This window comes from Bos mutus, chromosome 4, assembly GCF_027580195.1.
Source record: "Bos mutus isolate GX-2022 chromosome 4, NWIPB_WYAK_1.1, whole genome shotgun sequence".
NCBI classification, from domain to species: domain Eukaryota; kingdom Metazoa; phylum Chordata; class Mammalia; order Artiodactyla; family Bovidae; genus Bos; species Bos mutus.
The window spans coordinates 106,624,500-106,696,588 of NC_091620.1; the positions used below are offsets into that span (position 1 = coordinate 106,624,500).

General features: G+C 36.4%; 1 protein-coding gene across 6 annotated transcripts; it reads right to left on the reverse strand.

Annotated features, from left to right (window-relative positions):
• Nucleotides 1-5,674: 5,674 nt before the first annotated feature.
• Nucleotides 5,675-60,428, reverse strand: CASD1 (CAS1 domain containing 1). 6 transcript variants are annotated; one of them, XM_070369836.1, is made up of 19 exons: nucleotides 59,778-60,421; nucleotides 51,967-52,063; nucleotides 51,317-51,437; nucleotides 40,215-40,259; nucleotides 38,942-39,004; nucleotides 34,155-34,199; nucleotides 33,584-33,707; nucleotides 32,194-32,408; nucleotides 29,996-30,418; nucleotides 28,851-28,940; nucleotides 23,607-23,726; nucleotides 22,073-22,229; nucleotides 20,578-20,657; nucleotides 18,677-18,757; nucleotides 17,991-18,092; nucleotides 16,911-17,051; nucleotides 16,125-16,202; nucleotides 13,953-14,045; nucleotides 5,679-7,846 (listed from the first exon to the last, which is right to left on the reverse strand). In XM_070369836.1, exons 1-19 carry the CDS (start codon nucleotides 60,337-60,339, stop codon nucleotides 7,580-7,582), a joined length of 2,904 nt encoding a protein of 967 aa, XP_070225937.1. In that variant the 5' UTR covers nucleotides 60,340-60,421; the 3' UTR covers nucleotides 5,679-7,579. The 6 variants fall into 6 exon arrangements, with proteins under 6 accessions (XP_070225940.1, XP_070225939.1, XP_070225942.1 ...); XM_070369838.1 differs by lacking the exon at nucleotides 13,953-14,045 and having other exon boundaries at nucleotides 5,677-7,846; nucleotides 59,778-60,425; XM_070369837.1 differs by lacking the exon at nucleotides 18,677-18,757 and having other exon boundaries at nucleotides 5,680-7,846; nucleotides 59,778-60,419.
• Between the last annotated feature and the right edge of the window lie 11,661 nt (nucleotides 60,429-72,089).

Genomic DNA, 72,089 nt, shown 5'->3' on the forward strand with positions numbered 1-72,089 from the left:
GCTCCAAAATCACTACAGATGGTGACTGCAGCCATGAAATTAAAAGACGCTTACTCCTTGGAAGGAAAGTTATGACCAACCTAGATAGCATACTCAAAAGCAGAGACATTACTTTGGCAACAAAGGTTCGTCTAGTCAAGGCTATGGTTTTTCCTGTGGTCATGTATGGATGTGAGAGTTGGACTGTGAAGAAGGCTGAGCGCCGAAGAATTGATGCTTTTGAACTGTGGTGTTGGAGAAGACTCTTGAAAGTCCCTTGGACTGCAAGGAGATCCGACCAGTCCATTCTGAAGGAGCTCAGCCCTGGGATTTCTTTGAAAGGAATGATGCTAAAGCTGAAACTCCAGTACTCTGGCCACCTCATGCAAAGAGTTGACTCATTGGAAAAGACTCTGATGCTGGGAGGGATTGGGGGCAAGAGGAGAAGGGGACGACAGAGGATGAGATGGCTGGATGGCATCACTGACTCGATGGACGTGAGTCTCCGTGAACTCTGGGAATTGGTGATGGACAGGGAGGCCTGGTGTGCTGCGATTCATGGGGTCGCAAAGAGTCAGACACGACTGAGCGACTGATCTGATCTGATCTGATCTGAAGACTGGTCTGGCTGGAACTCATATTAAGAGATAAACATGGAGAACTTTCACCATCAGCTAAGTTCTGGTTTATTATTTTGGCAGTGGAGATTAAAAAAATTAAATAATCCATCTGTGGTAGCTTCAGAATTAAGAAAAAATTATTAATACTTTTATGATCCTTTTAAGCAATTTTCATTATTAAAAAATTCTCTCAAGGGACTTCCTTGGTGGTCCAGTGCTTAGGAATCCGTGAGCCAATTCAAGGGACTTGGGTTCAACACCTGGTCTGGGAAGATTTTGCATGCCGTGGAGCAACTAAGCCTGTGTGCCCCGACTACTGAGTCTGGGAGGCACAGTAAGAGAAGCCAACCATAATGAGAAGTCCACACACTGCAGGGAGAGTAGTCCCCACTCACCACAGCTAGAGAAAAGCCCCAGTGAAGCACTGAAGACCCAGCATAGCCAAAAAGAAAGAAAATTAAAAAACAATTCTATCAAATATCTTCTATGGAATAGGACCACTAGGTATTAGGGCGTGCATGCTAAGTCACTTCAGTCTTGTCCAACTCTTTGTGACCCTATGGACTGCAGCCCACCAGGAGCCTCTGTCCATGGGATTCTCCAAGCAAGAATGGGTTGCCATACCCTCCCCCAGGGGTCTCCCTGCACCTCCAGGGATCGAACCTGGACCCCCTGCATTGGTCAGTGGATACTTCACCACTAGTGTCACCTGGGAAGCCCAGGTATTAGTGAAGTAAATGATAATACAATCAGCTGAATTTTAAAATATGATTACTTTTAAGGATGAAGATTTTGCCTGCACATGACAATCACTTCCAGGCAAGCATTTCCTTTTAAAATGTTGATCTACTTCATTTTTATACTTTAGAATGGTATTTTAAAGTGTTTCACAAATAATTTTGTATAAAATTTTGTATAAAAATATATATTTTGTATAAAAAGTGAGAGTTTTAAAATTTGGATCCATTTTGTCTTTCTTCTTGAATGGCTGTTGCTAAAACTTCTAAAATATGTTGAAAAAAAGTGGCAGGGAATGGACATCCTTGTCTTGTTCCTGGTCTTAGAGGGAATGCTTTCAGCTTTTCACCACTGAGAATGGTGCTAGCTTTGGGTTTGTTGTATATGGTCTTTATTATATTAAGTTCCCTTTATGCCCACTTTCTGGAGAGTTTTTATCATGAGTATTGAGTTTTGTCAAAGTTTTTTCTGCATCTATTGAGATGATCATATGGTTTTTATTCTTCAACTTGTTAATATGGTGTATCACACTGATTGATTTGCAGATATTGAAGAATCCTTGCATTCCTGGGGTAAATCCTACTTGATCATGGTGTATGTTCCTTTTAATGTGTTGGTGGATTTGGCTTGCTAGGATTTCGTTGAGGATTTTTGTCTATATGTTGATCAGTGATACTGGCCTGTAATTTTCTTTCTTTGGTGGTATCTTTGTTAAGTTTTGGTATCAGGGTGTTAATGCTTTTCTAAATGTTTCATACAATTCACCTGTGAAGCCATCTGGTCCTGGACTTTTGTTTGGAAGTATTTTTAATCACAGAAATTTAAATCTTATTTCTTAATCTATTAGATAATTTATACCTCATAATATATTCAACTCTACTCTTAGAAAATAGTCTCTTATACTACCTTATCAATCTAACTTTTAAGCAAGTTTTATCATTCTAATGTGTAGCATATAAGACACTAGAAGTGACTTCACTAAAATATCAGAATGGATTTAAAGATGCTTTTCAAGCATGAGTATTTAGAATTTTTGGTGTCAAAATCAATTCTGGAGGTAACTATCCAAGTTGTTTTAATCAAGAGAAGCTGTTGAGTCCCGTTTTGTAGGTCAAAATGACAGTGTATTAATGATTTAATACTGCTCAACAAAAAAAATTCCAATTTGGCTCTCAGGCTTACTAGATTGTCCTTCCCATTTTTATCCATCTGAAGCAGAAGAGGCATTCTCCTAGAAGTTCTATGTTCCTTGACAAACTGTCTTTTATTAAGTCTGTTTTATGAAGGTTCTACCCTAGGTCCTATGGTCTATTTCATAGGCTTAATAGTTTACACATGTATTGAATATTTTTTACAATCTAGTTAAAAAATATAATAATCAAGCATATATATGCTTATTGTTAAAGTTAATTTTACAATGCTTAAAAGCCTTCTAACATTTGAAATAATATTCACCCATTTAAAAAATTTTAACTGGCAACTTGTCTTACAATGGAATGGTAGGATAGAAATGCTGTTTTATACTAGCACCTAGAGTAATAGGATTCATTTCATAGGTACAGTGAATGGTTTTATGTGAAGGCTCTGAATTTTTTTAATAATTTATTTTTTTATTGAATGATAATTGCTTTACCGAATTTTGTTTTCTGTCAAACCTTAACATGAATCAGCCACAGGTATACATATATCCCCTCCTTTTGAATCTTCCTCCCATCCCACCCCTCTAGGTTGACACAGAGCTCCTGTTTGAGTTTCCTGAGCCACACAGCAAATTTCCATTGGCTATCTATTTTACATATGATAATGTAAGTTTCCATGTTACTCTTTCCATACATCTCACCCTCTCCTCCCCTCTCCCCATGTCCATAAGTCTATTCTCTATGTCTGTTTCTCCATTGCTGTTCTGTAAATAAATTCTTCAGTACCATTTTTCTAGATTCCGTATATATGCATTAGAATACGATATTTCTCTTTCTGGCTTACTTCACTCTGTATAATAGGTTCTAGGTTCATCCACCTCATAAGAACTGACTCAAATGCGTTCCTTTTTATGGCTAATATCCCATTGTGTATATGTACCAGGACTTCTTTATCCATTCAACTGTTGATGGACATCTACGTTGCTTCCATGTTCTATTGTCAATAGTGCTGCAGTGAACAATGGGATACATGAGTCTTTTAAATTTTTGGTTTCTTCAGGGTATATCCCTAAGAGTGGGATGGGTCATATGGTGGTTTTATTCCTAGCTTTTAAAGGAATCTCCATACCATCTTCAATAGTGGCTATATCAATTTATATTCCCACCAACAGTGCAAGAGCAGTCCCTTTTCCCCACACCCTCTCCAGCATTTATTGCTTGTTGACTTTTTGATGATGGCCATTCTAACTGGTGTGAGGTGATATCTCATTGTAGTTTTGATTTGCATTTCTCTAATGAGTGATGTTGAGTGTCTTTTCATGTGTTTGTTAACCACCTGTATGTCTTCTTTGGAGAAATGTGTTTGTTTTTCTGGTATTGAGTTCTATGAGCTGCTTGTATATTTTGGAAATTAATCCTGTGTCAGTTGTTTCATTTGGTATCATTTTCTCCCATTCTGAGGGTTGTCTTTTCACCTCACTTATAGCTTCGTTTTCTGTGCAAACGCTTTTAAGTTTAACCAGGTCCCACTTGTTTACTTTTGTTTCTATTTCTTTTACTCTAGGAGATGGGTCATAGAGGATTGTGCTTTATGTTGAGTGTTCTGCCTATGTTTTCCTCTAAGAATTTTATAATTTCTGGTCTTACATTTAGGTCTTTAATCCATTTTGAGTTTATCTTTGTGTTTGGTGTTAGAAAGTGTTCAAATTTTTTTTACATGTAGCTGTCCAGTTTTCCAGCACCATTTATTGAAGAGGCTTTCTCTGCCCCATTGTATATTCTTGCCTCCTTTGTAAGAAATAAGGTGCCCATAGGTGCATGAGTTTATTTCTTGGCTTTCTATCTTGTTCCATTGTTCTATGTTTCTGTTTCTGTGCCAGTACCATACTGTCTTCATGACTGTAGCTTTGTAGTGTGATCTAAAGTCAGGAAGCTTGATTCCTCCAGTTCCATTCTTCTTTCTGAAGACTGCTTTGGCTATTCGAGGTCTTTTGTGTTCCCGTATGAATTGTTAACTTTTTTGTTCTAGTTCTGTGAAAAATGTCATTGGTAGTCTGATAGGCATCACATTGAATCTGCAGATTGCATTTGGTAGTATAATCATTTTCACAATATTGATTCTTACTACCCAGGAACATGGGTTATCTCTCCATCTGTTTATGTTGTCTTTGATTTCTTTCATTCATGTCTTATAATTTTCTGTGTACAGTTTTTTCTCCTTAGGTAAGTTTATCCCTAGATATTTCTTTTTGTTGCAATGGTGAATGGGATTGATTCCTTAATTTCTCTGATTTTTCATTGTTAGTATATAGAAATGCAAGTGATTTCTGTGTATTGATTTTGTATCCTGAAACTTTTCTAAATTCACTGATTAGCTCTAGTAATTTTCTGATACTGTCTTTCAGGCTTTCTATGTACAGAATCATGTCATCTGTAAACAGTGAGAGCTGTACTTCTTTTCCAATCTGGATTCCTCTTTTCTTCCCTGACTGCTTTAACTAGGACTTTCAGAACGATGTTGAATAATAGTGGGGAAGGTGGACACCCTTGTCTTGTTCCTGATCTTAGGGAAAATGCTTTCAGTTTTTCACCGTTGAGAATAATGTTTGCTGTAGGCTTATCACATATGGTCTTTACTATGTTGAGGTAGGGTCCTTCTATGCCCATGTTTTGAAGAGCTTTAATCATAAATGGGTGCTGAATTTTGTCAAAGGCTTTTTCTGCATATATTGAGATTATCACATGGTTTTTATCTTTCAATTTGTTAATATGGTGTATCACAAGGCTCTGAATTTACAAATGGGAAGGTTTCACAAAGGCAACAGGGGAAGACTTGGGTAGACTGAGTAAGGCAAGTGCCTTCTGAGGACAGATTTTTCGATGTGATGTAATTTATAGAAACTCTTGAGTTTCAGAGAACCTGTGATTTTCTTTAAATTTTAGCATATCTAAATATTCTGTTAAACATCTTTCTCTGAAGAATGGTATGAATGAGTAATGCAGATAATCATTATGTGAGTCAATGCAGAAAAAAATATTAAAACATACCATACATAGATGCTAACATTGTGGCAACTTAGAGCACAACAACCTCTTATCTGTAAAGACTCATTAAAAAAATCAAATACAAATAGAATATTTTAATTACAAATGTAATATTATTTTAATTTTTATCTGTCACTGTGTTATTTTATATCTACATTAAATGAAAACTTGTGAAGAAGAAATACGGCTCACCAGTTAAGTTTTAGGCTTGAGTTCAAATAGGGAAGAAAACTTATATTCACTTGGGTATCACTATTAGAAGATATAAATGCTTCTAAAAAACAAATACTGGTCATCTTTTTTTTTCAGTTGTTTCATCAGGAAGAATCTTTCTCAGGTGATAAAACTTACAAGCTAAATTAAAATGCACTCTACTCATTGGCAAGCCACACTAGCAAGAATAATGTGATCAGAGTACTTGGAAGTTTTTGATTTATAACTATACTATTCTCTACTTATAAGCCTAAGCAGAGCAATGAATCATTACAATTGTCTATCTGGGAAATGTCAAAAGACTAAGTAAGGGCAGAAGAAGAGAGAAAAAGAAAGAGCACACATCTGTTTGAAAGGCACTCCTCAATTAATGGAAATATATCACTAGCACATAAATCCAGTGCTAAAGAAATACTCCAATTTTTTAAATCTTCAAGTAACATTACTAATAAAACAATGTTTTAACTCATGAGCAGAAAGGACAGATTATCCTCTAAAGCACTGATAACTAAATTATTCTTTAACTATTACTGTGACTTACCCATATATGCTGAGGTTAAAAAAGTAAATTTAAACTGAGGAAATGAATTAGACATTTGAACCAATCATTAATGGATCCAGCTTTTAAAAAAAACCACATAGTTTAATTGATACTTTACAATATAAAAATAAGCATCCACAGAATGTTTATTTACTGTTTAAATTATTCCATATTTTCATATACCATGAACAAAAAATATTTTACCCCATACACAGTAACAGCAAACAAGTGCAATTTTTAAAACATTAAAATCTGTAATCAAATCTGTACAACAGATAAATAAATTTATACCTCTACCAGTTAAGCCTATAACAGAACCAAAAACAAACACTGCCCAAGGTGACCAGTTTACTTAAAATTCTACTTATACATCTCAAAAATACCTTGAATCTTTACTACACTGCACACATTTAGATTGATAAATATATATATTTTTTTAAAATAGGAGGGAGTAATAGGAAATACCAAAATGGTTATAAAGAGCTTCCAAACATTGGAAATAATATACAAAAACTAATTAGATCGGGGAAAGCGTATGTGATGAATCCACAGGGTAACTGGTATTACACTGGTGTAGCTCAAGGAAAGGAAACAGGTAAATGTTTGGACTGGAAAGAAAATTTGGCCTTTTTATAAAAAGCTACAATAGCATCAATGACAAAACCCTGTCATGGAGCATAGAACAACTCTGGGACAAAGTATACAAAGATTTTAGGCTTATATACCTGAAAACCACCGTTAGGAAGAAAAATCATATCAGGGAACATAATATCAGAACATGAACAATAAAAGACATACCGTTTGTCATTCCACATCATTGCACATATAAGGAAACAACACTGCAATCTTTCTTGAGTAAGAAAGTTTTTGATGAAGTAGGAAGTTCCATGATGAATACAGGTGCATACAATTTTTATTACCATAAATTTAGTAAATATCAAAACACTCAGTGGTGTTACTAAGCTAATTAAATTATCTGTATTTTTTACTGGAAAGGTAATTATTTCCCTGCCTTCATATGTTAACTTAAAATCACTTATAAATGGAAATGTAGATCCAGTAGAAAAGACTTTTCACATGCAATCCTATATGATGCACTCTGCTTCAATTTTTTTCAGTAATTCACATTGTATATGTACATTTCCAAAATATACAACCACACATGTTCAACAGATGTCACTGAGCTATCTTCTTGCCACACACATTTTTATTTACATATACATTTACAATACATCTCCAGATAGATGCTGTTCTCCTTTAGGTAGGTTCAAAGTTAACCTGAAGAGTTTTAAGTTTTTAGAATCCTAATGTCTTGATTTATCTTGAATGGATGATAAGATGAGGAGTCCACAAAAAAATGCAGCTATACATGCCAATCTTTTCAACAGAGATGAGTTATCTTTAGGAATAATAATCTGTGCAAGATCATTAGTGATCTGAGAAATTTCATGTGCCACACAAACAAATATGAAAGTGCTGACAATAATGTTGAGCATAGGATTTCCAGGTATGAGGACCAAGATACCCCTTGTGTCTGCTGCCAGCCATATGTGATATTGGCAAATAAACAGCTGGAAGGAAAAATATTTCAAGTTAGGTATTTTCAGAAAGTCCATAAATGTATTATAGGTTTTCCTAATTAAAACATATGATAGCATAATTGTTTCACTACTGGCCTTGAAAAGTCTATTGTCAAAATGCCTACACCACAAAGTGAACTACAGATTCAATGCAATACCTGTCAAGTTACCAATGCCATTTTTTTTGCAGATCTAGAACAACAACAACAAAAAAATCTGAAAAATTATATGGAAACACAAAAGACCCCAAACAGACACAGTAATCTTAAGAAAAATGGAACTGGGGAATCAGGCTCCCTGATTCCAGACTATACTACAAAGATACAATAATCAAAACAGCATGACACTGGCACAAAAATAAAATGGCAGTGGCACAAAAACAGAAGTATGCATCCGTGGGACAAGACAGAAAGCCCAGAGGCAAACCCACACCCACCGTCACCTAACCTATGACAGAGGAGGCAAGAACTCATGATGGGGAGAAGAAAGCCTCTTCAGTAAGTGGTGCTAGGAGATCTGGACAGCTCCATGTAAAAGGATGAAATTAGAACACAAAAATGAACTCAAAATGGATTAAAGGCCTAAATGTAAGACCAGACACTATAAAGTTCTTGTAGGAAAACACCACAAAAACACTTTGACATAAACCACAGCAAGATCTTTTTCAATCCACCTCCTATAGTAATGAAAATAGAAACAAAAATAAACAAATATGACCTAATTAAACTTAAAAGCTGTTGCACAGCAAAGGAAACCATAAACAAAATGAAAAGACAACCTACAGAACTGGAGAAAATATTTGCAAATGAAGCAACTGACGAGGGATTAATCTCCAAAATATACAAACAGCTCATGCAGCTCAGTATCAAAAAGCAACCCAATCAAAACATAGGCAGAAGATCTAAACAGACATTTCTCCAAAAAAGATATACAGCTGGCTAAAAAACACATGAAAAGATGTTCAACATCACTAATTATTAGAGAAATGCAAATCAAAACTACCATGAGGTATCACCTCACAACAGTCAGAATGGCCATCATCAAAAAAATCTATAAACAATAAGTGCTGGAGAGAGTATGGAGAAAAGTGAGCTCCCCTACACTTGGTGGAAATGTGAACTGGGTACAGCCACTATGGAGGAAGCACGAAGGTTTCTTAAAAACTAAAATCAGAGCTGCCATATGATCCAGCAATCCCACTCCTGAGCATACATCCAGAGAAAACCACAATTTGAAAAGAGACATGCACGCCAATATTCAGCAGTATTTACAATAGCCAGGACATGGAAGCAACCGAAACGTCCAACAGAGGAATGGATACAGAAGATGTGGTACATATTTATAATGGAACATTACTCAGCCATATAAAAGAATGAAATAACACCATTTGCTGCAACATGGACGGACACAAGATGGATTGATACTGAGTGAAGGAAAAGGTCAAAGAACTTCATTATGTATAATGAACGTATATATAAAACGGAAACAGAGTTACAGATGTAGAAAACAAACTTGTGGTTACCAGCAGGTAAAGAGGGTGTAGGGATAAACTGGAAGACTGGGACTGACATATATACGCTAATCTATATAAAACAGAAAACAAATAACTACTATACCATGGAACTCTACTCAGCACTCTATCTGACCTATGTGGGAAAAGAATCTGCTCTAGAAGAGTGTATACCTGATTCATTTTGCTGTATACCTGAAACTAACACAACATAGGAAATCAACTGTATTCCAATACAATTAAAAAAAATCCCACAAACAACTCAGTCAAAAATGGCAGAAGCTCTAATAGATGTTTCTCCAAAGAGGACATACAGAGGGCCAAAATGTACATGAGAAGATGTTGAACATCACTAATTACCAGAAAAATGCAAATCAAAACTACTCTAAGGCAGACCTGGGGAAAAGACTGGTGCTGAACGCATGGAGACAGCCTGAAGAGCTGGAGTGTGGTGTGGCTGCAATGGTTGGCGTCTGCAGAAGCGTGGGCTTGCCATAGACATGAAGGGCCATTGTTAAGTGGTGTGTGAAGGGTGGGCCTCCACAGCAGCCTCTTGCTCCATGTGCAGGCCCATGCCTTGCCTCCTCCGCCTCCAGGAGAGTGCGCCCCAGCTGCCACTGCTTCAGGAGACTCTGGTGTCAACCACCACCTCGGCAGGCCCCAGGAGCAGATGCCAGTGGGTTGCCCATATGCAGAAGCGGGGCTGAAACCACAGCTGAGCCCCAGGGGCCAAGCAACTTAGGAAGCAGGACTGAATTCTCTCCCCATTGCTGTGTGAGCCATGGAACACCTCCACTGGCAGCTTTGTAATTCAGCACCTGTGGGACATACAAATAGACAACAGGTGCTTCTGCCGCTGGGAGGGCTCTGACCTCAGCAGCTGTGGGCTCTGTGGGTACACGCGCATGAGGGCTGGGCTAGGCCAGGGTATGAGATGTCTCCACAGCTCCCCCTGGATTCAGAGGCGTGAGTACTGCAGTCCTGGGACCTGACTGGACCCAGATCCTGCGCTGGTGGCCTTGTGAAGACAACACCCCAGGGACACCAGGGCCATGGCTGGCATTCCCATTACTGAGGCAGAGCCAAGGACAGTGCCAACAACAACGCATTCTGTGAGCCCTGACAAGTGAAAGGTGACACGACAGAGCACACTCACTGGTGAACAGCTCCTGCAAGGAAAACTCAGTGGCTCCTCTCCCGGCGGGAGAGCTCCAATCCCACCTGCCTCACACTGTAGCTCTGAAATGCAGCTCAGAAAAGCATCTGGGCGCCTCTACACCAACAACTAGGGAGCAGACCCTGCCCCTGATAGGGCAGTGACAACTACAGAGCCAGGAGGAGGCCCAGGTCAATATCCAGTGCAGGCTCTGGCCATCACGAGTCACACCTCCTATCAGAAGGATAACGACCAGTATAACTGAGCAAAGAGGTGGCAGGCTCCATACTAAAAAGAGCACTTGCACCAAAAAATACTAAACCCACGCAGACTACACAGGGACGCACCTACAGAAAAATAGACCTCTAAGACCATAGAGGATGACTGTTCCTCCTAAACTTAGACAGCAAGAGAAATATGCAAAATGAAGAAGCAGAGGAACCACTCCCAATTAAAAGTATGAAAAGAATTCCCCTGAAAGAACAAGCAATAAAAGAGCCCTCTTCAGTCTAACAGAAACTGAGTTTAAAAAGGAGACAGTGAAAATACTGAAGGAATGAAGAGAGGTTATGGACAGAAATGCAAATTATTGTAAAAAGCGACTAGAAACTATGAGGAGGAGCCAAGAAAAATTAGAAAACTCATTTGCATAACTGCTGCAATGAAGAGCAGAATGGATAATGCAGAAGAAAGAATAAGTGATCTAGAAGATAGAATAATGGAAATCACCCAATTAGAATAGTGGAGAGAAAGCCAAATGAAAAAAAAAAATGAAAGTAATGTAACAGACTTATAGGATAAGATAAAGCATGCTGATCCACAAGTAGGGATCCCAGAAGGAGCAGAGAGAGAAAAGGGGATTGAAAATGTATTTGAAGAAATTATTGCTGAAAATTGCCCAAACCTAAAGAAGGAAGCAGAGATATCTCAGGTACAGGAAGTACACAGGGTCCCAAACAAGATGAACCCAAACAGACCTGTTTCAAGACATAATTAAAATGGCAAAAGTCAAAGAGAAGATTCTAAAGGCTTGTAACAGAAAAGCAGAGAGTTAATGACAAGGGAACCCCTATAAGGTTATCAGGTAATTTCTCTACAGAAATGCTGCAGGTTAGAAGGGAGTGGCAAGGTATATTAAAAGTCTTGTAAGGCAAAATCCTGTAATGTAGGATACTTTACCCAGCAAGATTATAATTTAGAATAAAAGGAGAGAGAAATAATTTCTCAGATAAGCAAAAACTAAAAAAATACAGCAACATTAAACCTATCCTAAAGGAAATATTGAAAGGTCGTCTCTAAATAGAAAAGAGGAATCTATAGGGAAGAAAAATATCACAATTGAAAAGTACATCTCTTAAATAAGCCAGTAGAAAGATTAAAAAAAATTTAAAAATTCTGTGAAAGCAATGATGACCACAATGGACAGCAACAGGCTGAACATGAAAATGTAAATAAGGACATCATAAAATGTGGGGGAGGAGAGTAAGAAAATATAGACTTTTTTTTTAGAAAGTGTGTGAGCCCATATGACTACCAGTCTAAACCAAATAGATATAGAAAGAAGTTAACATACTTGAAAACAGAGCAATAGCAAATCAAAACACAACAGATCATGAAAACCAAGAAGAGAACATAAGTATAATACAAAAGAAAACCATCAAACCACAAAAGGAAAAACAAAAAGAGACAAGAAATATAAAACCAACAAGAAGACAAGGTTTAAAATGGCAATAAATAACATATCTATCAATAATTACTTTAAATGTTAGTGGACTAAATGCTCCAATCAAAAGACACACAGTGGCAGACTGGATTAAAAAAACAAAAGCCTAAAATATGCTGCCTTCAGAAGACCCACTTTAGGGCAAAGGACACTTAAAGATTAAAAGGGAGGGGATGTAAAAAGATATTTCATGCAAACAGAAATGACTAGAGTCACAACACTCATATGAGAGAAGACAGACTTTAAAACAAAGGATATACAGAAAGATAAAGGAGGATACTGTATAATGATAAAAGGACCACTGCAAAGAGATGCTAACAAACATGAAGGGAGAAACTGACAGGAATACAATAATTAGAAGCCTTTAACATCCCAGGCACATCAATGGACAGATCTTTGAGAGAGAAAATCAGTAAGGCAACAGAAATGCTAAATGATACAACAGAATAGTCCGACTTAAATGATACCTTCAGGACATTACACTCAAAAAAAAAAAAAAAACAAAACAGAATACACATTCAAGTGTCCATATGATTCAATAATTCCACTTTGGCATATAGCTGGAGAAAATGATAATTCAAAAATATCTAGTCTTCTTTGCAGTACTATTTACAATCACCAAGACACAGAAGCAACCTAAATGTCCATGGGCGGGTGAAAGGATAAAGAAGATGGGGGGGGGTGTGTGTGTGTATATGGAACATCAGGCATAAAAAAGAATGAAATAATGCCATTTGCAGCAACATAGACCTCGAAAATACTAAGTGAAGTAAGCCAGACAAAGACAAGTATCATATGATACCACTTATATGTAGAATCTTACAAACAAAACAAAACGAATGAACTTAATTCCAAGAACTTAATTCACAGATATAGAAAACAAACTTATGGTTAGTTACCAATGGGAAAATGGGGAGGTGATAAATTAGCAGGTTGGGATTAACACACTATTATATGTAAAATAGATAGCCAACAAGAACCTAATAAATAGCACTGGAACTATACTCAATATCTTGTAATAACTTATAAGGGAAGAGAATCTGAAAAAGAATGTGTAATTGAATCACACAGAAGTCTTTCCCATTTTAAAGACAACTTAATACATATTATAACTCTAAAATGTATCTTTTATGATTAAATGAATTCTACTATTTTAAAATGTTCTATTTCAATTATAAAACTCAGAATACACTGAATGTATTTCATACCTACTTTAAACTGATTTTGAGGATAAATTCATATTAGTTACTGCACACAAAATAATGAGTTTAAAAATTTTCCCCAAACTTTCAGTAAGAGTGAATTTTATTATGATAAGCATCAATAAACTAAATTCCAACAATATAATATTTAATTATGAATGAACAACAAATCAAAATCCTCTCAGCTTGATTTCATTTATGTCTATTTACAAATTTCATTTGCATCTATTTCATTTTTTTTCTCTTCCTATTTCTGCATCTTGGCTGTACTTGAAAGTTTAAGACAAAATAAATATGTGAAAGTCATCTGTATCTAGCCATTTAAATAAGACTTTAAAAGCATTCTACAATACTGCTGTTGAAGTTCAAAGTTTCTTGCCTATAATTTCATAAACATAGCTTTGGTTTAAAAAAAAAATCAGTTACACACCTATATATACATTTATATACACAGCTCCATAAAACCCTGGGTAGTGTAAGACAGATCAAAATATTAATGCACCAACCTCTAATGAAATTTTTCCAAACCAAGCAAAAAATGAACTGTAAACTGAACGAGCATACCCAGGGATATTCCTTATTAGGATGAAGGCTAAAATCTAAAGAAAAAACACACAGGAAATATTAATAATCTGCTTATTAAAAGAATTTTGCTTTCTTTCAAGTGATAATTTTATTCTTCATGTTACTGAACTTAATACATACTGGTTTTTTTTTCCTCAATAGATGAAGTATCTGCAAGTTATCTTTGATCTAGAGTCTACTCAAACTGGATTTCTGAGCAGGTGGTCTATATAGTGCAAACAAGGGCAGGTTTTATATGGCTGGACGGTTTTATTTTTTATGTATATGTTTTTATTTTATTTTATATTTTATAGAAAAAATATAAACTCATCTTGAGGACCTCTGTGTAGAAAAAAATGCTATATTTATGTATCAAAATTAATAAAATTCCATGACATGATTTTGCTTCTTCTAAAAAGTATTCACTCTGTTGGGAGCTACCCACCCCCATCTTTTCGCTCTCTTCAAGGCTCCTTCTACTGACAGCAATGTAAATGTGGGAAAAAGTAACTAAGGAAAGATGAATATGTGGCATATAGTGGCCAGGAGTAAAAGTGATGTGGCTCAGCAGGGTTTATGTTAGCCTTATTCTATGTCCAGTCACTTTCTCCCTTAGCTACTCTTACATTGTTCTGTATTGGTGTCATGTTAGTGGAACAGCCCCCTTCCTTTCATGTTGCTATAGAAATGACATCAGATACAAAATACAAAGTGTTACTTGTAACCGTGACTTCTGCAGAAGTCCTGAAAATGCTATATTAATATAGTACAATTTTTAAAATGTCACTGTCAATTGTGTTTGGAGAGTTGCTCATATGCTTAGTTCTACTGACTGTACAGAGGTTGAAGATGGATGAAATAGTTTCTTCATTGAAGAGAACTTAAAACCTAAAAGAAGACCCTCCAGAAACCCTCCCTGTTCCTTTCTGTTGAACCACACAGTTTTTAGGCTTTGGCTTAGACATAACTTTGTCCAAGAACCCTGCTCTGATATCAAGATGGATTAGGAAGAAACCCCAAATGTTCTAAAGTACCCTGTAGTTAACCATCACCACACTAATCACAACGCCCTATGATTACCTGCAACCACAGGTATCTCTGTAAAATGCAAATGTGATTTGGGCTGCTGAGCAGCCTCTGCCCACCTCCCAGTCACTACACATACTTCTTTAGACTCTGGCTCTCTGAGTTCCAGCCCCAATGGCTTTCTTCAAGTTCCCTGAATGGGAATATACTCTTTTCTACCCACATGGCCTAAGTTCTCACTGCCTGCCTTCATTCCTCCAATCTTAGCTTAATTTTTCCACCCCTCTTTGGCTGTACCTTATGGCATTCAGAACTTCCCAGACCAGGGATCAAACTTGCACCCCCTGCAGTGGAATCACAGAGTCTTAACTGCTGGACCACCAGGGAAGCTCCTCTCAGCTTAATTTTATCAGGGAAACCGTCTCTGAACCCTATCCACCTTCACTCCAACTCCAACTAGGTCATATACCTTTATTGTATTCCCTTGTAGCATCATGAACTTCTGTTCATGATTACTTGGTGATTATACGATTACTATCTGTAACCGAAGAATACAGGCTCTGTGAGGGTAGGGACCACATCTGCTTTGGTCATCACTACATCCCTCAGCATAATATCTAGCACATAGAAAGAAGTATCAAAGACTTGTTAAATGAATTAAAAAAAAACTGTTTAATGAATAAATGTTCAACCATATTTCTGTTGGACTGTAAGTTCTGAGGGCAGGAACTACATGCACTTCTGACCTGTAGCATGGTTCTTAACACATGGAAGGCCATTAATAAGTAAGGCCAAAAACAAGTAAATGAAGAAATCTGAATAAATAAATGATGAAAAAGCAAACAGGAGAAATGAATTAACATTTTCTAAGTGCTTATCAAGTGCTAAACACCGATCATTTTTATACATTTAATAATAACCTTTAATAATCACCCTTTAAAAGAGATTTTAGTATCTCTATTACAGTAGAGGAAGGTAGGGCTTAGAAAGATATACTACATTTAATAGATTCCGATTTAAAAGTTGTCTCTAAAGACTCCTGTTCTAATCAAAAACTTAGAAAACTTTCTCTAAATAAAGATAATTACCTGCACCACAGAGACGGATGGGTGGAGTTCATTGCACTGTGCTTTGTTTTTACAACTGCTAGCCCAGATGGAATAGGTCTAAAACAAAACATTTATGGGTCACTTCACAAACATAGCTATGCCTTAAAAAGGCAGCACTCAATTTTAAGAAGTTTCTTTATAACATACTTCATAATTTTTTTAAAGATTTCTTTTTTTTTTTTGGATGTGGACCATTTTAAAAGCCTTTATTGAATTTGTTACAATATTGCTTTTGTTTCATGTTTTGACTTTTTTGGCCAGGAGCCATGTGGTATCTTAGCTGCCTGACCAAGGATCAAACCCACACCTCCTGCATTGGAAGGCAAAGTTCTAACCACTGGACTGCCAGGGAAGTCCGACATGATACTTCATTATGCTATTAAAGTTCAGTAAAAACTGTACACAGGTTTGCTCCTCTCTCATTTTGGCAAGCTCAAATATAACAAAGTAGAGAGAAAGGAGCATAAGTCTGTTTTTCCAGAAATAGTGATCATAATGCAGTGATGGCTCTTTCTGTTAAATATCTTATATTTTTTCCCAAACTTACTACAACTTTTAAAATTCCTATATCATTGAGATCTCAAGTTATTCTTCATATTTAACACATATATGTTTATATTCTCTTTAGAATTTATGTTCAATTTAAAATGAGAAAAAGATATTTCAAAAGTAAAAGATTTTATTCATTAAAAAAAATGATTAAATTCTTAATTTTCTGCACCATTTGGGATTTTGGAAATTTAGAAGATTACATGTGAAACTTACCAAGAAAGAAACTACTGAAATAAATAATAGAAAATTTGAAATTTTGCTTGAAAAAAGAGGTTCACCCTTTCCTTCAGAAAGTATTTGGCGCTTCTGTAAAGCCAGATAAATGAAAGCAAACAACATTCCATGAAAGACTACCTGAAAAATAAGGGGGGAAAACCTGTTTTAAATAGCTACTTTTCAATAAATAGCAAATATACTTGGTAAAGGAGCACAATATGTATAGAAGTATATAGGTTAAAAGCTTAAAGATCCAAGGTTTCTGTGAAGAACCTAAAATCAAGAAATGAGGTCAAGTCAATGATCATTGGAAACAATCTGCAATGGACAAGCAAACATCTCTTGCAATGACAAGATAAGCTGGTTTACTTCAAGTAGTCTCAGCAGCAAGTAAAGAAATAAAGACATTTTATATATCTAGATAAAACCATAATTTGAAAAGATACATGCACCCCAATGTTCACTGAAGCACTATTTACAACAGCCAGGACGTGGAAGCAACCTAAATATCCATCAGTGGGTGAATGGACAAAGATGTGGTACATATATACAATGGAACATTACTCAGCCATAAAAAAGAATGAAAAAATGCCACTTGCAGTAATAGTAATTCTTGCCTGGGAAATCCCATGGACAGAGGAGCCTGGTGGGCTGCAGTCCATGGGATCTCAAAAGAGTCAGACATGACTTAGAGACTAAACAACCACAAGCCCTGGGCACATGTTGCCAAACTGCTATGATACTCCTGACTTTAAACCCTTCCCAACATTTAAGAATTTTCATTTAAAAACTGACACATTGTAAATCAAGTATATTTCAGTTAAAAAATAATAATCTTTAAAAGACCAGATTAATCAAAACAATAACAATAAATGTTAAGATAAACTGTTTAGAAATAAAAAGTATTTTGCCCACTGCAAAAAAGAAAAGAAAACCAAGGGGTGGGCTGGACTGCTTTGATTTACCAAATCAACATGTTTCCTTATTCCAAAACCAAATAAAAACAAATTACATTTTTCCAAATAAGTTTTAAAAGTATAATTTGAAATGGCAAAAGAGCAGAAGGTAAATACATACATAACGGTCTAACCTCCATCTGAACCACCATTCATATACATTTCCTTTCAGTTCAAAACACTTGGACAATGGCCAAAGAGAAAAGATCTTCTCAAATGCACCCTGAGAAGAGGAATTCAGAAAATTAAGATGGTATAAGTCAATACTGGCTTTTGCAATTCTATTATAAACTGTAATTTTCTAAAGTTAAGATTATATTAAGGTCATTTGTAATTTTAAAATTCTATTTATTTCATATCAAAATGTCATTTCATTTGAAAAGAAACTTATTTTACTAATGGGTAGTAAAGATAACAAAACATTTTTGTTAACTTACTTTCATAGTACATGAAAGGCTATTGAGACCGCAAAATCAAAAAAAAAAAAAAAAACAGAACAAAACAAACCCCAAGTTGGTAATTGGAAAGTTATTCCATTTAATCTAGTGTACAAAAGAGCTACTATTTAATGATCAAAACACAAAACTACAAATTACTTCAGCCAATATGGTATCAATAACCTAAAGGATGATGGTTAAAGTTATAGTTTTTCTTTATGTAATGTCCTTAATAATCAATCTATAATGAACCATATAAATTAAAAGAATCCTCTGAATTAGTCACCTTACGCAATCAAGTATACCCAAATGCCATTATTAGACTTTGAAACAAAGCTTACAACTTTACTCTGGTCATTAGTGAATGTACCTTCTTATTGATCTGACAGTCTGGAAAATCTGGGAATGAAGGGGCAGAAGTCTTGGGTACATTTCTGAACATTAATGAAGTCTTTCAAAAAAGAGAACAAAACACTCAATTTCCAGACTAAAGAATGACAACAAACTCTATTATGGAAACTCCATTATTACACATGATGCCATGGCATTAAAAAAAATGTGTAACTTCAGTTTTTTAAAAGGCTAATAAAAAATCAAAGTAAAACATGAAAATAGTATTATGTTTTAGGTAATACCAAATCTTTAGGTCAGAAGAACTTTATTATTTTAATAAAATGCAATATTCTCCATTTAGTCACAGAATTTAAAATGCTAGTCACTTATAAAAATAGGTTCTATCAAGGTCTATGCCTCAGGATGATTATTACCAAGACCTGCAATATGAAGTGTATACATATTATATCACATTTCTCTATTACACCAACATGTATTAGAGATACAGGATTCCATAGATCATGTATCAAGTTTATTTCTCATCAAAATTTATTTTTTATGTAATCAATAAGCAAGTATTTAATGAGCACCCATTTGCGCAAGGCACTGGGCTGTACTGGGCTATTTCTGTTTTTTTTTTTCTTAGCCAGTAGTCAATACTGATTCAAAGTTAAATCTTAATTCTTTTTATGAACTCCTGGTCTGTCTTCGTCTCCCTCCCTCAGATGAACCAGGGAGTCTTGGGAATTTTAATGACTAATTGTCAAGTGGCACTGGCACCCCACTCCAGTACTCTTGCCTGGAAAATCCCATGGACGGAGGAGCCTGGTGGGCTGCAGTCCATGGGGTCGCTAAGAGTCGGACACGACTGCGCGACTTCACTTTCACTCTTCACTTTCATGCACTGGAGAAGGAAATGGCAACCCACTCCAGTGTTCTTGCCTGGAGAATCCCAGGGACGGCGGAGCCTGGTGGGCTGCTGTCTATGGGGTCGCACAGAGTTGAACACAACTGAAGGGACTTAGCAGCGGCAGCAGCAGTGTGACACTCAACTGGCTATTTCTTTAACATTTGCCTATTGTTTCCTTATTACTTTACATATTTCCTGCAAAAAACCTTAGAAGTCAGGAAGATATAAGATACTTTATTTCTAAGAATGAAAATAAACAGGAAAGCCTATAGAAAAAAAAAAAGAAAAGCCCTCTATAGGAGTTTACAGACACACACACACACACACAATGCTCATATGGCATTTTCATCTGGTAGAGTCAGATACAAGACAGTGTTGGAGATGGCAGTAAACTACAGAATATGTCACAACTAAATGCATTTAAATTAAAATATTGTTATAAATATCATGCTGCCCAAATAATAAGTCTGTTTGATGGACTGACCAGCAGGTAGCAGTTTGCCACCTTGAGAAAATAGTTAAGAAAATCTCAACCATCAAAATAGGGGGATAAAAGGTTAGAGATACATACTACATATAAACAAGTCCCTCTGCCCCTAAGTTGGCTTTATTAACAGCCAAATTTTTGCTCTATGAATTTATGGGAAAAGTCAAGTAACACTTTGATGCCATGAATAATGCACAAACCAAGTTGCAAATTCTGTCAAGAGAATTTTGATCTTCACTTAGAGTAGTGTCTTAGAAGAGGCGTTCAATAAAAGTTTGATTGATCAAAGTCAAGTAAAATGGATTCTGAACAATTGCCAGAGGAACAGCTTTAAATTGCTCTTACAACAAAAACAGAGGTAACAAAAGTAGATAGGTCTCAAAAGAACTCCACTGAGAAGTCAACTACAGAGTGACACTTTTATTATAGTCATTAAAAAATGAAGCTTCAAAAAAAGCTCTGATTCTTCTCTCATACTTTAACAGATTTTAACTTTAGAATAAAATACAACAAAATGTAAACCAAAAAGGACAATACAAACCTGAGAATATGCCAAAAAACATATACATAACAGCAAGAAGGCTAGTTTCAACAGTAAGCCAAAATGCCACAAACAATTTCCTAAGAGAGAAAATATTTAATTTACTAAGAAATGTAAACTTACATTAGAAAACATGTTAAATACTCTCTATTTAACATATTAATACCCTGCATAGTTCTTTATAATAATTTAAGGCTGCCTACAGGATACACAAAATATATCTAAGTAGAATAAATTACAAGTGGGACACAAAGGAAGAAAAGGTGGAGCGTCCTTACTAGGAATGAGGCTACAACATTAATCTGATACCCCATATACTTGATATTTAGCCACTCTAAATGCATTTGAAAATACATCCCAGATTAAATTATACTATTCATTATTGAAAGTTACAACAAAACTTGGAACAGGTTCAATGTAATTCTAACAAACACTCATGTTTAATAACTTAGGTAATACTGCTGAAACATTACAGTTTTAAGGAGGGAGCTTAAGAACTTCCCAGTGGACTAGTTTAATCATAAGATGTATTTCAACATACGCATATTTTAAAGTTATGTGTTCACAGTTTATACATATTGATTATCATTTTATAAATATGCAGGGTTTGTGTTGAGGAATTGAACCACAGACTCTCCAAGACACAAATGGACTTTACTGAAGGCTGGAGCTTAACTCTTTCCTGAAAAATTGTTTTGTATTATAATAGAAGTCAACAGAAAATATTTTTTTGATATATAATATTTGATTGAAAGACCTAAAAGACATTATTAAAGATTAAAAAAAAATTCTTTTTCCAAAAAAAAAAAAAAAAAAAAAAACAAGCTTTAATTTTAATGACATGATCTTGATGGAGAAAAGCATTAGGATCAATGACTGTGACCTTACTTTGAACATTCATCAGACCTAGCTGTGTAAAATTTGAAGATGACACCTTGTGGGCACTTACGTTTCCTTAAACATAAAACAGGTTGATAATAACTGCTTAAAGGGTTGTTTAGAAGATAAGCTATACTAGTGATTTTTAAGCTTGTTTGACACAAAAAGCCTTTTTGCAAATGAATGTCCACTCAAAATCTACACACGCACACACACGCGCGCGCACACACACACACACAGACACAGGGTCAAGTAAACCAGAGCTGCCGAGACTGAAGCAGGATGTGTGGCCCTCTGGCACGCTCCATGCTGGCTCCACACAAGAGAGTTTGAAAACGGCTGCACTAGCCGATACGTAAAATGGCTTTGAAAGTTTAACTTTAAAAAGAGAAAACATAATATAAATGCAAACTATTGTTCCTCACTGTTAATACTACTTGAACCATGTAACTAACATTCTAGAAACATAATTTAAGAACAAATTTTCAAAATATCAATGCTACATATAAATTTAAACTGTCAATACATCTCAATAAAAATAATAGCCTTTAGCAACTAAAAAGAAACTTGCACTGGAAGAATATATTTATTAACATTAGTAAGAAAATATATTTACCGTTTGCTTTTTTTTGGGTTATTTGTGGCCATAGTGCTAAAGTAACATATATGACCATGAACCATACAGTGACCAAGGGGACAAAGTAATAGAATTGATAAGGCCGATCCATTACTATGCATAACACCACTACCAGGAAATTGAGACGAAATAAGACCTATTAAAAAGGAGAAGAAAACGGTTTTCACTTTGAAAAGTAGACAGATTCTCTCTGACAGAGTATAAACGTTTAAGACTAAAATAATAACTGTACAAGTACCATTTACTAATCCCTAAAAAATCATATTTGTTCTAAAATCATTGTAAAGAGTTGAACATAAAATATTTATGCATCATTTTATTAACTGGATCCCAGAAAAACACCAACCTCTGGCTACAAGTGTCATCTTGTTAAATGCAGGAAAAGAATCATAAACTTCCTTCCTAGAGCTACAGTTTATAAACAAAAGATTAGATTATCTCAATGAAAGAATGTCCATTTGATCTCCGTTTGATGTTGATTCATCCCATGTGGTATTAAGTTCAAAGTTTTAATAGATACAAAATAATATTACTCAAATTAAAAAGGGTCTTTGAAAAACAAAAGTATCTTTGGGACTTCTGTAACAGTCATTTCAGATGGTGTGATGTCAAAGAACACAGAATTTGAGCAGATTAATATTAGAGCTTTATCACTTACTATGTGACTAAGTGAAAGTCGCTCGGTCGTGTCTGACTCTTTGAGACACCAGGGACTGTACAGTGCATGGAGTTCTCCAGGCTAGAGTACTGGATTGGGTAGTCATTCCCTTCTCCAGGGGATCTTTTGAATCAGGGATCGAACCCAGGGATCCCACATTGCAGGCGGATTCTTTACCAGCTGAACCACAAGAGAGGCCAAGAATACTGGAGTAGGTCGCCTATCCCTTCTCCAGCGGATCTTCCTGACCCAGGAGCTGAACCAGGGTCTCCTGCATTGCAGGAGGATTCTTTACCAACTGAGCCATCAGGGAAGCTTAGACAAATTATTTAGCCTCTCTGAGCCTCAGTGTCCTTGTCTGTAAACATAAAGATCATAACTCAGGGTTGTAATGAAGGGTAAATAGAATAATGTTTACAAACTGCCTAGCACAATGTAGAAACTTAACAAATCTTAATCCTCTTCTTAGAGACAGAAAACATAGCATATTATAACAATCCCAGGTAACTGCACATTTCTACAAAACTAAACAGGGAGGCCTGGTGTGCTGCGATTCATGGGGTCACAAAGAGCCAAACACGACTGAGCGACGGAACTGAACTGAAAGTGATTCAGCAATGTTTTCCCTTGTGTGCATCTATTATACATTCGTCTAAATTCTGTTTTTCCATCCCTCAGTAATAAATTACTTATTTTGAATTATTAACCATAGAACATGGAAATAATACAACTTTAAAGTGCCATTTCACAAATTCAAATTACTTCAAATTATTCATGGCCATATTTATATTTTCTCAACAGTCAGGCACAAAAGCACGTTGAAATGAAAGAAAAAGAAAAACAATGCATTCCTACCTGACATACTCTATGGATTCCAAAGTCTCCTTTGACCCAAAAGTATGAGAAATGCCCATACCCTGTCTGAAATAGATACGCAGCAACCAGAACCCGAATGTGCATGTACACAGGCAAAAACTGTGGACAAAAATAAACAGGTCAAATACCTAACTAATCAGAACCAGTACATTTAACCAAGACAATGGAGCATTATCATCATTCGGTGTTAGCTCAATGAATAGATTTATTCTCAAAAATTAGGCATTATAGCAGGGGTTAAAATTAAAAAAGTAGACTCTGGAATCTGATGGACCTAGATTCAAATTCTGGCTCTAACACTTAGTTATGTGACTTTAGAGTTTTCTAAACTGCAAAATGGAAGTATCTTCTCCTTTCTCAAAGGGTTTTGTGAGAAATGAATGATTTGATAAATGTGAAGCACTTTATACACTTCATTCAACTTGAATTAAATATATGATATCCATAATTATTAATCATCATATATGCTGAACATGAGGTCACTCTGGAGTTCACATTTTCTCAATAAGAAGATTAAAAAAACAAACAAAATCCTACATTTTTGGCCCCCTTAAACATATAGAATTTAGACTTGTAAATAAAATTGTCACAATTACTTATTACTTAGCAAAAATTACACATTTAAAAAATATGCAAGCATAATTCAGAAATATTATTTCCCTCCTAATCTTTTATAAAACAATTTTATTTTTCCCTCCTTCTTCGATGTTTCATCTTTACCATGATTTTTCAAAGCATCACATCTTCACTTCTGTCTAAGCTGAAATACATTTCTCATCTATATCTTATGGGAGTCACTGGAAACATTATTTCCTTTACAAGTCCTAATTCTCTTAACCTTAAACCACTGTCATTGCACCTCTCCACCACGTATTAGTCCCTTGGTTGTCTATTCACTATTTCACAACACAGGTAGTGTGCTGCCTTTTAAAATGATCTTTAAAAGACTTGTTCAGTGACATCCAACATTTGTAATAAAAGGCTATCTTTTATGAATAATTACTAAATCTATGTAAACATTTTTTTTTTTTTTTTGCTTCTATTTGATTGACTCATCTGATCATCTCTAATTATCCAGCATTAACACTGGTTATGGCCACTTTAGCTAAGTGTTTCTTCCCCAAGTGATACTTTGCAGGATAAAATAACTGAGCAGATGCCTTAAACAGATTTAATAAGGCCTTGAACATATGCATCTTTTGTATGTATCCTTGAACATTTCTTCTATCTTTTCTGAGGGATAACTTTTTTCTGGAAGGAAACCCCCGATTATAATAAATTATAAGTTCTTCAATATAGCCTCCACTTTAGCCAAACCGTTAGATTCTCTGTCTCCTAAACTGGCCCTTCTTGTGTTTTCCTGCTGCCTCTCCTTTGTTTACCTGCTCATTCTACCCTGGAATGTTCTCCTAATCACATGTCATTTATACATATCCTATTCTTCTCGAGAGCCCTGGTGACATTTTCCAATCTTTTACTCAGATGAAAGTCATTTCTTCTTCCTTTGACGTCTTTTAGTACAAACATCTACATATCAGATTTTTTATTTATTGCTCTTCATCATTAGTTCTTTCTAAATGTCTTATCATTAGATGGGAAATTTTCAGTGCAGGTATAACATATTAGAATCAAGGGGATGAAGGTGGGAACACAGGATTGAAAGAGACTTGAAACTGTTCTAATCCAAACCTGTATCTTTACTTTATTCTTGATTGCACTTTAAAATATTTCCTTCAAGTATTTGAGCACCTTTTAATAGTGGAAAACATACAAATTCTCAAGGCAATCCATTCCATTTTCAGATGGTCATTAATTGCTATAAAGTTCCTTGTCATGAAAAACTGAAATCAAACTATGTAAAAGCTACCAATTTAAGCTCCCTAGGGCAGTGTTCTGCAATGAAATAAAATGCGAGCCGTGTGGCAAATCTTTCATGTGGCTGCCAGACATTTAAACAGTTAAAAGAAATAAGTGAAATTAATTTTAATAAACAAATTTTATTTAACTCAATATACCCAAAATATTATACCATCCCAACATATATGAGACATTTCATATTTTTTCATACTAGGTTTGTGAACTTTGTATACATTTATCAAAATGAATCATACTTAATCTTATACATATTTCACATTTCAGAACATCTCAATTCTGACTGCACTTCAAGTGCTCAGTGGCCACCAAAATGGACAGCTTAGTTCTAGACCCATATGCATGCCCTTTATCACTTTTACATCTGAGTGTTCTGTAAGCATTTATAAACAGAGGTCAAACAGGCTAATCATTCCCAAGTACGTAAACCATTCTCCATGAAACATGCTTTTGAGCCCCTTCAAGAATGGGTCTGGGCCTACAATGTTGAGACTTAAGTCATATTTAAACAGGAAATGCAACCATTTAAATGGAATTAAACACTATCACAATTTGCCAAGTTTCTACCAATGCTGCATTATTGCAAATGTTGTATGAAACTTTTGACTTTTTAAAGATAAAGCCAACAGAAGAGTTGCAAGAACAGTGCAACACACGCCTGTTTACTGTGCTGAACTACTTAAAAAGTGTGTTGCTGCCACATGACACCATCTCTAGAAATTTCAGCAACTACCAGTATCACCGAAGAAAGAACAGTTTCTTACATGACTGTAATACCATTATAACACCCAATAAATTTAATATGAATATAACAGCATCCACTGTACAATCCATATACAAATTTCTTTGATTGTCCCAGTGATATCCTTTATTATTAATTTTTTTTTTTAAATTTAGGAACCTTAAGAATCATACACTGCATTTATTTTTTATTCCTCTTTAGCCTCCTTTAATCTGAACTGTTTTCCTTTTTTGTCTTTCAAGAGTCAAATAGTACAACAAAATGTTAGTATTAAAAATGTATTTAGTATCCAACTTCATTAGAATTAATAACGAGGCTGACTTCTGGTTCTGTTCTTTTTCTAGCCTCACAAATTTTCCCTTAAGACCTTCAGGGAAGTTATTTACAAACTCTCAAAGAAGAAAAAGCCACAATGGAACACAAAGTCATCTACTGTATATACCTAACTTGCTGTACACTCTATATCTGATATAAGTTATGTTTTAAAGGAATTTTTACACCAACAATTGCAATCTGCCAGTCCACCTAGATTATTTTAATAATTCTCTGTAATTTTTTACATAGTTTCTATTTTACTATAAAAACACGGCACAACTAATGCTTGACATATTTTACTCAAAATATAAAACATTAATAAGGTAATTAAGATAATCATGACAATTAAAAAGTTTTTAATGAGGGTAATTCCACAAATATCCAAGAATCAAGTCCCAAATATGTTATAACCCATGCTGATAATGCTTTGCCAAATGTAGATACAGGTAATTTTTAACCACAAAATTCTATATAAAAGAACAGGGATATGTGAATCATCACAAATGATCTTTATATCTTTCCAGAATATAGTCATTATAAAATTGTAATTTAGAATGAATTGGGATGTAGTTTAAGACGTATTAGAATGTTAACTTGGCAAATGATTATAATAGAATGCCAAGCTGCTTTCATCCCTTTACGATCCAAATGCTTTCTGCAATCACTGAATGTTTTTTTTTTTTTTTTTTAGTACTATTACTCTTTAGTATGTCAGCAATTAATTATGTCTTTAAGTGGCATTTTCTTAAAACAAAACCCTTTCCACATCCTCTCAAATCTTTCCCCATCCCCACCCCAAATTAATCTAATCTTTCTTCACGTGTCAGAGCTATTTCCATGACTCAATATTCATCTTTACTTACTTTCTAGAGAACTTGCTAAATTTATCCTACAAATTCTGAATCGGGCTTATAAACTAACCCTTACTATCTTCATGTCTTCTTGCTTTGGATCCCTTTTACGGTCTTGGCTCTTCCACAATTGCTTGAACTTACTAGGTCCCCTCCAGCTGCAGTGCCACAGGAATTTCACTGCTGTCACAAATATACATATTATAGCTGTGCAACTTCAGTTTTAAAAGTTATACTTCTCCCTCTGCCTTTTACCCTTTTAACAAGTCATTCATAAAATTACCAGCAATTTTTGAAAATAAACAGACTTAATGAAGAATAACATTAGTACTAATTGTTAAGAGATATCTGATGAACCCCAGTATTATTTAACTGTTGCTATGGAAATTTAAAAACACTCCTTTCTGGCAAATCTCCCCTGTTATCTCAATATGATATTGATTCTATGTTAAATTACTGTTTATAGATATGTGCTTTATATAAGCAAATAAAATAAAAACCAGTTCATGTTCAATAGTTCCCAAATTATGAAACAATCTGTTAAATTTTTAAAACATATTTTTTAGAAATAAAATAAAATTTTATTTCTTTAAAAACAAATTTTATAGAAATCAATTTGTACCTTCACTTAAAAAGTGTGAAAAGCGGTTATTAGATACCTAGGTTCACTCTTAAAATCTTGTTTTAACTGTAGCTCTAATGTTACAATTCTGAATACATTTTTTTCTACCCCTACCAAATCTGGTGTCTCCAGTTAATGAGAACCCTAAGTCTAAAAGACTTAAAAAGACACCTACTTGAGGGAAAAATGATTTTGGCCAGGTACAGAGGGCACCAGGTGAGCTAAGGAAGAGTCCTCCATCTCATGGAAGCGGTAATACTTAGGAGGTATGGAACATAATATATGGTCAACAACAGAAGACCATCAGTATCTGAGGATTCTGAATACTGAGGCAAGAGAGTTCTACATTTTTAAACTTTAGAAGTATAAAAATGGTTGGTCAAACTTGCTAAAATACAATGAAGGGTAGAATATAAAATATAATCATCTAATCTGATTTCTTTTAATAGTAACTTGCCTATTCTAAGTCCTTTGCAACTAAGTATCATCTAGAAAGTCTCTTAATAACTTAAATTAGTTTTCTAACAGTATGACATGAAACAATACCCTTGGATGATTGTTCCTACTACATCAAAATTAATGTCAGGTAAATACAAACAAATTATTGCCTTATCTTTTAAAAAATAATTATTTTGCTTTTAAGTGTACACATTCTCAGATCAGGTGGTAGAAGAGAAATGGGAAGACAGAAAGATGGGGTGGGAAATAAGATGGGTCTCTAAATGGTAGAGAATATTAAACACAAAGAGTTGGTGTCCTAAAGGAAACATTAAGGTGACATTATTTCCTATATTTTCTGAACTTAAATTTTAAATACTTACTGTACTTGCTCCAGAGATATGATAAATCAAAATCACAAGTTGCATCCAGCCTTTCCATTCATCTGTTTGTTCTCTATTTAATACTTTAGTCTGTGCAAAATAATTAATATTTGTTTTAAAAATCATCAAAAAGCTATTATTTAGACAGAATATATTAAATATGTTAAAATTTTTCTTATAGGATATAAATTAATCCTTCTTTCAAAAGAACCTTGGGGGAAAACAGTTAAAGACTGTCATTTAGTTTCTTGATAAAAGAGATAATAAACTATTTAAGTATAATATGAATTAAAAAATGAACATAAAAGAGATTTTAAATATTTAAGTTGAATCATATGGTTTAATATTATTTTTTAAACTGTGACAGATGTGTTTATAAATCTAAAAAGTGGTATTTTATAATTTTCTTTAAGAAAATCTTAAATTTCAGTTAGAAAAAATTAAAATTTCAGTTAGAAAAAAATCTCATAGTTCTCTTACACTGTACTGTGAAGAAAAAAGCTCCATTATCATACTTTATTTTCTCTAGAATATTCCCACTGGGGATGAAGAACTGATTAATCATCCTCATATGAAAGTTATTTCTTACAAAAGAATTTATTAATTCAAATAAATCATGACTTATAAAGGAGTTACATTTATATTCTGAGCAATTACAGCAAAGCTAAAATAGGCATTCAGAACACTTTTAACAGTGCCCACATTATTATGTAAGTTCTAATATGTGTGTGCATGCCTGAGCGTATAAATATATAAATAGAAAAAGTGCTTATTAGTGTAATTATATACTTTTAACTTCTAAAAGATAATGGTATCTCATGTTTGTGGACCATCAGAAAGTGGGGAGCATCTCTACTTTCTCCATCCTCAGGCGGGCAAAATAACACCAAGTCACGATATCTTTTTCACAGTCATTATTTTCCAACTTTTCAACAATCTTTATGAAACTGAGCTTTCTCCAAACTGTTTCACAAAAGCAACAGTTAAGAGTCCACCAAGTGACATACAACTGCAATATTCCTTCATCCTCTTCTATATATGTAAATGTTTGTATATGATGGCATGATAAATGGTATTAATTCTTTAATCCAGACTTTATAATGAGATGAGAAGGATAACATGAACTAAAAAGAAATGATTCTTACCTCCTTGGTATTTTCATTGTAAAATACTCCCAAAACCAAGATGTAGATAATAGGAATAAAGAAAGTTGAATGTGTATAAAATTTGTTTTCCTTCATAAATAGATTTGCCCGGTCACACATATAGAAATAAGCCATAATCAGGCCAAGTTTGCAGAAAGACTGTAAAAATATTTCTAATGGAGACACAGGGGGATTGATAATATTTTTCTTTTCTTCTCCACTTTCCAAGTCAGTACAAGGCTTATTCTTCCGATGAGCATTACGATGAATTATATAAAAAATTAAATATCCAACAATAGATAAAGTGAAAAAGCAAGCAGCTAGCTTCTGTATCAGAGTAAGAGGAGGCCGAGGTTGACAACAGGAACCATCTACAGGCTTCAAAATCTTATTGCAATACACGTTCATAAGAATCATTGCACTCTGTGAACAAATCAAGTGATTTCGTTATTATCTTGTCAGTAATGTATTTCCCATTAGATTTTCTCCTGTGAATACAACTGACTTTTTAGCACTGAAACCAAAATGCTTTTGTACTTTTTACTATCATTTCCCAAACAATCATGTAAATAATGATAGTCCTTCAATCTGTAAGTAACTAGTTCAGGGTTTTTCAAACTTCTTGGGTTATGATCCATAGTGAAAAGTTCATTTTATAATGTGACTCAGAATATATATACATACATATAAGAAACAATACCCATCCTTACTACTTGGAATGCATCTGAGTTTTTTCCATTCTATTCTTTAAAAAAAGAAAAAAATACAGATTTCATGACTGTTAATGGGCCGTGACTTTTGGTTACAAAAACACTGACAGATGTCAAGGACCAAAGTATTGTAATTAACAGATATTCAATACAGAAGATACCAAAATACTTAAGATACACTTCCAGTCTTTACATATGAAAAAAGAATGTAGAGTAATTGCCACCAAAAATGATTAACTCTTAGCTAACAATATTTATGTCTCTCATTTGGTTTACAAGTTTATGGACCACTTGGGACTCAATAGTTTTAGTGTTTCTAACTTGAAGTGGAATCTTCAACATAGTTTTATCATCATAAAATATTCTAGGCAAGCTATCAGGAGCCTTTCTAGATGAAGGTTCAGTCAAATTTAGTTTTATTAAAATTTCATGGTTCTAAAAACCTTTAGAACTGTAAAGCATTCAAAGTATTCAGCCATTTAGAAAATCTCATTCTCTCAGCTTTAAGACTTTAGAAGATTCTGAGCCTGGAACTCTTGCAGACACTAGTCTACAAAGTCCATCCCAAGGTTCATAACCAGTTCTAGGGAGTCCACAAAGCCCTTGAAAAAATATGGAGAAGTGTTGTGTGTGTGTGTATGCAAATATGCATTTTTCTACAGGAGAGGAATGGAACAATTACTTTTTATCAGATACAAGGGTTATGTGATACTCAAAAAGATTCAGGACCACTACTTTATCTGTTGCACTGTGTGTGAAAATTTATAATTATCCAGTTCTCTCTTGTATTTAAACTAAAATCCCTTTCCACCCATCAATCTGGAGTTGTTCAGTATCTACTCTGTACCATGACTAATGCTTAGGGTATCAGAATTAGAAGGAAATTAAAAAAAAAAAGTTCTCCATATTAAAATATTCCCTTCGTGGAAGCTTAATTTTATTTTAAGGTTTAAGGCAAAGAGAACATGGAGCAGTAGTTTTCAAAAATGAATGTAATGAGGACTTAAAAGCTTTTTAAGAGTATCTAGCACTGACTAAATGAAGTTGCATTTCCTTCCTTCCATAACCTTCTTCCTTAGAGTATATGAAAACTCTTACATATTCAGCTAGGTGATGAAAGTCAACTTATTTCTAGATCTATGTCTAGACAGAAAAACTGAAAATAACTGACTGCAATTCAGTTCAGTTTGGTTCAGTCGCTCAGTAGTGTCCGACTCTTTGTGACCCCATGAACTGCAGCACACCAGGCCTCCCTGTCCATCACCAACTCCCAGAGTTCACCCAAACCCACGTCCATCGAGTCGGTGATGCCATCCAGCCATCTCATCCTCTGTCGTCCCCTTTTCATCCTGCCCCTAATCCCTCCCAGCATCAGAGTCTTTTCCAATGAGTCAACTCTTCGCATGAGGTGGCCAAAGTACTGGAACAGTGATATATAGCTATCAGTTAGATATTACGGTCCCTACTGACAGATACAAGAATTCTTACAGTTTCTCTGCTTGATTCAGGAAGATGTAAGCCATCCAAAGATTCCATGATAGTTTCTTGAGCAATCAATTTGGAAACACTGAACACCTTAACATGTGATTTAGAATTTCTGGTGCTGCTATTCAAAATACTGACTGCAGCTTCATTGTAGGCATCTATCTTCTCATTAGTGATCATTTTCCTATTTTCACTTAATAGATCTTCATAAACAGGATCTGCACATGAAACATATTTTTTAAAATACACTTAGAAGTCCCTACTGGTAGAAATTATAATCATGCAAGTAAGTTAACTGCATTTCATATTTTGTTGTTAAAGTTGAGAATTCCAAGCACCTAATAATTCATTTTTTTAAAAATAGTTGACCAAGATTTTGTAATAGATTTCCTAGCTTATAGTCAAATTTTGAATCTATACCTCTCTTCAAATTAAAAGAATTTTATACCTCGTCTCTCTTAAGTACACAACTTTTAGGAAACATTTTTATGTTCTAGCACGTCTTAAGAGTTTGAAAATTTTGGATGCTGGATTATATCAGGTAATGGGAATTCAAAACTGGATTATGGAAGATCACCTAATTAAGAATAGCAATCAATCTTTTCTTTTTCCTCCTGTTGCTGCTTAATTTTTGCAAACTTTATTCCCACAATTAGGAGGTAATATTACTAATGATCAAAGCTTTTTACCACTTAGCATAATCATTTAAATGTAACTTTTTCTCACTTTAGAAAGAGAAAGGTTAATGAGTCTGTAAATGAAATAGTGATTTTGGAAGAGATTATTACTATCCTTGTTATTTCTCTCAGTTTGACATTAAACTTGGAAATAATTATAATAGTTTCTGACAAACAACTTAAATTGCTAAAATACCCAAGGCATTTCATATTGTGCAGGGCATTAAATAATGGACATTCAATAAACTGAAGTGAGTTGATCTAATGTTAACTTTTTCTTAAAGAATTTCATTGCCAAGTATAAACTAGATGGTTTGAATTTAAATATATTCTGTCAATTCCAAAGAATGTTTACTTCCAATGAGTCTAATATTATGAACCAGATAACTTTTTCTATATTTCCCAATCACAATAAAAACTTGTTAAGAAATAAAATCAAAGGCAAGCATCTAATTTGCCTTTAGGACTTACTCTCTTTGTTATGTTCTATTCTAACTGCTGAGACTCTTGGAGAATTTATTTATTATTAATTTTTTACTTATTATATTTATTAGTCTGTCTGTTCCTTAAGTTCAAAACAGGAAACCAAATAGCTCAAGTTTACTCTAATTTTGCAAACATTTATTCTCATAAAGTAGTAATTTTGCTTCTTGAAATAGATAATAGAAACCCAAGCCTCAAAACACATAAAAATGACATTTTTTCATTACTTTTACCTTGTAAGACCCAATAAACATCACTAGTCTTTGCCAGTTTTTCTAAAAGTGGTGCTATGGAGGTAATATTCATTTTATATTGGGAAAGCGCTTCATTGCTGCCATTGTGAATCTTGATAGACCACTGAGAGGAAGTAAAAATTAAGCATTAATTCAGTATTTATCACAGGAAAATGAAAGTATAGCATTTCCTCTATTGTAAAAAAGGTTCTCATTTTAAGAGAATTCCCATTTTTATTTAATATTAGAATAAAATATGGTCAATTATTTCATGAAATACATGAAGGCAGTTACAAAGAGCTGATAAAAATTAGACTTTCAATGTATAACATTCAAGAAAAAATAATGTAATTTTAGATATAAAAATAATATTGACATTTACCATCAAATTTCCTAAGTTCATTCAGAACTTTTTAATTAAAATTATCAGTCTAATTAATTGTAAGAGAAATAAGAATTAAAATATAAGTATAATCAAGAATTCTATTTAGCATAAGTTAATTCTTTCTTAGCATGTTCTTAAGTATATGAAACAAAAATCATTTATGTAAGAATACAGATAATAACTTACTGTGGCAGCTCCTGCTACAATCACATGGGGCTTTGCAACAGAATCCTGAAGAAAGAAAAATCTTTATAATAATGTTATAGTTAGTTCAGGAGATTAATACAAGTAATATTACTTAACTTTTTTCCCTTAAGTTCTTCTTCCATTTTAATTTTCTAGGGTTCCTATTCAGATTCTTGTTACAACAAGATGGATCTCCTTTGCTTAAAACCTTACATGGTTGTATGACTACACAGGATGGCATGAAGCTTGTATGGCTAATTCTTTGGTGTTCTTTAAGATAAAACTCAACATTCAGAAAACTTAAGATCATGGCATCTGGTCCCATCACTTTATGGCAAATAGATGGGGAAACAGTGAGAGATTTTATTTTTGGGGGCTCCAAAATCAGTGCAGATGGTGACTGCAGCCATGAAATTAAAAGACACATACTCCTTGAAAGAAAAGTTATGACCAATCTAGACACCATATTAAAAAGCAGAGACATTACTTTGCCAATAAAGGTCTGTCTAGTCAAAGCTTTGGCTTTTCCAGTAGTCATGTATGGATGTGAGAGTTGGACTATAAAGAAAGCTGGGCACTGAAGAATTGATGCTTTTGAACTGTGGTGTTGGAGAAGACTCTTGAGAGTCCCTTGGACTGCAAGGAGATCCAACCAGTCCATCTTAAAGGAATTCAGTCATGAATATTCATTGGAAAGACTTATGCTGAAGCTGAAACTCCAATACTTTGGCCACTTAATGCGAAGAACTGACCCACTGGAAAAAGACCCTGATGCTGGGAAAGGTTGAAGGTGGGAAGAGAAGGGGACAACAGAGGATGAGATGATTGGATGGCATCACCAACTCAATGGACATGAGTCTGAGTAGGCTCTGGGAGTTGGTGATGGACAGAGAGGCCTGGCGTGCGGCAGTCCGTGGTATTGCAAAGAGTCGGACATGACTGAGTGACTGAACTGAACTGAAGATGAAACCCAAACCATAAAAAACACTACCAAAATCTAATATGGCCTAATATTATTCTGAATTCTGAGTAAATCGTGTAAAGCTCTAGTATATTATGTCAGCCAATTAAAAAGTATCTTTGGAAGCCTACAGGGGACACAGTTACAGTGTTAAATAAAAGTAGGGCTCTAAGGAGACAAGATCTTTTGGGTCTGGTATGTATTAACCATAGACCATAATGTGGGGAAAAAACAAGGAGAAAATTTGGTAGAAATCCTCACCTAATGCAAATTATATTACTTATAATACTACCAATTATATAGAGGCTTCCCAGTTGGTTCAGTGGTAAAGAATCCATCTGCCAAAGGAGATCCCTGGATTAGGAAGATCCTCTGAAGGAGGAAATGACAATACAGTCCAGCATTCTTGCTAAGAAAATCCCATGGACAGAGAAGCCTGGCGGGCTATGGTCCTAGGGTTGCAAAGACAAAACTGAGCGCACACACACCAATTGCATACTACTTGGTAATTTACTAACTATTTCTCTTAAATTAGCTCATTTTAATATAGATTCTTGCCACTTGTGAGATAGGCAGGGAGATTACATATGTATACATACACATATGTATATATTGTTTTTTAAAAAAGGCTATAGACTCAGGTTTATAGGTATTGCTGAGGCCTGGCAGAGATAGAACCAGAAATTAAGTCTCTGACTACTGAGTTCAATGCACTTTTCACAACACAGAAGACCTGATATTACGATCATGTGCACAAGAAATGATTAAAATTAAGAAATCAGAAAACGTCCAAGCCATATTCAAAAAGAGAAGTGACAGTTACTGTCTCATTATGAAGGTAAAACATGCTAAGTGTAGAGAAGTATGAAAGCAGAGAAATGTAATAACAAAATTAGTCTATTTCCAGGCTAGCATGCCCCATTTTATATTGCTATTTTACTGAAACTTTTTCCTGATCTGTAGGTGGCTCCCTTCCTCACTCTTCACAGCAGCTATCCCAAATCATACTAAATATTTTTCTTACACAGGTCCCACCTGCCCTCCTCCTCACTTTTGGCATAAAGCCTAATCCTCAAACTTAGAGAAAAATAGAACTCATGTGGTCTGTGTGCTCTTGCCTTCCTTGCTCCATTCTCACAACTTTATCCATACACCCAGTCTATCATCTTCTGATAGATGAAGAGTAAACCAAATGTGTCCCTATTCTACTTAATGGCTAACCTGTTACTCTTGAGTCTGTATCTCTTCCCTTTTTAGATCTGGAGCTATGTCTGTAAGTTATCTTCTCAAACTCTGGAATTATCCCTTTCATCCTCTTCTCTTCATCCTTCTCTCAATCCACAAAATGTCAAATCATCTTTATCCTCAAAAAATGTTCCTTCAATTCTGTCTCACCCTCAAATGTTTCTCATTCACTCTTGACCAACGGATTACTCAGAAGGGCATTCGGCTTTCACTGTGCTAATTTTAATTTCTGTCTCATTTATGCCTCAATTTATCATGCTTTGATTTTGAGTTAATAATCCATTAAAACCTCCCTCAGAGGCCATTAATGAATTCTGAATTGCAGGTCCTGTAGTTTCAGTCTGTCCTATATAGTTCCTAAAGTGACACTATCCACTTTTAAAACTCCTTCCTTCCCTGTGTGTTATATTACCGTTATTCTTCTGCTTTTGTTACCTTACCTCTTTTACTGCCTTCTCTCAGAATCTTTTCTGTTTCATTCCTACATTCTCTTCTTTAATCTACACTTGCTGTCTATTGAATTATTTCCATTCAAGTCACTTCAAATATCACCTCACTTCATACCAAGACTCCCCAAACTGGTCTAAGTAACTCAGACCTAATGCTTACCATTCATCTGTAGAAATAAATCTAAATTGCTGGTTTCCCTAATTACCCATATCTGCCAGTCATCTAGAAGCTCTCTGAGGAGAGGAACTCTGTTATGTTAATCAAAGTATCAGCAGTGTTTAGCCTGAGGCCTAAAATATGACATGATTTATAAATATCTGTTGGATAACAGTGGAGTTATTTAAATTCAACTTTGCTTATATGCCTATAGGTATCTGTAAGGTTATTTCAGTCATGTCTTTCTAATCCAGTGTTCTTCTCATCTCCTCTGTAAAGCTTTCTTAGATCTTCACCTATACTCTAAACAACTCTCATCCTAGGTGCCTCTGACATGGTGCTTTCACAGTTCTCTGTGGCCAAGTCTACTGTTACCCTTCGTATTATCATGTCATCATTCATAAGAAAGTCTAGTCTACCTTCTAGATTGCTTACTCCTTGAGGGCTGAGACTGGGGCTAATTTCCAGCCACATTCCTAATACCGAGAACAAAGCTAGTTATAGTACAGACATAATAAAAATATGTATTCTCAGCAGCTTACTATGGAAACAGTAAAAAAAAAATACATGAATATATGCATACAAACATACTCCTTGAATAATTAAAACAAGTCAACTAATCAATCTCAGGTAATTACATGACCATTTATTCAATAAGAAGAATATTTCCTCTCCCCCAAGAATCAAAAGGAGTTTTACAATAGAACCTAAAGCTCCAAAATCAAGTTTTAGTAAATTATAAGAACAGAAGATCTGAATATGCAATATATCTTCAGCTTAGTCATAACAAAGGTTTTTGTGATCTTGCCTGAATTCTAAATTACATCACACTAATGTTGCTTAACTGTGAATTTCTACAACTTTGATGGATATACTTTCAGGTTCAGCATAAATATAAATCACATGTTTAAATCATCTGAAATACACACATAACATTATTCTTATTTCTGGACATTTAAAAACATATTAATAAAAACAAAACAAAACTATGTGAGATCCAAATTTTCCAGAAAGTTGAATTCTAAAAGTTGTCTGTATGTTTGTTTTTTGAAAACTTTAATATTTTCTCAAAGAAACAAAGTTAAAAATGTTGACTAGGTTCTCACTGGATCCTATAAAATTCTATTTAATGTGTTACAGTTGCTGTATTAAAATACTTATTGTGAAAAGAAGCAAAGAAAAATACCATTGCAACCCAAGTAATTAAGCAAAACAAGGCCAACAAAGTCGAGTATTGTTTTATCCATCCCTAATGCAAATACCTCTGGGAAAGGATACAGGTTTAATTAAAGGACTGACAAGGAGATGTATGGAGACTTTGTGGGAATTCTAAAGTGGACTTGTGAGAAGTTAGAGGTTTTCTGAGGTTAACAGCACTCTTGTCTTCTATCTAATTTATCTCCAAACATTATGAGCCAAAACACACTAGGCTTGACTTTTAGGTCACAAGTGTAATAATAAAAGGGTATAAGGATATTAAAAATAAATTTTTTTTCAGAAGTATCAGGACATAAGTTTGAAGAACAAAGTAGAAAAATGCTCAAGAAAATGTGTATTGTGATAGAAAGATTATCTGAGTTTGAATTAACTGAGCTATGGCAACCTACTCCAGTATTTTTTCCCTGGAAAATTCCACAGATAGCGGAACTGAGCAGGCTACGGTCCATAGGGTTGCAAAGACTTGACCATGACTGAGCATGCAAACATGCATAACAGTAACAGAAAGCTTTAAATCAAGAAAGCTTTAAATCAGTAAAGTGTGGTATAAGCCTAATCACCACAGGGTTAGAATGGTAATGCCCAGAGACACTGGATCAAAACTCTGCTTTCTCTGTAGAGTGACAATCAATCCAGCATGGTCAAAATTAAGAAGGCTGGTATAAAGTAGAGGCGAGTAGGATAGGCGAGTGTAGGAGAATGGACTTCCAAAATCTGACTGCTCAAAACCAGCAAGGCCATATTTTCAAATACAGACCTCAGTCCACACTTTGATACACTGTTTCATAGAACCATTAACCTCTGGATGCCACAGAAAATCCTAAGAGAGAAATGTAAGAAAAGAAGTCAAAGAAAATACTATGTCCACCATTCAAAACAAACTTGAACACATCTCTTACAGAGTAGTTAAAAGTAAAACACTACCTCATCTACAATATCTTCATCTCTCATCCCAATTTGGCAAGTCTCACAATAGTTCTCTGTATGTCCACTTTTGCTATTTTCTAGAATATTTCCGCATATTTTCAACAGAGTAATGTTTTAAAATTTAAAATCTGATCTTGCCACATCCCCGCTTAAGTATTTAAGAATTTTCAATCAATTGCCCTGAGGATAAGTTTCAAAGTCCTTAAAATTCCAAGAAGTTGCAGTCTGGCCTCTGCCCAGATAGTCTGCCTTTTTTCTGCTACTTTCCCGCTTGTTCTAAGTATACTTTTGGTTCTCCTTCGGATCTTGGAATGCTCTACATGTTCCTTTTTCTCCAGGGCTTTGTTCCTGTTCCTTCCACCTATAATGCTCATAAGCTCTCTCCCTCAGTCTACCTAGCTCCTACTTACCCTTGAGGCCTCCGGTAAAGCATCACTTCCTCAAGGAGGAAAATGCTTTTTAATGCTACTTTTAATTCCCCGTTCTACACATTTATAATGTCCTACTTTTTCCTTTTTGCCATCCTTAGCTTCCCTGGTGGCTCAGACAGTAAAGAATCTGCCGGCAATGCAGGAGACCTGGGTTCGATCCCTGGGTTGGGAAGATCCCCTGGAAAAGGGAATGGCAACCCACTCCAGAATTCTTTCCTTGAGAATTCCATGGACAGAGGAGCCTGGTGAGCTGAACAGTCCATGGGGTCACAAAGAGTCAGACACAACTGAGCGACTAACACTTTAACACTTAATCCCATGATTAAATGCACACAGAAAACCATAATGACTTGCAAGCTCCATTAGATAGATCTAGGACACTGCTGTCTTGATCTCCATCTGTATTCTCAGGACCTAGAAGGCACTGGGAATTCAGAAAATTCATATAATGTTCTCTTATGAAGAGTAATCCTGAATACACACTGGTTTCAAACTGACATACTTTTTCCTGGATAAAAATCTAAGAGACCAAATTTTCTATTACACAAAACAGTGTATGTATTACATGATCTTACTCTACCTGTCTTCTCTCAATACACTACATGTACATGTAAATTAACCAACGAATAGTTTCAACATCATAACACTGAGCTTACTATTATATGAACTTACCACTTTAACTGATGCAATCTTGTCTTCAAAAGGAATGTTTTCATGCTACCATAATGAGGGAGAGATGACAGAAAAATATTAATGTATAGATTAATTTTATGTAAATAATTCCTCCTTCAGCCGCTTTTGTTGATTCATTTATACACCATATCCCAATTATCTACCTTCAACCCCAAGGGGAAAAGATCTGCATAGACTACCCCAAAATAAGTGATACTATTAAAAAAAAAAACTTTTTATTTGTGATTTTCAACATCTTAGAGGTGGGTTAAAGATGATAAAACTCCCACTATGAATAAGCAGGTAGGAGAACATGCCTACATAAATTATCTTTTTGTCAAGCTTCCCACGGTTCCAATTTAGTCCTAGTATTATCATCTATGGCAGAGACCAGTTGCTGCCCTGTGTCTCCCAGATCCCTTCCAGTTAGACAGGACCACATGACTAGTTCTGGCCAATATACCATGACTAGATGTAATGTGGGTCACTTCCAGGCTGAAGTTCCCAGGGCGATTCTGCTCATCTGGTTTAACCTGATACAGAGACTGAGGAGGTTGAATGTCCCAAATGGAACAACTAGAAAACAGTAAAAATTCCAACAGCAAAGCTCCCTGAATGACTATAGGGAACAAAGCCCTTTGTCCCAGGTGGTTAGGACAAGAAGTGCTAAGTAGTAAGACTGTGATATGGGTTTATTGCTGTAGCAACAGCTGGTCCATCCTCACCACTATACTAATGAAGGCCCTGCCTAAACATGAATGGACACACAGGACTCTAGGTTATTAAAGATTTCACTCTGAAGATGGTACATAGTCTAGTTGTAGAAAAAAACTAAAATCCAAAGACTATAACTTCTTGTAACTGTTCCATAAAAAAGAAAAAAAAATCATTTCATAATTAAATATTCAGGATGGAACAGGGGTGGTTAATAAGAAGCTAACTGTCTTCCTAAAATCAAGGTTGAAACATTTTCATTAACTAAACAGATAGTATTTATATTAAGAAATAAAGTTTGTTTCTATCAACAGGCTAAATTTTAAAATTCTTGTTAGTCCTATTTAAGCATCTTTTCCCAAAAGGGCTTAAAAAAAAAAAAAATCGAGTTGACTTACAGTGTTGTTAGTTTCAGGTGTATGGCAAAGTGAATCAGTTATACATATACATTCATCCACTCTTTTTTTAGTTAATATTTTGTATATATAGTAGTATGTATATGCTAATCCCCCCCCACTCCAGTACTCCTGCCTGGAAAATCCCAGGGACGGGGAGCCTGGTGGGCTGCCGTTTATGGGGTCGCACAGAGTTGGACACGACTGAAGTGACTTAGCATATGCTAATCCCAATATTCCAATTTATCCCTTCTCCTCTTATTCCCTGGTAACCATAAGTTTGTTTTCTACATCTGCGACTCTACTTCTGTTTTTTAAATAAGTTCATTTGTATTCTTTTTTCCCAAAAGGACTCTTGAGACCATTAATTCAATAGTACTTGTGGTGATTGAGTCGCTAAGTCATGGACAGCAGCCCACCAGGCTCCTCTGTCCGTGGGATTTTTCCAGGCAAGAATACTGGACTGGGTTGCCATTTCCTTTTCCAGTACTTCAAGGTATGTTATATGAAAAGAGTTTCCTTGGTCAAATAAGTCTGGGACATAGGGTCAGAGAAAATCACACAGGTGTTCTCTTCCTATCCCTTTAAAAAATTCTCCCTCCAAGATACAGTGTGTCATGAAATATTTCTCCTTTTTGCATGGCACAGTTAATTCAGTCAACTCAATCTCTTCATTTTAATATAACATCTGCTGTATACAAAATAACATATCACATATATGTAAGTCACAAGTCATAGTAAAAATAAATAAGCACTCATGAATCCATGGCACAAATCAGTGTTACCAACACACAACATGAGCTATGTTGGCTTCTAAATTCCTTCTCTAAATTCCTTTCTTCACCCAAAAAGAACAATCATCTTAAATTTTATTTTCCTTTCTATTTTACTATACAGCTTGTCACACATGCATGCATCTGTAAATGATACGCTGTTCAATGTTGTTGGCTTTCACGCCATTTTAATTTTGAAAAATCTCAGACTCACAGCAAAATCGACATCCTTTACCAATTGTTAGTATTTTCTACACTAATTCCATGTGTCTCTATGTACCACATATACATAGTTTTTCTTCTTTGCTGAGCCATGTAAAAGTAAACTGCAGACATAATAACATTTCACCCTTAAATATTTCAACACATATCTTTGAAGAATATGGACATTCTCTCGCATATCTGTAATACTATAGTCCCAAAGAATCTGACATTGATAAAATATTATCAAATCTAATAATACAGTGCATGTTCAACTGTCCCTAATAAAGTCTTTGCTACAGTTCTTATATTTTAACCTAGAATTCAATAAAAGCCAGGTATTATGTATGTGACTGAAGACAAGATGGTGGAGGAAACAGACCTTGAGCCCATCTCCTCTCACAAGAACACCAAAATCACAACTAATTGCTAAATAACCATGGATAATAAGATTGGAACCTTTCAAAAAAGATATTCTATACCCAAAGACAAAAAGAAGGCCAACAAAATGGTAGGAGAGTCACACTTGTGATATAATCAAATTACATATCCTGACCCACAAACTGGAGAATAATTTTATCACAGAAGTTCTCACACAGGAGAGAGTGTTCCGAGCCCCATGCCAGGCTCCCCAGCGTAGAGGTCTGGTATTGAGAGGAGGAGCCTCCAGAGCATTTGGCTTTCCCAGCAAAGGGGCTGATTATAGGAGATCCACAGGACTGGGGGACAGACTCCACACATCGAGGGGTGCACACAAGGTCCTATGAGAACAGTGACCCAAAGCAAAAGCAAGGACTTCAAAGGGGACTGGGCTGGACCTACCTGCTGGTCTTGGAGGGTGTCCTGTGGAGGCATGGGGCAGCTATGAGTCTCTCTAGTGTCCTAAAAGCTGGCAGTGGTAATATTGGGGAGTGTTCCTCTACTTGAACTCTTGTTAGAGGCAGACATCTTACATGGGTAATTAGCAGCAAGACCATGCCATGCCCAACAGTCTGTAGGCTCCAAAGTTGGAGTGCCTCAGGCCAAACAATCCACAGGGCAGGAACACAGCCCCACTCATTAGCAGTCCCAGTTCAGTTCAGTTGCTCAGTCGTGTCCGACTCTTTGCAACCCCATGGACTGCAACATGCCAGGCTTCCCTGTCCATCACCAACTCCCAGAGCTTACTCAAACTCACGTCCATCAAGTTGGTGATGCCATCCAACCATCTCTTCCTCTGTCTTCCCCTTCTCCCGCCTTCAATCTTTTCCAGCATCAGGGTCTTTTCCAGTGAGTCAGTTCTTCACATAAGGTGGCCAAAGTATTGGCCACTCATTAGCAGACGGGCTGCCTAAAGACTTTCTGAGCCCATGGTCACCTATAGACATGGCCCTTGACACAGCCCTGCCCACCAGAGAACCAAGAGCCAGCTCCATTCACCAGTGGGCAAGCAACAGCCTCTCCTACCAGGAAGCCTTCACAAGCCTCTAGAACAGGCTCACCCACCAGGGGGCAGACACTGGCCTCTCACCAGAAAGCCTGTACAAGACTCTAGACCAGATTCACCCACCAGAGGGCAGACACCAGAAGCAAGAAAACAACCATACAGCACCCTACGGAACTGAGTCTGCAAACTCAGGTCAAAACCGACCCTGGGACCAGCTGGTCACCGGACCTTGGGTAAAAGAGGGAAATGCACTGCTTGGACACCTAGGGCATCCCCTATTGGAGGAAACTTCTCCAAAACTTCCACATACATAAAAATACAAATGGAAATTTAGACAAAATGTGGTGGCAGAGGAATATGTTCCAGAGGAAGGAAAAAGAAAGACACCCAAAATGACAACTAACGGCATGAAGACAGGCAATCTATCCGAGGAAAGAGTTAAGAGTAATGGATGCACAGAGCAGGAAGGTACAAGAAGTTTATACAAGAGTCAGAAAATACCAAGAACAACCAAAGAGATGAAGAATACAACAACTGAGCTGAAAATACACGAGAAAAACTCAACAGCAAAATAAATGAGGCAGATGAATGGGTAAGTAAGCTTGAAGACAGTGCTGGAAACTACTGCTATAGAAGAGAATAAGAAAACAGAATGAAAAGAAAAAAGGACAATTTAAGAGACTTCTGGGGCTCTGTCAAATACACCAACACTAACATAATAAGGGTCCCAGAAGGAGGAGAGAAGGGGCCTAAAAATATTTGAAGAGACAATAGCTGAAAACGTGCCTAACATGGGAAAAGAAACAGTCAACAAAGTTCAGGGAGCACAAAGTCCCATATAGGATTAACCAACCCAAGGAGGTACAGGCCCAGAAAGACAGTAATAAAACCAATAAAAATTAAAGACCAAAGCGAAAACATTAAAAGCAATGAAGGAAAAGCAACAAATAACCAACAAGGGAATCCCTATAAGACTATCAGCTGATTTTTCAGGAGAAATTGTACTGGCCAGAATTGAGTGGCATGATATATTTAAAGTGATGAAAGGGAAGAAACTACAATGAAAAAATACCCTACCCAGCAAAGGCCTTGTTCAGATTGGTTTGAGAAATCAAAACTTTACAGATAAGCAAAAACCAAAAGAATTCAGCACCACCAAATCAAATGCTAAACAAACTGCTCTACATGAAAAAGAGAAGCCAACAATTAGAAACACTAAAATTACAAAATGGGAAAGCTCACTGGATAAAGCAAACATATAGTAAAGGAAACTACCCTCACACAAATATAATACATAAACCAGTAACTGTGAGAGGTGGAAAGTACAAATTCAGGATATTTGAAATGCATTTGAAATTAAGAGATCAGCAACTTAATCGTATATATATATGTGTGTGTGTGCGTGTGTGTGTGTGTACAGAGAGAGACTGCTATATCAAAACCTCATGGTAACCACGAGCCAAAAAACTATAAAAAATCCAAGTACAGCACTAAACATAGTCATTAAATCAGAAGAGAACAAAAGAAGGAAGAAGAAAATGACCCTACAAAACCAAATCCAAAAAACGGCAGCTTCAGCTGCATGCAACAAATTCTGGTACAGTCTTTTTTCATTTTTCTTCTGTTACAAATATTTTCTAATTTTCCTTGTTACAGCTTCTTAGATACACCCATCATTTAAAAGGGGTCACTTAATTTCCAAATACATGGGCTTTTTAAAAGTATCTTTCATATTAATTTCTTATTTTGATATTAATTTCTCATTTAAATCCTTTCTTCTCTGCAATCACCCTCTGTGTTTTTTGTCTTGACTTTATTGAGGCTTTCAATGACTAAGCCAAAGATCTCTCTTGGTGAATGTCACAATGCACTTGAAAATATGTGGGTTATTTTCAAATATTTTTTTTGATATTGATTTCTAACATAATTTCACAGTGGTAAGAGAACAGTCTGTATGATCTCAATACCTTTAGACCATGAAATTTTTTTCATCACAGTCCTTAGTATTTGTATTTTTCTTTCTGACTTACTTCACTTAATATAATAAACTCTAGTTGCATCCATGTTGCTGCAAACGGCATTATTTTGTTCCTTTCTCTAGCTAAGTACTATGCCATTGTATCTATGTGCCACATCTTTATGCAGTGCATTCCTCTGTCGATGGACACTTAGGTTGTTTCCATGTTTTGGTTATTGTGAACAGTGCGGCTTGACAGATGCATGTATCTTTTTGAATTATATTTTTGTCTGATAGAACATGCCCTCACACCTTGCACAAAAATAAACTCAAAATGGCTTAAAGACTTAAACATAATGATACCATAAAACTCCTAGAAAAGAACATAGGCAAAACGTTCTCTGATACAAATCTTATCAATATTTCCTTAGCTCAGTCTCCCAAGGAAATAGAAATAAAAACAAAAATATATAAATGGGACCTAATCAAACTTGGGGCTTCCCAGGTAGCTCAGCTGGTAAAGAATCCACCTGCAATGCAGGAGACCCTGGTTCAATTCCTGGGTCGGGAACTTCCTCTGGAGAAAGGTTAGTTACTCACTCCAGTATTCTTGGGCTTTTGCTGGTGACTCAGCTGGTAAAGAATCCACCTGCAATGCAGGAGCCCTGGGTTTGATCCCTGGGTTGGGAAGAGCCCCTGGAGGAGGGCATGGCAACCCATTTCAGTATTCTTGCCTGGAGAATCCCAATGGACAGTGAAACCTAATGAGATATAGTCCATGGGGTTGCAAAGAGTTGGACAGGACTGAGCCACTAAGCACAGCACAGCACAATCAAACTTAGAAGCTTTTGCACAGTAAAGGAAACCATAAAAACATGAAAAGACAGTGCTACAGAATTGGAGGAAATGATGCTACAGACAAGGGCTTAAGCTCCAAAATACACACATAACTCATACAACTCAGCAACAACAACAAAACACCAAATAATCCAATCAAAAAATGGGCAGAAGACCTTAACAGACATCTCTCCAAAGAAGACAAACAGATGGCCAGTAGGCACATGAAAAGATGCTCAGTGTCATTAATTATCAGAGACATGCAAATCAAAACTACAATGAGGTCCCAGCCTACAGATAGTCATCATTAAAAAGTCTACAAATAACAAATGCTGGAGAGGATGTGGAGAAAAGGGAACCCTCCTACATTGTTTATGGGAATGTAAGTTGGTACAGCCACTATGGAGAACAGTATGGAGGTTCCTCAGAAAACTAAATTGTCTTTTAATAAAATTTTGTGAGCTTTCTGCATACAGATGTAGGCTTATTTACTAGGTTTATTCCTATGTACTGTGTTTTTTAAATTATTATTATTATTGCACAGAGTATATTTTAAATAACATTTTTGAACTCTCTATTCCTGACAAGTAGATATGCAATTAATTTTTAACAGCTTTATTGAGTCGGTGCAATTTTCATATATTTATCTTATAATTAGCTATATTGTTAAAAATTTTATTGTATCTAGTAAATCTTCTATAGGTTCTTTGGGATTTTCTATGTAGACAACTGTATTATAAAATATCAAGTTATTTCTTTACAATCCTTACATTTTCAAAGTACCACCTTTCTTTGGCTGAGAGAGAAAGAGTTAGTTGCTCAGTCATATCTGACTCTTTGCTATCCCATGGACTGTAGCCCACCAGGCTCCTCTATCTATGGGATTCTCCAGGCAAGAATACTGGCATGGGTTGCCATTTCCTCTTCCAGGGGATCTTCCCAACCCAGGGATTGAACCTGGGTCTCCCTAAGGATCTCTAATACAATACTAAGTAGAAGCAGCAATAATGAACATCCTGAGTTTAATGGAAATATGTCTATCATCTTATCACTGGAACATTTATTGTAGGCTTTTAGAATTTTTATCAGAATAAGAATATAAAGGAACTTACTTAAAAGACAGAGATGATACCAATTCCCTGATACTGTTAGGACTTGTTTAATGGACCAAAATGTGATCAAAATAAGGATTCCATGTGTGCTTTGAAAGATATTCTCTGATATCTTAGCGTATTAAGTACTGAGTTATAAGTTTATAAAATCAGCATACTAACAGCCCATATTTACTTATTTGCTTAAACTATCATTAATTACATGAGCAGTGAGTAATTCTCCCACTATGGTAGACAGTCAGTCTGAAATCAGTCTGAAAAATCTGTGTTTAGCTGACAAGTTTAGACAACTTATATTTATTTTGATAATAAATGTTTCCATCTTAATTTTTGATTTCTAGCTCCCTCACACTTTTATATAAACATAAAATTAAACAGATTTTTAACACGTAATATGTTTATATATGTATGTATGTATTCACAGGTGTGTATCAGAGTACACACATACATGTGTGCTTATGTATGTATGTTTATATATTATATTTGATATTAGATGAATTTGGTTTCATTTATTTTTTTCTTCTTCTGGTTTGGAACTACCCACCCTAATTCTATCCTTCCAGTCCTTGCCCTTGGAATAAAGGGCATCTTAAGTTCTAAGTTAAGATGACAACTTAAAGTGTAAAGAGGACATCAGAACACTTTAATTGTGGTCATCTCTCTCCGGAGAAGGCAATGGCACCCCACTCCAGTTCTCTTGCCTGGAAAATCCCATGGACGGAGGAGCCTGGTGGGCTGCAGTCCACGGGGTCGCTAGGAGTTGGACACGACTGAGCAACTTCACTTTCACTTTTCACTTTCATGCATTGGAGAAGGAAATGGCAACCCACTCCAGTGTTCTTGCCTGGAGAATCCCAGGGATGGGGGAGCCTGGTGGGCTGCCGTCTATGGGGTCGCACAGAGTCGGACATGACTGAAGCGACTTAGCAGCAGCTCTCTGACTTATATGCTATGTCAGTTCTTTAGTACTGTGTTTTCGTAAAGTGTAAAAAGATGTTATTTGACATAGTTTGTTTAGATTCATATACATGTTTCCTATTTTCTTTAACCATTAATTCAGATCATTTTTTTTCTGAATCATTTCCCTCCTTCTCGAAGTTTATTCTTTGGAAAACTCTTTAGTATAAGTTTATATGGCAGTAAGCCCTCGTAGTTGTTGTTTATTTAAAAATGTCCTATAATTCAAGAATAGAGGAATTTGTATGTTAGGGATACAATTCTAGGTTAAAGCCTACTTTCTATCAGAACATTAAAGCTATTAGTCTACTGTCCTCTGGCTATCAATATTACTGTTGAGAAATATGCTGGCTCAGAGCTTTGTTTGCTACATACAGGGCATTGTAGCTACAGGCATCCATCTTAAGGGCAACCCAAATCTCTATTGCATACCGACTGTTATTGTTCCCATTACTGGACTGGCCTCACAGTTTGTTCCTTTTTTGTGGGGGATGTGTCCCCTATTTCAAAGTCTAGAAATACATCAACAAGTATTTTTTAATCTAGGATCTAGTTGGTTTGAGGTGGAAGGGGCCCCCAGAGTATCTAGCTTGCCCTCTGGCTGGAAGTAACACAAACAGCTTTCTTCATTGCAAGACTTCTCAAGTTTTTAATATCCTAGCCTAAACTAAAACTATCTAAGAGGAGGATATGATATCCACCTCTGCCCAAACTTATTTGACCAGAGCTTCTTACAGAACTAGTCTTCCACAAAATATAATTTGAAAAAAATAAATCCTGCTCTAAAGCTTCTTTTTAAAAATTTTTCCTCAGTACAGAAAAGAAATTAAAAAAAATTATCTTCAACACTCTTATTCCACTTAAAGAATCCCATGACCAAGGCTAAAATAAAATTAATCAACTTTCACAACATGCCAGGCTATGTTGTGAAATATGTAAGAAATATATTTAAAAAATAATGATAATCCACAATCTCTGTCCTCAAGGTGTTCAGAGAGAAGAGAATAAGTAAAATACAACTTAGCAAATGCTCCACCAGTAGTTTAAACTAGTTTCACAATAACTGTCTCTTTAAAACTATAAAAAACTTTCTTTGCAAAATGTATATAAAATAAAATGCATCTTGTTTGACTATTGTGGGATAACTAGGAACCTCTAGAAAATAAAAATTGGAAACCTAGTGCCCAGGAACACCATACCATATTGTAGCTACTTCTGGCCATGGACTAAAACCATTATAGATTTTTTTCAACTAACTGTTGCCAAATGCATTATTCCAATTTTCAAATCCTCTAGTCTAAGCCTAGAAATAGTAAAACTATTTTTTTTTAAATTCAGACATCTATTTTTTAAATGTTTACTGAGGTTTTTTTACTTTAAGCTGTAAGAATCTCAAGTCATTAAATAGTTTTAAATCTTCTGTATAGTTTTGTATTTATAAATACAAATGCAAAATACATTTATAGATATCAAATAAAATGAAAAGTTGACTTTGTTATCTTCTATTATTCAGCTTTAAAATCTATACTGGCTTTTCCTAGTAGACAAAATCGCTACTGGACTCTTCTTAGAAGAGTTCCTAAGGACTCAGTATCCATTACCATCATCATGATGAGACTAGTTAGTTAGCTGTGAAGTCCCCAGTTTTTCAGTTTCCTACCACTGGACAAGGTGATGTGTACAGGCAGATTTTTATCATAAATTAACGAGCTACTACCCCTACAATTCTGAACTTTCTTGTACTTTACTTTTTTCTTATTATTCCCCACTCCCAACCATATGCAATTAAAGACAGAAATGAGAACTTCAGATCACTTAAAAATGTATTAAACAAAAAGATATGATGAAATAGTTCACAAAAATTAACTAATTAACAAATTAACATTTAGAAAGATGTTCACCCTTGTTAGTTTTTTTTTAAAGATACATTTTTAAAATTAGAAATTAAAAAGAGCAGAAATTTGTCACACTGTCATTTTAATTATATAGCATGAATGTCCAGTGCCAGAAAGGTTACAGAAAATTAGGTTCCAATGTACATTGCTAATTACAGTATAGATTGAAAGAATTCAATAATATAATCAATAATTTTTAAAGTACTATATTCTTTAACCTAATATTTGCACTGTAAAGATTCTATCCTAAGGAAATAATTTAAAAAGCAAAGTTTTCACACAAAAATGTAATAAAAATGTCCTTATTAAAAATTGGAAAACTACAAAAAGAAAAGGGACGATTATATAAGATCACATTATATCCACTCACTAGTATGTTGCCATTATGAAGATACTTACATTGATTTATAATAATATGGTAAATTATGATAAGTGGTGGCAAAGAAGACATCAAATTGTACATGCTACTCTATTACAATTTTGTCTTTTAAAAAAGAGACTGAAAAGAAATATAGCAAAATATTAAAAGGAGGATAAGGGATATTTCTTCTTTATTCTTTCTAAAAAAAATTTTTTTTAAGTTTTTCCATGGAAAGAATTTTAATATTTCTGAAAACAAAAAGTTTAGGTCAATAAAAGGTTTGCCAATACTTTACCCACCACTTCTTTTGCTTATGGGTCCGTAATGGCAAATTATCCCGTTACCTTCCCCAAAACCAAACTAAAAATTTTATAGTTTCTTTTGTTCATGTGAAAGGGCACACTCCTCCTGTAACTATTCAGTTGCCTAACTTCTAAAACAACACCCTAATGAAACGAATAGACAGGATTTTACCTTATTTCCTTCTTCTTTGAATTGAGGATTAATTATTTTCACAAAAGAATAAAATAACTGACGAATTCTGGAATCTCCAATAAATGCAATATGTTTATCTACGAGGCAGTTCTTTGCTTCACTGAAATCAACAAGGAAACATCAATTAGAATACAGAAAATTAGCCCAGGCATCTTCAAAGCACATGATTTGTGAAGAAGTAGTAAGGATTATTATATAGTTATGTTGTCGTTTTAGAAACAGGTGGCCAGGTTTGTTTAACCTACCAGTTCGTGTATGATTGATTAATTCGATTAAGTGTTTCATATGTACTCGAACCACAGTAAGTGCTTAATACCCACTCTCTCAGAAAAACTGCACGAGGTAGCTATCCAAGTCCCAAAGCAAAAGTCCTTCCTTCACAGGCTATTGCCCTTGGCCCCTGGTTGTCTCTCACCTGAGATAAGGCAGATTGGTCCAAAGCTCTCCCTAATGCTTTAGAGAATACTCCCTTGGACTCACCCCCACTCCTGCCCTGTCAGCACTTCTCTACCGTCACACGGAGAAGTACCATCTGCCACTTTCTTTGCTCTATTAACACTTCTCTACCAGATACTAAGACCCATCTTAGACAAGAAGAAAAAATAAATAAATAGATGAATAAACTTTACCTGATTTTGTACTTATGCATCATACAGCTGTGAGGCTGCCAAACTTTCTCTCCAAGAAATCTGCCACTTGAGAGAAGGTATTCACATGAGTCATTGCCTGTAATAATTAAACACAATAATGTTGCTAACAATAGTTATATTTTTACGTTGGTTGTCTATCCCATTTTACCTTTGGAGATGAGAGAGTACAGAGTTTTCCACACTTCACTGTACCTTCTAGGTACATACGACTCATCCATGAGAAGCACAGCAACTATTAATATATTAATATTGAAGACAATGAGAGACACTAGGACAGATAATTCACCTAGAGTATTCTTCATCCCCAGTGCTACGTTAATGCTTTGGCAGTTCCTTCTACTGCAAGTTTCCCCTCCAGGGACATCTTGCCTCAAAATAGCCTTTATATCTGTTTATAACCAACCTAGATAGCATGTTCAAAAGCAGAGACATTACTTTGCCAACAAAGGTTCATCTAGTCAAGGCTATGGTTTTCCCTGTGGTCATGTATGGATGTGAGAGTTGGACTATGAAGAAGGCTGAGCGCCGAAGAACTGATGCTTTTGAACTGTGGTGTTGGAGAAGACTCTTGAGAGTCCCTTGGACTGCAAGGAGATCCAACCAGTCCATTCTGAAGGAGATCAGCCCTGGGATTTCTTTGGAAGGAATGATGCTAAAGCTGAAACTCCAGTACTTTGGCCACCTCATGCCAAGAGTTGACTCATTGGAAAAGACTGTGATGCTGGGAGGGATTGGGGGCAGGAGGAGAAGGGGACGACAGAGGATGAGATGGCTGGATGGCATCACTGACTCGATGGATGTGAGTCTGAGTGAACTCCGGGAGTTGGTGATGGACAGGGAGGCCTGGCGTGCTGCGATTCATGGGGTCGCAAAGAGTCGGACACGACTGAGTGACTGATCTCTGATCTGATAACTTCTACTTCTAGTTGGAAAACAAAAGTTTAAGGGATAAAAGAGAAGACTTTGGAAATGACTTTATATTCAACTATTACAGTACTTCGTGCATTAGTACATCAGAAACCTGGTACATGTTGAAGTATTTTATAAATCTACGCCCTAATTTTCACAACTTCTCTGGAAGGAAGAGGGCTATATCCCTACTCCGTAAATGTGCAAACAGAGAAAGACTTATTAAAAACTTCTTAAAATGCATAATAAAATGTCATACTTCTACAATCTCACAAAGACTTGAAACACTGTTAGTCAAAAGATGGCTGAAGATACACATGATCAATTACCAGTAATAAATGCTATTATTAATATCCATCCTCTACTTCTCTCGATTGTCTCTTGCCTCCACCATCAGGATGACAGCAAACTCCTCCCACTGTGGTTGGGAGAAGTTTCAAACAGAAAATCCCATATAAGCAACCCCCCCACTCCTGTGTAGACTGGGACAGATGGTTACCCTACTTCTTTTGGCCATTTTACTGTACATTAGCTTAATGCACATGACCAATGTATGTGGTTAAAAGGGGGGTTGGAGGCATTAGAAAAGCTTAAATATGTCAAAAGGACGAGGGAGAAATGAGATGTGTACATTAACTGTAGGGTTACAGTTAATGTGCTTCTAAATTTGATCTCCAATTCTTTAACAGTCAATAGCAATCTCTATTTGTTTTACAAATAGTTAAGGTCAGGATGGAGAATCTGGTAAAAAAGAATACTACAGAACCAAATGGTGGAGATAGGAAAGAGCCAAAGATACTTTAAGTAGAAAACATCTCTTTTTTCCATCCAGTCATCCATTTATCTGGACAACACACAGATAAAAGGTGATACAAACACAAGGCAACTAAGCATGAACAATGAAAATGTTGATACCACAGTGTCATAAATTCTAAAACAGAAATTCGAGCAAAGTGAAAATAGTACACTGTTCTGTTGGTGAAAACTGGATAAGGAAAGGTATTATATTTTTGTAATTACAGATGTAGCCTAAGCAGTTTTTTCTGTATTTTAAAGACTTTTTAATAACATCTCTCTAAGGAAACTATAAATTATCAGTTCTTAATTCTTTTCAATTATCAAAAACTAATGCTAGTTCTAAAAAACAAAATTAAGTTACATAAACAATCACGGAGGAGTAAAGAAAGGACTATAGAAACACACAATTATTTCCTAAAATCAGCACTGCTGCTGCATTTTTTAATAATGGCCATATAGTAAAATCCTATTAAAAATCCAGTAAATGTTTAAAATTAGGATGAAAATTCCATATTTACAGCACTTCTACCTCTTCAAATACATCCATTAAACCAAGCACAAAGTTAGTAACACATTTATTTTATTAAAAAGTTATATAAGAAGTTTTAAACAACTGGCATCCTGTAAAGTTTTCCTTTCTTCATCCCTTCTTGTTGTTGCTGTTACTTGACTTCCGTTTCTTAGTAGAAGCTGGGTCAATCTTCAGTGTGCGAGATGATGCTGTTTGCCTAACCATCTCTACAGGTGATTTTGTGGAGATGGAAGTGCCACACCAGCGTCTTAAAAGAACCAATTTTCTCCACCAGAAAATGTGTGTTAAAACGCCAAATTCTTCTTTCCCTCTTCAATATTACTACTCAGACATTATTTTTCAGTAGTTCAGCTGGTAGAAAACAAAAGCTCTAATCTCAAGACCCCACATTAGAAAAACCTCATACCAACACAGATTTTAAAGTTGTCACTAGCCAAAAGACATTATGAACACTGCATTTTAAAAACTAGCTGGTTCAAAAAAAAAAAAAAAAAAAAAAAAAACTAGCTGGTCTTTCTGGGAAAAATATTCAACTACCATATTAAGGTAGTTGAATAAATGCTAGTTAATGGTGACTCTTCATAATATATTATATGATGCAAATTAAAATTTAAAAAAAAAATTGTATCTGAAACAGTCTCTGTATCTTATCAGTTAAAGTGAAAATTGCTCAGTCGTGTCCGACTCTTCGGGACCCCATGGACTGAGGTCTGCCAGGCTCCTCTGTCCATGGACTTTTCCAGGCCAGAATATTGGAGTGGGTAGCCATTCCCTTCTCTAGGGGATCTTCCTGACTCAGGGATCAAACCCAGGTCTCCCGAATTGCAGGTGGATTCTTTACCGTCTGAGCCACCATGGAAGCCAGTTAAGGTCTACTCAAAACACAGAAACTACACCAGCTATTTTAGTAGAGAGAATGTAGTATGAAGAACTGTTAGGAAAGTAAAAGAATGGCTAAGTAGATAACTGAAAAGGTTAGGAGGACACAGACTTTTACATATTTGTCAGCAAAATAATAAAAATAGTAGTGCTAGTAAATACTATAATACCTAATTAAAAATAAATTAGTCCTAAAAAAAAAAAAGCTCTACAAAATTCTATACTCTAAAACTAGTTCTTTTCCTGGGAAGGAAACAGTTTTAAAATCAAATCACTAAATGTAAATCTAAATGTTCAATTAATGTGACACATTTATATTATGTATGCGGTGGGCTGCCGTCTATGGGGTTGCACAGAGTCGGACACGACTGAAGCGACTTAGCAGCAGCAGCAGCTACATGTTAACATACGCTGGCACATTATTTTCCTTTCAAAATTTACCCAGAAGAACCCCAAACAAAAGAAAACAAAATACTGCAGTCATTATTTTCAATTGCTTCATATAATTTTGACAGCTACCTTAATACAACCAGTGAGATGAAAGTTACCAAGTGCTCAGATAAATCAAGTTAGGAACAGAATTTAAAAAAAGAAAAAAAAAAAGCAACTAATGGGATAGAATTATCTACTTCAGCTATCTCTAATACAAAGATTATCTAGATGAATGGCTGTTTTCCCTTCATTCTGTTATCTTAAGCATAAGCATTCTGGTTTGTCAATCTAAAGTCTCAGGTTTTTATGCATGATTTTTCTATAACAGAAAGATACTAAGAGCAGACAAAGTAAGTAAACAAGTTAAAAAAAACCCTGAAAAACAAAACAACTAAAGAAAACACCTGACCTGCTAAATAAACTGAGGCTTATATTTTTCATTGAATAGAATACCTCTGGCACACTGCACCTTTAGACTGAATCATCTTGACAAAGCTGTGTTTCTTACTATCAACCATGAAAATACCAGACCATAAAGTTTACAATGTGATCTGCAGAATATTTTATTTTCCCCCAAGCTTAGCAAGTTATACTTGTCTGTGTTGAAAAATCACCATTTACAATTTTCTTTAGATAAGCTAGGAGTGCCTCTTTACAAGCGGTGTCATGTAGATCAGGATTTTTCTAGCAGCCAAAGAAGGGAAAGCCTGAGAGACCTAACGCTGCTTCTTGTTTTAATTTCTGAAGCTTTGAACTCATATTCCAAACCATGCAGTATTATTTCATATTTGCATTAAATATGCCTATGACAGAAAGGAATTAGAATTCAACAAAACTAAGACATTTGAAGCAAGTTAACTTTATCAATTAGAAAATCTAAATTTAACCAGATTGGAACTATTCTTAAGGCTACTGATACTGGCTTCTTATCCTAGAAATGGTGTCTTTAGTCTGTAATCATAATATTAATATCTTGTGATTCCATAATGGTAAAATTTACAAAAAATGTAACTAAAAGAATAACTACATTTTAAAATGTCATTTTAATGTGAAATAATAATGAAAAAAAACACAAAACACTACTTTCTAAAGTTAAGATCAGAACATGCTCTTAGAACATGAAATTCAATTAAAACCAAAAGAAGCAAATGCAGGGAGGCAAAGAGAAGGAAATAAGGACTTCAAAAATCTGTTTATCCAATAATTGTTACAGAGTTCCTACTATGTGTTAAGCTCTGATGATTTAAGGATGAATAAAATACCACCCTTGGAAGCTCAAAGTTTGTGTGGGAAAGTCAGATACAAATTATTATAATACAAGATGGTAAGTCTATACTATTTACTGTAGAAACACTGAATTCCTAATTTCTACTTCTACGCTGGTGACATCTGAACCAGGATTTGAAGGAACAAGTAAACAGGTCAGATTTTGAAGTTTTAGACATGTAACTTCTAGAAAATCACCATTTATTGGAAAATGAATAAGACAATTCTTGGCTGGCACTGTGAGGTTGAATTAGTATTTCTAAATGATAACCCATGTTCTGACGGAAAACACTTTCTCACTCCTTTTATACTTTACTACTGTCTAAGAGGCTCCAGAAAGGCAGAATATAACATAATAGTATGAGACAGGACTAACTGGGTTTTAAATCCTAGCTCAGTCAGATAAATTGTGTGTCTTTAGGCAACTTAACCTCTCATGTCTCATCTTTAAAATGTAAATAATACTGCAATTCTCTGAATCTAAGACCACTGATTATAAAATACACCATTATTTTATATAACAGTAGGAAAAATGTTATCAATTAAACTTTGACATGCAATCAAAGTTTTAAAAACTCATCTTGATTACAGATATTAAAAATGGTGGAAGCAGGAAGTGGGAAGTTTGAAATCTAGTAATTGTATCTACCCATAGGCTGGTTGTAAAGACAAAATGAGTTAAGATTTAAAACCCTTAGTAGAACAGCACCTGGCATATGATAGGTGCTCAATGATAGCATGTAGTTTTGCCAAGCTTTGCTTTCTGTAGTGTGCAATTTTTTACTTTCTTTAGTTTGTAAAACAAGAGATACTGAATCTGTGTATTTCAACTGCATTCCCTCTCCTGGCCTGAGGCAAACCCATACTCACGCACTGGAGATTTTCATACACAGCCTAAACCTCTATATGTAACATAAAGTCCTTTTGAATTCTAAAGATTTATGATGCTGTGATTCAAGTGTTTGATTATCCTTGTGTGAAAAGCATTGCATCTGACTGTTTCACACTGCTAAAGCATGAGGCTGGCTAAAAAAAGTTCCTGGTAAGATCATATCACCTGCCCCCCACCACACACCCCGTCTCAAGTTCCTGACATTCCACGTGGGCATGTACACACACCAGGTGTACTGCTTCACACTCAAGACACGGAAGCACCTACAGAAGCTGCTGATGAGCTTCTGGAGGAGGCTTTATAAACAATCCCAGATTGCTACACTGACTCACAAGGTTCCATCTGACATTCTATTTTCCCTGCGGAGGACAGATCTTGAAAGGATTAAATTTATAATGTAAATATAGCAATTAGGATCCATGATTATCAAAAGACAAAAGCACAATTAAAAAAGGGAGGTGGGGGGGACTAGATGTTTAACTTATAGGAGGACCATAGAACACAGTTATAAAAGTTATCTCCACTATCACACACATAAAATTGAGTTAGATTACTATCATCTTATAACAAAATAGCATAAAATGTCAGTGGTCAGAAAATCTTCTTTAAAATGACAATAAATGAATGCATCAAATCGTTGGCTTTATTTTGTATATGAAAGTGTTGGACTTCTCTTACAGCAAATGAACCAAAGTCTTGCCAGGTCACGTGAATGGGATCTATGGGAACCTGGAGGAGAAAGGCCCAGAGGGTATAAGCGATTTACCTTTTTCAATCGATTTCGTGTATTTATATAAAGGGCTATTCATCCAGTACAGCACTAGAGTATAAGATTTTTAACTCTCAAGCATTGGAGAAAACAAAGGGGCACAACTGATCAAAACATCCTTTACTTTTAAAGATTTCCTAAAATGAGAAGCGAGTTCAGATTCCAGTGCCCCCTTTACTGGATATTTTGCCAAAGTATGTGTGACGCTAAAAGGTAAACACCTTAAATGTGCACCTATTACACATTACCTCTTGACCAGTTATGTCACAATCACCAAGAGCTGTCCCGATAATGGCTTCAAAACTACAAGAACCACAAACAAGAGATCCTATCTTTGTTAATTTCCCTCAGCCTGTCAGACTCTATCCTAGTGACATTCTTACAGAGAAAATCAAGGGGAAAAAAAAAATCAATCAAGAAGGACAAGTAAATATCCCTTGATTACTGAAAAATAACAAGTTCTGAAATAATGAGGTCATATTTCCTTGCTCTTTGCACCAATTTCAAAACCCACAGCAAAGGCCTCCTCTCAGACTGCTTCCAACTTGTTTTCATTGCCCACCTCAACTCCTGTCAACCCATAAGTTCTTTTCTAATATTGGCAGCAGCTTCACTTTGTAAAAAGTGTGCAACCAGACCCCTTTAAACGTTTCTGAATCACAAAGCCTGGGTGACACCTCCTCCATTTGGCCAAGAGCATCTTCTGCCAGCTGTCAACTCGGCCGCAAGAGAAAATGGGGCGGCCCCTGCCGCTGTCCAACAGCTTGGCCCCGCTGTTCCAGGGGCAGAAACGGGATAAAACAAAGGCTAAAAAGCCGGGCACCTAAGGCGCAGAATTGGGCGACCCCACTTGGAGACGAGGTGCCCCTGTGCCGGGCGGCCTTGGCCTTCAGGCGCCCTGGGCTGGCCCCCAGAGGGCCGCCTGCTCGCCTCCTGCACGCGAGCCCCGGGCCTGCCCCGTCTCCCCCGGGCCAGCCCGCGGAGAAGCCGGGACCCCCGCTACCCGCTGGGCCCGGCCGGGCGGGCGCCCCCGACTCCAGCAGTGGCGGCTCGGGGTGGGGGGGCGGTGCCCAGGACCACGGGCCCTCGACCCGTGGCCGCCTGAACTGGGGTCCACTCGGTCGGTCGGGGGCGCCTGGCCCGCCGCCCGGGCCACCTGGGGGCACGTGGGGGTACCGCCTGCCCCGCCCGCTGGGCGCGCCGGCGGGCGGCCGCGTGAGCGTGGGCGTGTGTCGGGCGAGGGGGGCGGCCTCCAGCCTCCGCGTCGCCTCCTCCCGCCCCGGCCGGCCCGGGCAGGGGGAGGGCCCGCTCACCTCGGTAGCGGCGGGAGGCGAGGTGGCACACCGCGAGCAGCAGTACGGCCACCAGCGCCAATACCTTGGCGCTCCTCACGCTGAAGTAGTGGTTGATCTCCCGCTTGCCCAGGTTGTAGGCCAGAGCCGCCATCTTGGTTCCTCCATGACAACAGTGCGCGGCGGAGCGGGGAAGGGGCGCCGCACAGGGGCAGCACTGGGGCTGCCGCCGCCGCAGCCAGGCGAGGAGCCGCCGCCAGCCCTCGCGGCCGCCACCCGCGGCTCCCGCCGGGGAGGCTGACCCCGCGGCGCCCCCGGCGTCCACCTGCCCTTCCTCGGCCGCGGCCGCCTCGGCGGCCTCCCCCCAGCCCCGCCGCCGCTGTTCCGCCGTGCCTTTCCCCCAGGCGCCCTGGACGCCTGTCTCCTCCCCTTCCTCCTCCTCCCGTTTAGCCTCCTGTCTTAAGAGAGGCTGCGCTTGCAAGGGGGGTCCGGTTGCCCAGTCCTCCGGGGTCACGGACCCCAGACTGTCCTCAGGGGTCACCGGGTCACCTGCGGCAGGCGGCGGCGGTGGCGGCAGAGACATGGGGATGTGAGGAGAGGGGACCAGGCTTCCAACCCTGGCCCGAACGCGACTCCTGGGCTTTTAATTAGCTTACTGGCGGCAACCTGAGCCCAGGTTGGGGCAATAGAAGTACAGTTCCGGAAGAAAAGCACACACCGTTCCCCTCCTTCCTTCCGCAACACACCCTTTAACGAGCTTTCTACTCCCTAAACCTGCCTAGCAGGGTGCGAAGGCCACCCGAAAGTCACCGGGGCTTATCGTCAGGCTCTCTGGTCAGTCTGGATGCCCCCCTGACGCAAGCCAGGTGAAGACACTGCGGACAGCCTTAGCACCAACCCACCTGTATGATGACCAGACTTAACTCTTAACTCACTGCTCGGAAGCCCATTTCTCTTGAAAACTTGGGGGCAGGGTGGGGAAGCCCTGGGTTTACCCAGTTCCAGTGAGCGAAAGTATATCAAAAGTACAGAGTGCTTCCTTGCTCAGTCTCTTCAGTCAAGTCCGACTCGTTGAGACCCCATGGACTTATAGCCCACCAGCTTCCTCTGTCCATGGGATTCACCAGGCAAGAACACTGGAATTCGCTCCCTTCTGGAATGAACAGAGTAGAAGGTACAAAACGAGCCTCGCTTGACGTAGGTGTTAGTGAGAAAAGAACTCCACTTTTTTTGTGTTTACTCGAGCGTTGGCTAGGTGGTTGGGCCAGACGTCAAAATGTGTTCTCGGGACCATCATTCATGCTCCTGAAGTTGGTTAATGTGGTTATCAAAAAAGGGAGCACTCTTTTGCCTTTGTTAAACCCTCCTTAGTCCCCCATTTTATTTATTCCGTTAGTTTTCTGGGTTCCCCTGTGCTGCCTTCCATGTGGTAATGGTTATTTACATTTGCTTCCTTTTCTGCTGGAGTGAGTTCCTGATTAGTTAGGGTGTTTTCAGGCTTTCTTTGCAACTTTCCCGTTTAGCCATTCCTGAACTTGTACTTATAGGTCCCTCTTAAAGTGATAGAATGTTCAATATGATGGGACTGTAGAGATCTTGTCATCCCAATTCTTTTCATCCAAGGAGTCTTTTTATTATATTTTTATCTATGGACCCCATATCTTGAAAGATTTTTGACACTTAAATGAAATCACATACATCACTGTCATGGATGTAATGCTAATAAGCAGCAAAGCTAAATAAGTGTACAAACACTAGGCACTGTTCCCTGGAAATGGTTGCTTAATTTTGGCTGTCGTTCTTCTGATCCAAGGTTGATCACATGCTGGGAGAATTAAATCAGATATTGCAAAAAAAACCCAAAAAAAAAAAAAAAAAAACAGATAAATAACTCTGCTAACAGTCTACCAAATCACATCTTGGAAATTTCTATGATGTCATCAACAGCAAATTAGAATTTCTGATCAACACGTGATAACCAGTGTTAGCCTGCAGGGTTGATTTAATGCTTGCCAAAAGTAAAGAAACTTGACATTTTATTGAATTGCAATTTCCAGAAGGCTTTCTGAAATGTTGTGAATAGCTTGTGCCCCCCCTTCCTTCCCTCCAGTTCAGTTAAGCCACTCAGTTGTGTCCAACTCTTTGTGACCCCATGGACTGCAGCACGCCAGGCCTCCCTGTCCATCACCAACTCCCGGAGCTTACTCAAACTCCTGTCCATCGAGTCAGTGATGCCATCCAACCATCTCATCCTCTGTCATCCCCTTCTCCCACATTCAATCTTTCCCAGCATCAGGGTCTTTTCTAATGAGTCAGTTCTTCGCATCAGGTGGCCTAAGTATTGGAGTTTCAGCTTCAACATCAGTCCTTCCAATGAATATTAAGGAATGATTTCCTTTAGGATGGACTGGTTGGATCTCCTTGCAGTCCAAGGGACTCTCGAGAGTCTTCTCCACACCCCAGTTCAAAAGCATCTATTCTTTGGCGCTCAGCTTTCTTTATAGTAGGCTTCCCTGGTGGTTCAGAGGTTAAAGTGTCTGCCTGCAATGCAGGAGACCTGGGTTCGATCCCTGGGTCAGGAAGATGCCCTGGAGAAGGAAATGGCATGAAGAGCCTGGTGGGCTACAGTCCACGGGGTTGCAAAGAGTCAGACACGACTGAGCGACTTCACTTTCACTTTCTTTACAGTCCAGCTCTCACATCCATACATGACTCTGAAAAACCATAGCTTTGACTAGACGGGACTTTGTCGGCAAAGTAACGTCTCTGCTTTTTAATACTCTGTGTAGGTTGCTCATAACTTTCCTTTCAAGGAGCAAGCGTCTTTTAATTTCATGGCTGCAATCACCATCTGCAGTGATTTTGGAGTCCCCCAAAAATAAAGTCTCTCACAAAGTTTCCATTGTTTCCCCATCTATTTGCTATGAACTGATGGGACCAGATGCCATGATCTTAGTTTTCTGAATGTTGAGCTTTAAGCCAACTTTTCCACTCTCACTTTCATCAAGAGGCTCTTTAGTTCTTTACTTTCTGCCATAAGTGTGGGGTCATTTGAATAGCTTTCCCTCCAGTTTAAAGCTAATCCTTCTCTGCTCTGAATCTCTTCCTGTCCCCCTTTCTTGGGAGTGTTGATGACCCCATCAGTTATCCCTATGTCAGTCATTCTCTTTCTGTGTCTTCTTTAAACTCTTCGTCTCTCCTGGACATTTCCCTTCTACTAATAACTTTATTTTGTTAGTGAAGCCCATCCGTGGACTGTGTTTCTTTGTGTTTAACTCTCCATCTAGTTCCTTCTCTGACAAGCTCTAGGAAGAATAGTGTTGACTTTTCAGTCTTCACTTGCTCTACTCCCATTCTCTCTTCTAAATAACTCAAATATGTTGCCTCCTCTCCATTCCCTTGTTGTTGCCTTGCTTAAGGCATGATATCTTGCTGGAACTTTTTATGCTTTAAACTTTTCTCCCTCATGTCTGGCTCAAAAATTCAATCTTACAGCTTCCTGCCATTCCTCTAACCAGACTGAAATTTCTTAAATATAAAATGCTAAAAACTAGTTAGTGGCTCCACGTTTATTTGCCAGAATGTTAACTAATGCTCAGCAGATTATCTCAATGCTAATATTATAAAAAAAAAAAAAAAGAAACGATCTAATAGGAGACAAAATGAAAAATACTGACCACACTTTACTTCTGCCCTTCTATTTTTTTTTTTTCCTTTTTAACCAAATATCTATTTCCTGTTGTAGCGCAGGAGGTCATGAGGATAAAGAAGAGAGGAAAAAGGTTCGAAAAGGACCAGCACCATAGGAGAAGCACAGTTCTGAGGTGAGAATATTTTGATATAAACTGTTCCTGCTCTACTGTGTCCATTTTGTTGGGATTTTAAAATTTGGGTATAATTAACATTTGGCATTGTATTAGTTTCTAGGATACAATGTGATTTGATATTTGTATATAGTGCAAAATCATAACTGGTTAACATTTGTCACCATGCATGCATACATAAAGAATCTGCCTGCAATATAAGAGACGTGGAGATGTGAGTTCTATACCTGGGTTGGGAAGGTTCTCTGGAGAAGGAAATGGCAACCCACTTCAGTATTCTTGCCCAGAAAATCCCAGCAGAAGAGCCTGGCAGGTTGCAGTTCATGGGGTCACAGAAGAGTTGGACGTGACTGAGTAACTAAACAACAACAACATACGGACATGGTTACAGGATTTTTTTTCTTATGATTAGAACTTTTAAGATCTACTCTTTTAGCAGCTTGCAAATATGCAATACAGTGTAATTAACTATACTTCCATTTTGACTTGAGAAATTCTTTCTCTTCTTTTCCCAAATTTTTTTCTCTTCTTTCTTCTTTGTCCTTGACTGTATCAGTAAAATTTCATTTGAGAATCTTGGTATCATAAGTTTCCCTTCTTTAATTTTACCTATAAACTGCTCCCTCTTCGCTGTTTACCCAGCGTGTAATCTCAATTACTTCCTATTTAAAGCATCTTCCTTAATTCACCACACAATCTCTTCTCCCTTAACTGTCAAACTTCTGGCCTGATCTTTTCTCAACTGTTTATTCGTTCTTTAAATACTTGAAAACTGACTTCTACTCCTATTACTTTACCTACACTACTTTCTTTAGCTCTCATATTATCCAGCCATACTAAAGTACAAGCCAAAAAACATTATGTATCTGTTGCTTTTTTCTTACTATTAATATCATTCACTTAGCTTGAATACTTTTTCTCCTGTACCTCATATGCTACTTATTTAAAACCTTTCTTCTTCCCCCCTTCCCACCCCCCCACCCCCGCCTTCAGCCTTAGTAAGGTATAATTGACAAATAAAATTGTTTATAGGGTACAAAGTAATGATTTGATATAACCATCCTTTGTGAAATGATTAACACAATCAGAAGAACTTTCTCCTGTAAAGACCTGCAACACTGTGCCTCTTGGCCAAGGCTCCTTGTGGGAATATGGCTCTTTCCCCGCACGGGGTTTGTCATGGTACTTTTGTTTCTGGGTATGCTTCAGTGTGCATGCAGCAACAGACAGCACCCAATCAGAGTAGGTATTATGTCTCCCTTCCTTGTGCATGTTGTGTTTATTGGGAAACCACCAGTTCTTTTGGACTATATCCCACTGTGCCTTGTAATCTGCTCAGTTAATGTGTCTATCTCCCTCTTCTTCATTCCTTTCCCCTCCAGATTTTGTGCAGTGGGGCACAGGGAATTAGTACGTTTTGTTTTATTTGTAGGGAAAACTTGTGAAAGACTTAGAAATAGACCCAGATATTAGGGTTGTCTTCAATGGGAAATTGGGCATTGTCCAGCTTATCTGCTTCTGTCCGGTTTCTGAGTCTTTTATTGTCTTTGAATTATTTTGCATTGCTGTAAGTTATATAATACTTATAGTAATGCAAATGATTCTTGTCCATAGAAATGCAAATTGTATCTCATTGGGATTCAGTTGATTATTGCTCTGTGGATATTGAGCAGTTTTGAAGTTTTACATTTGTTAAGCAAATTTATTTCACCATTCCTAATGCCCAGATATATGAGATTCTTTGAATTCTCTTTTGAACCAATTGTAATGTCTTTCTGGTTCATTCATTAATTAGTGAATTAAATTAAAGCTTTGACACATGTTAATTTTATGTTATGAAAGTCATGCTATATTCTCTTCTAAAAATTATCTTTTAGTACATGAATATGCCTTGAACTTAATAAATATTAATATTTCTTAAGTTCAGATCAAAGATCATTTTAATGAAGAACATTGGAAAAAATTGAGACACCTTTCTTAGAATTTTTAAGACTATAGGATACAGATGTATTTTCCAAAGTGAATTTGGCTTGTTTGAACAAATGAACAATTTCCTATGCAAGACTGAGAAACTTGCTTTTATCACAATGAATTTCAATATTGGCCTTTTGATTTTTTGACTGAGTGTACCCCAAAGAAAACAAAAGCCAAATATCTGATTTGTGTGTATTTAAATGTCAAAAAAACTAATACAAAATAGTAAGAAATTATAAAGTATTACACCATTATTTTATTACATGCTTTTAGTTTTTTTTTTTTACTCTGGAAGATCTCACCTTAAAAATTATACAGATCTCAGTAATCATTTGGAAATTGTATAAAGTAAAAGTTTATACACAATACTGTAGTCTTCACTATCATGTATAAGAAACATATCCTGATGGGGAAACAGCTCGAAGTCAACTTTAAAGTCTCAGGTCCTTTCTGTCTAAATTCTGTTTATCCCCATTATATTCTGGTTCTCACACCGTTTCAGAGGCTCTTTGAACTTTTCTTCTGCTACCAGTTGCGGTGTTTTCCACAGTTATCTGCACTATTGAGAAAGCTCTTCATTCCCTGCCTTGATAGAATCATTCACTTCGCTGTTTGCACAAAGGTGAAAGCAGAAGAGATAGGGGGGAAAATGTGGACAGATCAGAGAGGTTTTAGCAGTAAAACCTGACAGAACATGCCATGGATTGCCTGTGGGAAGATAAGGGAGGAAGAGAATCAGGGGTGATTTCTGTTTCTGCTTGAGCAACTGGTGGCTTCAGGGATCACTTACCTACGTGGGAAAGATTGTCAGAACAGTTCTCCAGTTTCTTCTTACTTACATCAAAGCCCAGACAATCCAATACATATTAAATTTTCACATGTGAAATTCTGCCCTACGCCTCTGCCATCTTCAGTATCCTTTCTCCAGGACAGAAACATGTATCATCCACTTTATTCCCAAATTACACAAGTTTTTCTTAGGTGAAATCAATGTTTCCTATCAACAGTTAACAAATAAAGGGAGACAAGGATGATAGTATAACAATAATTTTGCCCTGAGTCTTACTCAGTGGCTGAGACAAATTCTCCTTTCTGTAGAGTAGTTGTATTAAATTAGCTGGAAATTCACAGTTCGCTGCTTTGAAAAAATCCCTTAGGGAAGGCAAATATGAGTATCTCCCCTTTGTTTCTAAGGAGCAGGATGTTAACCATTGATCAGATCAGAGTCGGGCAACTTAAAGAGAAGAAAAAAATTCTAAATGACCTGCCTGGTTTCACACAGCCTTCTGGCCCAAGTGGTACTGACATTTTCATTAAACAGGTTAAGGAAAACAGTAGAGGTTAATTGACTTAGTGGTGTCTCAGCTGAAACAGACAAAACTGCCCAAGGCCTCAGGTAAGTCTAATGTTGTTAGCAGTGTTCTGGCCTTCCACTTTACACACTCTCACCTTTGAACGTCCATAAACAAATTAGGATCGCTTCATGTATAATGCTGTGGAGCTCACAGAGTTGTGTGAAAATGTATTAGGTAATGTCTGTAAAGCACTTTAAATGATTTATTCTTTAGCCAGTTTTTCCTAAGGGATACTTTGTCTCACAGGCTTCTAATTGCCATCTAGCTAGATGATAAAGAGCAGTCTTCAACTAAATACTTAGTGGGTTGCAGGAGATGACTCATAGGTCTTTTACTCTGTGCACACAGAATATAAACTTACATTTCCCATCATGAAATTCTGCTTTTCTAACTAGTATATTTTTTGAGATGACATTTAGACATCATTTTTGGTTTGCAGAAGTGGCAGGTATAACTTTTTGGTTGTTAGTGGAAAGTTTTTACTATGGGAGTAGAATAATGTAGTAAAAAAAAAAAAAGAAAGAAAGCGTAGGCTTTGAAAGAACATTCGGGGTTTGACACCTGGATCCACCACTTACTAGCTAAACACTGTGGCAAATTGTTTTACCTGTTGAACTTCAACTTTCTTCCTTGTAAAAAGAGGATAATAAGACCTATCACTCAAGGTTGTTTTTATGACTAAACGAGTAATGTATAGTTTTTGACACTTAGGTGATGCTTAATAAAAGATTCGTTCTTCCTTCAAAGTTCCCTGTCCCTGGTAAATTTGCCAGAAGTTTTCTTAAATTTGTTCTCTACTGGCTAGCATATGTGTCATGGAGACTGAGTGTTTAATTAATAGAAAATAGCCCAGTCAAACATAGATACAGTCCTTTAGATAATTAAATAATCTTTGGTTTAGTCTGTTAAATAATACTCCAGTGTGATAATGAGAGGTCCTATCACCCATCTTTTGCCTTGTTTAGAAATTTTTAATAATTTCTGCTTAACAGTCTGTTCTTTTGATCATAAATAACCTTTAGAGATCTATTTTTGATCGCACACACGAAAGGCTGGATTCATTATGCTTTGGAGTGGTTGTTTACGTAATTCAGCCAAAGGTATTAACTGTCTGTGTATGCCTACTTGAGTGTTCAGTGCTGAGCAACCATAGAGCCAAAGAATTACATTCTGCTGAGTTTTTTCATTAAGAAATGTAAGATTCAAATAATTTAAAAGGATCCATTATTTTCTTCTATCCTAAGATTAGGAAACCAAGCCCAAGAAAACCTATCCACCCAAGCCCAAGAAAACCTATCCACCCAAGCCCAAGAAAACCTATTTCACTCATGGCTTATAGATTCTGGTGAACTCTTTTCTACTTTATGTTCCAAGTATGCTGAGGTTCCTGGCCAGCAGTAAGTCTGTTGCTTCTGACTTCTGGGGCTTTAACCATAAAATAGGTACCAGCCTAGTTTTTTTAGGTGGGATTGTAGGCATTGCATTCACATATAAAATATAACACTTGCTTGTTAATGATGAGATTTCCATATCTGATTGTAATTTGTTTTCAAATATGACTCCCAGGTATGACTTTGTATGATGATGTCAAAATCTTCAGTGTTGGGGTGCAAGACATAATCTTTTAATAAGAATTTGATACCTGGTGAAAGGAAGAGGAACCAGAGATCAAATTGCCAACATCCACTGGATCATCGAAAAAGCAAGAGAGTTCCAGAAAAACATCTATTTCTGCTTTATTGACTATGCCAAAGCCTTTGACTGTGGGGATCACAATAAACTGTGGAAAATTCTTCAAGAAATGGGAATACCAGACCACCTGACTGCCACTTGAGAAATCTGTATGCAGGTCAAGAAGCAACAGTTAGAACTGGACATGGAACAACAGACTGGTTCCAAATAGGAAAAGGAGTACGTAAAGGCTGTATATTGTCACCCTAATGGTTTAACTTATATGCAGAGTACATCATGAGAAATGCTGGAAGAAGCACAAGCTGGAATCAAGATTGCCAGTAGAAATATCAATAACCTCAGCTATGCAGATGACATCACCATTATGGCTGAAAGTGAAGAAGAACTAAAAAGCCTCTTGATGAAAGTGAAAGAGGAGAATGAAAAAGTTGGCTTAAAGCTCGACATTCAGAAAACGAAGATCATGGCATCTGGTCCCATCACTTCATGGGAAATCGATAGGGAAACAGTGGAAACAGTGTCAGACTTTATTTTTTTAGGCTCCAAAATTACTGCAGATGGTGATTGCAGCCGTGAAATTAAAAGATGCTTACTCCTTGGAAGAAAAGTTATGACCAATCTGGACAGCATATTAAAAAGCAGAGACATTATTTTGCCAACAAAGATCCGTCTAGTTAAGGCTATGGTTTTTCCGGTAATCATGTATGGATGTAAGAGCTGGACTATAAAGAAAGCTGAGTGCCGAAGAATTGATGCTTTTGAACTGTGGTGTTGGAGAAGACTCTTGAGAGTCCCTTGGACTGCAAGGAGATTCATCCAGTCCATCCTAAAGGAAATCAGTCCTGAATATTCATTGGAAGGACTGATGCTGAAGCTGAAACTCCAATACTTTGGCCATCTGATGTGAAGAGCTGGACTCATTGGAAAAGACCCTTATGCTGGTAAAGATTGAAGGTGGGAGAAGAAGGGGATGACAGAGGATGAGATGGTTCGATGGCATCACTGACTCAGTGGACATGAGTTTGAATAAACTCTGGGAGTTGGTGATGGACAGGGAGGCCTGGTGTGCTGCACTCCATGGGGTTGCAAAGAGTCGGACAGGACTGAGCGACTGAACTGAACTGAAAGGAAGACAGCTGCTTTTTGACCTATGCAAGTAACTTTGGAGACTCAGTAAAGATATTTGGTTCTAAATTCTGAAAGAGGCACTGAAAGCTAGCAGCCATTTTTTAAAATGTTTCATTTGATGTTGAAAGTTACATTTGATGTTGAGAGTTAGAGAGCTAGACATAAATTGTTAATGCCAAGTAAAGTACTTCTTCACAAAAGCATCAGAAAATAGACAGTTAACAAATAAATGCTGTCAGTATTCCAAACCAAATAACTCTAGTTAAACTTCCTGTATCAATTCATTTAGCTTTATGTACATATTTCTTGTTCTGCTGTATCTTGGGTCATCAGTCTGCTTTCATGAAGTCATCTCACTCTGAAAAAAGAAAAGAGTCTTGAAAATCTCAACTCATTCCCAAATATATCTGACAGTTGTGCAAGCAATGTCATCTTTGTGCTCGAAAGTTGTTACTCATGAGCCTATTCATTGAACTGTCATCAATTAAGAGTACAAAGTGTATTCTTTCCCATGAGATTCTGAGATTGTCCTTTGTTGAATATTAAAATTTTAACCTGTGAGCCTTTTGACAAGCATCAGAAGATAATAGGAGTCATCTGTCAATGAGACTAAATGATTATGGTTAATATATCGTGGTAACTAACAATGTCAAAGCTGAAGACAGTAAAATTCTTTACTAAATGTAGTATGTAATTTTTTGTAAGAATTTGATCAGTGTTTTTCCTGGGAGTAAGAACATATTATAGATAATGACAGCACTGATAAATCTCCAGGACCTTCCAATTCATTTTATAATGCATACAGTCTCCAAAACATATATGTGAATAATATTTTGTCTATATAAAAATTTACCCTTTAACCTGACCACTCTTTCGATTGGTTCTTACAGTATAGTTGAGCTAATCTAGAAATACAGAACATGTCAAGAAAACAATTTGGGGGCATCACCTCTTTTTATAAAGCAAAAGAATAAATCGTCATGAATTTCCAGGGATCTTATGGAGAATTTCAAAGAAGTTTTATTTATAATGAAAATCCTGAAAATTTTATTTTTCTGAATATAAGATATTGTGGGAAAGCAAAATCAAGAGAGTTATCAGAGGACATTAGATAATTTATTAAGACAGGATCAGATGTGCCTGAGAAACAGTAAGTTGGCTGACTGTTAAGCAAACTGACAATACAATACAATATTCTAAATAAGAAGAAAGCAACACAATTGAAAGGAATCTTAGCTTTTTCAGAAGTGAGGAATATTATGTTTTTGTTGCCTAATAATAAAGTCCTTGACAAAGTCTTCAGAAAACTCTTCTGTTAGGATGTGGGATTTCCAAAATGCAGACATATCACACAGAATGTAAAAGAGTAGCTACTTACTACCCCTTGTAAAGAGAAGACTAAAGAGTTCAAGATAAACTTGAACTTTTAATATATAGAAAATAAAATTCTATATTTACATTAGAATTCTATTATTAGAATTCTATTATTTACAATAATATTATGTTTAGCAGTAAAGGATTCATGAACTCCCTGCCCTACTTTTTAAATTTTCTTATAAATAAATCTATCAAGACTCAGTGAACTTTGTCAAAATTTGAATCCATTTCATAATTTCTAATTTGAGACAAATACAGTTTTTTCCTGCCAATGTATCTACTTTTCTATATTCAAAAATTTTCTTACACAATCCTTTTTTGTATTAAGGAAAAACCAGAGTTTCAAAGACAAGACTAGTCTCCTTTTCTTGAAAACAAAAACACATATCACTATCTTACATTCAGTTGTAATTTTCTGCTACTATTGCTTTAGCAGTCTTTGACTACCTATGTGGTTCATGACTCTCAGCCAAATTAACTGACTTCTGTTTCACGAGAAAACTGGAAAGGAGTGTCAAAGAATCTCATACACATCAAATTAACAAAACTCATAAATACACACATAAAACCCTCTACAATCCCCTACATCCGTTTTCACCTTTATGAATTAGAAAAATAAATACAATCACTATCATGGCCAACACATTTAGCCACTATAAGAAACAAAAACATATATATATATATACACACACACACACACACACGTATATATATATATATATATATATATATATATATATATATATATATGTTGGGTGACCACATTTCAGTTTAATATTTCACTCACTTAGACATTTTCTATGTGTCCAAGGTTATTCATTAAAGAACTTGATTTAAGAATGTTTTGTGTGCTCCAGTCGTGTCCGACTCTGTGAGTCCGTGGACCATAGCCCACCAGGCTCGTCTGTCCATGGGACTCTCCAGGCAAGAATACTGGAATGGGTTGCCATTTCCTTCTCCATGATATAAGAATAGTCCAGGTT

Bases quoted from the DNA above. Each gene is read 5' to 3' on its own strand.
- CASD1 (XM_070369836.1), bottom strand. From the start codon at position 60,339: ATGTCTCTGCCGCCACCGCCGCCGCCTGCCGCAGGTGACCCGGTGACC. The intron at 52,064-59,777 runs GTGAGCGGGCCC...TAATTATTACAG, and splicing joins CGCCTCCCGCCGCTACCGAG to GCAATGACTCATGTGAATAC. The intron at 39,005-40,214 runs GTAAGTTCATAT...TTTCTCTCTTAG, and splicing joins AGATTGCATCAGTTAAAGTG to GATTTTCTGTGGCATCCAGA.